At 37.8% G+C, this 59290-nt stretch overlaps 5 protein-coding genes and 1 long non-coding RNA gene across 6 annotated transcripts; all 6 read left to right on the forward strand.

Annotated features, from left to right (window-relative positions):
* The first annotated feature begins 334 nt into the window (after positions 1–334).
* On the forward strand, positions 335–6144 carry LOC113076460 (uncharacterized). The gene is made up of 3 exons (XR_003281184.1): positions 335–2614; positions 2847–2907; positions 6104–6144. It is a non-coding gene; the product is annotated as an uncharacterized LOC113076460 (long non-coding RNA).
* Positions 6145–7783: 1639 nt separating this feature from the next.
* Positions 7784–14731, forward strand: LOC113076455 (calpain small subunit 1-like). The gene is made up of 11 exons (XM_026249133.1): positions 7784–7922; positions 9811–9884; positions 10293–10329; positions 11290–11382; positions 11466–11523; positions 11619–11683; positions 12042–12110; positions 12376–12454; positions 13068–13184; positions 14054–14112; positions 14220–14731. The coding sequence occupies exons 2-11, from the start codon at positions 9838–9840 to the stop codon at positions 14244–14246; spliced, it is 651 nt and encodes a 216-aa protein (XP_026104918.1). The 5' UTR covers positions 7784–7922; positions 9811–9837; the 3' UTR covers positions 14247–14731.
* Positions 14732–15009: 278 nt separating this feature from the next.
* Positions 15010–21979, forward strand: LOC113076465 (uncharacterized). The gene is made up of 4 exons (XM_026249153.1): positions 15010–15123; positions 18675–18841; positions 19011–19484; positions 20523–21979. Exons 2-4 carry the CDS (start codon positions 18712–18714, stop codon positions 20957–20959), a joined length of 1041 nt encoding a protein of 346 aa, XP_026104938.1. The 5' UTR covers positions 15010–15123; positions 18675–18711; the 3' UTR covers positions 20960–21979.
* Positions 21980–29195: 7216 nt separating this feature from the next.
* On the forward strand, positions 29196–34370 carry LOC113076471 (delta-like protein B). Its single transcript, XM_026249167.1, has 7 exons — positions 29196–29453; positions 29596–29835; positions 30142–30208; positions 30293–30550; positions 30993–31354; positions 32164–32380; positions 32829–34370. Exons 1-7 carry the CDS (start codon positions 29403–29405, stop codon positions 33479–33481), a joined length of 1848 nt encoding a protein of 615 aa, XP_026104952.1. The 5' UTR covers positions 29196–29402; the 3' UTR covers positions 33482–34370.
* A 216-nt stretch (positions 34371–34586) lies between these two features.
* Positions 34587–39034, forward strand: LOC113076478 (protein phosphatase 1 regulatory subunit 14A-like). The gene is made up of 4 exons (XM_026249178.1): positions 34587–34945; positions 36305–36379; positions 37048–37080; positions 38184–39034. The coding sequence occupies exons 1-4, from the start codon at positions 34766–34768 to the stop codon at positions 38346–38348; spliced, it is 453 nt and encodes a 150-aa protein (XP_026104963.1). The 5' UTR covers positions 34587–34765; the 3' UTR covers positions 38349–39034.
* Positions 39035–40234: 1200 nt separating this feature from the next.
* Positions 40235–58514, forward strand: LOC113076490 (tumor necrosis factor alpha-induced protein 2-like). The gene is made up of 13 exons (XM_026249184.1): positions 40235–40349; positions 44040–44569; positions 47284–47504; positions 47802–48564; positions 50093–50207; positions 50313–50423; positions 50592–50692; positions 50986–51096; positions 51789–51924; positions 52006–52128; positions 52209–52364; positions 52721–52842; positions 55438–58514. Exons 2-13 carry the CDS (start codon positions 44055–44057, stop codon positions 55757–55759), a joined length of 2796 nt encoding a protein of 931 aa, XP_026104969.1. The 5' UTR covers positions 40235–40349; positions 44040–44054; the 3' UTR covers positions 55760–58514.
* The last annotated feature ends 776 nt before the right edge of the window (positions 58515–59290 follow it).

The raw sequence follows: 59290 nt of genomic DNA on the forward strand, positions 1-59290 counted from the left end.
TGTATTGGCACACGGTTAATTTTTATGTGTCAAGCTGTTGGTGTGGGTGTCTAAGACAAAAATTATTTTCATTATGCTTGTTTTTTTTATTATATATATATATATATATATATATATAATGAAAAAACAAGCATAATTTTAAATTTAAATTTTTGTCTTACACACACACACACACCAACAGCTTGACACATAAAATTTAACCGTGTTCCATGTTTTTTTTATTATGCTTATATTTTAAGATACTGTTTTTTCCCTCCTTCTTAATTGTTTTTTTTTTGTTTTTTGTTTTTTGTAAAGATTATTTGGAAACTGCAATCAGCAGCAAATAATCTTAAGACATGTTGATTCCTTATTCATTTCTTATCCAGTCTTATTATGTCTCTCTTTATCACTCATAATCACAAAATCAGAGAGTTCCAATTTCAAATCGAGATGATTTTAAAATGTAAGTTCAACCCTCTGAAGCACTGAACGGTGATGCCTTTGAAGGGAACATGGCATAGGGATGATCACTTTTCCACGCCCCCATGTTCTCGTCTTCATTCAGTGTCTGCATTGTAGCAGCTTTAAAGTGCAATACTGTCCTACATTTTATATGCTTACAAAATATAAAATATTTTTTTCAGCCTTCCCCTTTAAAACAGACACAGTTACAGAGTGTCCAGTATATTGGTAGCACTGCACATAGATAAGACGTGATTTTTAGCAGTAGAAAACATTAATAAGTCATTTCCCAGGCAATACTGAACATGCCACACTATTTCACGACACACACATACTTCATTAGACACGTTAGGATATCAGGTGACTTGTATGTTGTAGCAGCAAACCCAGTGCAGCATTACAGCATCTTCAAATCTCTTTTTTAGCACTAGATATTTGTGAATCATAATATTTATGCAACACCTGTGAAGCACATGTGAAGCACAGCTCATGAGACCACCGTTATAAAAGACAGGCTAATTAATGATTAGAACATTACACTAATTTGCAACTGTAGTGCCATGAGTTTCATCTGGACTGTTTAGCTATGTGAATTTTGGTGAATTTTGGCAGATGATGCTGTCACCTTCATCTTCATCCAAGGTCGTCAAAATTGCATGAACCCTGACTGTTTGTGTGAACAATACGATCCATCCTTCCCCTTTTAAAATAGCAGAAGAGTGTCTCGTCTAATCATAAGAGAAGCATGTACTGAAGTAATCTGTGAGATTACTGTTTGCTGCTTTCTCCTATAGATGTGTCTGTTTTTCAAAGATAGTTGTAGGGGAGGATCTCATCATTAAATCATGTTGTCAAGGCGACAAGTTTGTGTGGAGCATGGCTTTGAGCAGAGTGTGTCAGAGCACAGGCGTATTCCTGTCACCATTTCATCACTATTTCTGCATAACCTTGGCAATCCAAACTCCCCAAAAACCGCAACTCCACAACCAGGTAAATACATATGACAGCACTCGCTCATGCTGCTTTGTCAGACTGATTCATAGTATCAGATGTACACTGTAAGCATTTCTAATGATGCATGAAGTGCTGAGCCACATATCTGGCAACACAAGCAGTTAAAACATCAAATCACTGTTTGTTTTTTTGCAGGGTTATACATTAAATATGCATTAAAAAGTACACGTTCAGATTCGTGTGGTGTGTGTAAGAGTTGTTGGTCTTGCTCAGTTTCTGCAACACACACACTGCAGTGGTCAGTATCAACATTTACATGATGCTCTGTTTCTTTCTCTGCGTCCAGGGATCAAGAGCCATGAAGGCATATTCAGTCCCACACTGTGCTCCTGAGTTGATGTTGTTAGCATTATCACTCTTGATCAATAACTGTTAATGAAGGAGACCACGGCTGATTCGAGATGTGGCTCGTGCTCTGCGTTGCCATGGAAACCAGAGCTGCAGCGCTGCAGGCTCAAACTGGGAGTTAGAAGAAAAAGACAGGAAAGAGAAAAAAAAGGATAAAAAAGGAGTGGGTATTTCAGATGGAAAATAGGAGAAAAGTACTCCCTTTTTAACCATTAACGCAGGCGTTTTATGATCTTTTTATCCCTTTACTTATCAAAACACCTTTGGATATCTAATTTTATAAACAAATGTTTTTGGTAAATAAATTCAATTTTGGAGGTTAGTCTTTCGGAGGCGTTCGTGTACTCGCTGCACATCATGATCTGCTGTTGTTACATTTATTTTACTGTCTATAGTTGTTACAGATTATGCTAGCGTTCACTCCTCACGATTCATTCCAGTGGTCACAGCGCCCTCTGTGAGGTGCAGTACCGCTCCAGGCCTGTAGACGGCGGCGCTGAGTCACCCGCTTCATAAGTCCGCGATGAAACCACTTCGCACCGATCGAATCATCAGTCCTGCAAGTTCATCAACACTTCACTTGATTTAAAACTTTGACGCTACTGTAAACATTAATGAAGGACTTTTTATGGTTGTCCTATTAATTTTTAGACATAGAAAACTTGCTTAGATACTCGTGGGGGTCATGATAGTCAGTCTCTTTCATTCATTGTCAGTTAATCCGTGATGGTTAATAGTTATTTACATGACAGCGATGGCAAATCCATGTAACATTACTGCTGACATGAAACAGTACATTCTGAGGGAGGTAGGCTTAGAGATTTGTAATGTTCATTGTTTAATGAACGCATGTTATTGTTTTAATTAAATGTTTTGTACTTAGGCTCCTCCAACTATTTGCGTTAGTATGTTCCAAATTTTATAACGGATGACGAGGAGGAATATTTGTTGCAGTAGGACTTTTATCTGTGATGCTACTATGTACCTACATAACATGTCAGCAGTGCTTTATACACACTGCCCTGTGTCTCTTTTGTAAGGTATACAGAGCTCCCAAGCCCAAGTGGACACAGTTGTCAGGGAGGAGGCTACAGAACTGGGGTCAGTAACAGGCTATGTCTGATATAAATCAACGCAAATTTCCCAGTTAACCAAGTAAAGCCTGGCATAAAGGTTTTTTTATTTTTCCAATGGAACAGTTATTTACTGAACTTTCACTTCAGTAATAACAAAAAAAAGTTTAAATTGTTGTTTAAAGTTAATAATAAAATAACAATAATTAAAAATGTTATCATTTTGTATCATATGTGATGTGACAGGCTTTAATGGTCTGTACAGTAACACCTCAAAAAGAAAAACCCTCTGGTTTAATTAGAGGCTCAAGATGAGCAGAAATATGCAATTTGGTATATATAGTTAATTATATTGCCAAAAAGTAAGATGTAATTTTCTGTAAAATCAATGAGGAGGTCCTCATAATAGTATAGCAGACTGCTAAAAATTTATATAAATATAAGCTTTTACTAATATATATATATATATATATATATATATATATATATACCAGATTTTTCGGACTATAAGTCGCACCAAAGTATAAGTCACATCGGTTCAAAAATATGTCATGACGAGGAAAAAAACATATATAGGTGCTGGTATATAATATAACATATCATTAGAATATCATCAAAAAGTAGTTTTTTTTTCATTAATTCCATTCAAAAAGTGAAACTTGTATATTATATTCATTCAATACACACAGACTGATATATTTAAAATGTTTATTCCTTTTAATTTTGATGATTATAACTGACAACTAAGGGAAATCCCAAATTCAATATCTCAGAAAATTAGAATATAAATGAAGAACAATACAAAGAACGGATTTTTAGAAATCTTGGCACACTGAAAAGTATGAACATGAACAGTATGAGCATGTACACCACTCAATACTTAGTTGGGGCCCCTTTTGCCTGAATTACTGCAGCAATGCGGAGTGTCATGGAGTTGATCAGTCTGTGGCACTGCTCAGGTTTTATGATGAGAGCCCAGGTTTCTCTTATAGTGGCCTTCAGCTCTTCTGCATTCTTGGGTCTGGCATATCGCATCTTCCTCTTCACAATACCCCATAGATTTTCAATGGGGTTAAGGTCAGGCGAGTTTGCTGGCCAATTAAGAACAGGGATACCATGGTCCTTAAACCAGGTACTGGAAGCTTTGGCACTGTGTGCAGGTGCCAAGTCCGGTTGGAAAATGAAATCTGCATCTCCATAAAGTTGGTAAGCAGCAGGAAGCATGAAGTGCTCTAAAACTTCCTGGTATACGGCTGCATTGACCTTGGACCTCAGAGAACACAGTGGACCAACACCAGCAGATGACATGGCACCCAAACCATCACTGACTGTGGAAACTTTACACTGGACCTCAAGTAACGTTGCGTTGCGTCTCCTCTCTTCCTCCAGACTCTGGGACCCTGATATCCAAAGGAAATGCAACATTTACTTTCATCATAGCACATAACTTGTGGCTTGACACAAGAAATGCGACAGCTGAAACTCATGTCTTTGCATATGTCTTTGGTGGTTCTTGAAGCACTGACTCCAGCTGCAGTCCACTCTTTGTGAATCTCCCCCACATTTTTGAATGGGTTTTGTTTCACAATCCTCTCCAAGGTGTTGTTATCCCTATTGCTTGTACATTTTTTCCTAACACATCTTTTCCTTCCCTTTGTCTCTCTATTAATGTGCTTGGACACAGAGCTCTGTGAACAGCCAGCCTCTTTTGCAATGAACTTTTGTGTCTTGCCCTCCTTGTGCAAGGTGTTAATGGTCGTCTTTTGGACAACTGTCAAGTCAGCAGTCTTCCCCATGATTGTGGAGCCTCCCGAACTAGACTGAGAGACCATTTAAAGGCTTTGCAGGTGTTTTGATTTAATTAGCTGATTAGAGTGTCGCACCAGGTGTCTTCAGTATCTAACCTTTTCACAGTATTGGAATTTTCCGAGATACTGAATTTGGAATTTTCCTTAGTTGTCAGTTATAAACATCAACATTAAAAGAAATAAACATTTTAAATATATCAGTCTGTGTGTAATGAATAAATATAATATATAAGTTTCGTTTTTTGAATGGAATTAGTGAAATAAATCAACTTTTTGATGATATTCAAATTATATGACTAGCACCTGTTTAAGTCGCACTGGACTATAAAGCACTATTCGGACGGGACTAGTTTTCTAAACTACATTTGAGTTTTGATTTGTACCACCTGACGTCTGTGATTTTCATGTACCAATTCGGACGGGATTAGTATCCGTGTTTATTACAGAGGTGGGAGGGTCTGATTTGTGCATCTGGGCGTCACAGAGATCACGCGCTCTGTATGCGTGCATTGCATTCATTCAGAATGATTGCCTTAGTATTATTACACAATAAATACTAAATGGCTAGTATAGCAAAACCATGTTAATGTGTGGTTCCTTTAGGAGAGGGCGCTATATGTTGCTCAGTGCTACAGGTAGGCTACAGGAGCAATGAGCAGCATAGAGCGCCCTCTCGCGGCTGTAGACATTTACATTTACATTTACATTTACATTTATTCATTTAGCTGACGCTTTTATCCAAAGCGACTTATAAATGAGGACAGTGGAAGCAATCAAAAACAACAAAAAGTGCAATGATATATTAGTGCTATAACAAGTGTAAGTTAGGTTAACACAGTACATGTAGCATGGGCTTTTAAATAATATAAAAAAGAAAAAGAAAACAGAATTAAAAAAGAAAAGAGCAAGCTAGTGTTAGAGGTCTTTACACACACACACACACACACACACACACAATTGCATAATTAATGAAAAGAAAATAGAATACAAAAGGTAGAAAGCTAGTTAGATTTTTTTTTAAAGAATATAAATAGAATAGTGAGTGTTAAAGTTAGAGGGTCAAATAAAGATGGAAGAGATGTGTTTTAAGCCGATTTTTGAAGATGGCTAAGGACTCAGCTGCTCGGATTGAGTTGGGCAGGTCATTCCACCAGGAGGGGACATTTATTTAATTTAAAAGTCTGTAAAGGTGACTGTGCTTCTTTGGACTGGCACAATCAAGCAACGTTTACTTGCAGAATGCAAGCTTCTAGAGGGCACATAAGTCTGAAGTAACAAATTTAGGTAAATGGGTGCAGAGCCAGTGGTGGTTTTGTGAGCGGCTATTGGAAGCCAGTGCAAATTGATAAAAAGAGGTGTGACGTGTATTCTTTTTGGCTCATTAAAAATTTATCTTGCTGCTGTGTTCTGGATTAGGGTTTGATAGAACTGGCTGGAAGACCCGCTAAGAGGACATTGCAATAGTCCAGCCTGGACAGAACAAGAGCTTGAACAAGGAGTTGTGCAGCATGATGGTAATGTTTTCTCTTGGTTCAATTATATACAACTATATACTATAAGTAATATGTCTAAGTAAGATGACTTGGTAAATGTTCATCTTGAAATATTATAAAACAATATAAAGTTTATGCTTGTGTTTACTTTATAAAATTATTCATTCAAGATTTCACTGCATAAACATGTGTACCACAACCTGAAGAATTATACTAAAAGGCCTTTTACTTCAGTCAGAGGGCAGAAAGCATGTAGTAGTTTGTGAGCAAAAGGTTTTTCAGCAAAGATTGATGTTGATAATCTATCAAATGTGATACTGTATCAAAATGATACTGACATCAAAAACAATTTCATATTCATGTGTACAGGAAATATTTATTTACAAATGATGACTTATGAATTGTGCTCTGTGTAGTTGTAGCTCTTTTGTTCTTAACAAATATTGTTATTATAACTTCAGTATAAGCTGGAGAGGGTTTTTAAAAAGTTTATTTTTGTTTTCCTTTTCCAGGTGGATTGCCAAATCCCAAAGGAATGCTTGCTGAGAAACTCCCTGATTGGCTGCTAAAGTACACAGAGAAAATATCGGCTCTTGTAGTTTTTGCTGGAAAGACAGCTAATCATGTGCTTGTGAATACAAGCCTGGGGAGGGAATTATGGTAAAGAGAGTGCACTACCTATTAATTCCTTGTAGTTATCATTTTTAACCCACTTTCCCTCTTCCTCAGCCTCACAAGCCTGTTTGTCAGACTCCGGTAGCAGCCAAAACCAAACTATCAAACACAAGCGCACCAGTCTTTTAACATTTTCCTCCTCTTCCTGCAGTCTGAAACTCCTCAAACAGAAGAAAGCTGTTACAAGCTATCATTGTTGGTACAATGAAGAAGTCTGCTGATTCTCCAGGATGACATGTACAAATTCTATCTGCATGGTATTCACGGAGTTTGTGAGGATATTTTGTCGGAAGGTGTGGTGAATCTCTCATCAACGAAGGCTCAGGAGGGCAACACGCTGCCCCGCAGCACCAGAGTCTCCCTTACCATTCGCCATGTTCCCAAAGTTATCCGGACCAATCTCTTGCTTTGCAAGAAGTGACACATTCACAGACTTGCTTGAACTCTGAACCAGACAAACAGGTTATACATGTTTACACCCGCAATGCAAAGTGTGGGAAAGCAATATACAAGTGTCTACAATATATTATTGTACACGCAGAGCATTAGTGTCTGTAAGGGTATTTCATTATAGATACCTTACTTGGCGGCATGCAGCAGCCTTTAAAATATTTGTCTTCTCAAAGATGAAAGGTATACAGGGTTGTCTAAGCTTGTGCAAACAGATCTGCATTGATAAACAAATGGCTTTTTTGCGACATAAATAAATTGCTGTATTTATGCATTTAGCAGATGCTTTTATCCAAAGCGACTTACAGTGCATTCAGGCTGTCAATTTTTACCTATCATTTACAGTCTGTTGTATTGTGTGTGTGTTTACACGTTTGTATAATCCTGTGCCAGTCTGTCACGCAAACTACAACTCGTCGTTCAGGTGTTAAGTCTTCCCCTCCTAAAATTCTTGGAAATATGGGCTGGTCTTTCTCTACGATGTTTGCGTATCGTTCTTATGTGGGCTGGTAGTACGCCGTTTGCGTAACTTCTGGACTCTGCATATAAGTTAGTGTCAGTAAGCGCTGTACTGCCGTGTTAAGACGACAGTTCACTTTACCTTCCGCTGCTAACTGGTGAGTTTAAGCTTTCTACGCCCTTAACAGCGAGATAAAAAATATATTTACACGTGTAGTAGCAAGAATAGTGTCCAGAAAATGTATGTTGTATGGGAATTTTACTCGTTTAATGCAGAGTCATGTCGAGTTACTTAACTTGTTTAGCGTGCTAGCATGTTTTACTCGCATCCAAATTTAGTTGAGCATCTAATATACGTTCATGCTTGATTGTCCAGATTATTATTTAAATGCATTAAATTATTTAAAGAGAACTAAAAAATGCTGTTATCAGGAGAAGATCACTGTTGACAAAACCGATAGTCAGCAAGATCATTTACGCCGTATCGTTCGTATTTAAAGTGATTTAAAGAGTTAAAAACTCAGAATTTCCCATAAACTTCCATTTTTCTGCAACCTTTTGTTTATTTGTATTTTTCGCTTAAAAAAATCAAGTGGAGTTTAATTAGTGTGTGTGGTGGATGGATGGATGACATGCTTGTAGTAGGTGTGTCCACATTGTGTTAACAGTCACTGAGATGATTGATTCACAAACCCCCGTGTGCTGTATTTTTCTATTAAACCTTTCAGCAAACGTGAAATGTAAAAATTGTGTTGCTATTAATAATATGCTATTATATAATAATACCGCGTTTTTAACCAGTGCACTTCTAGTTGTATACATTGTTACTTCTGATAAGAAACAAAGTCTCATCTTTCAATTTCACTTCAGGAAATTCAAACAGTAAATGACGTTTTGACGCGCTTTGACGTGGCGCGACAGATGACGGTAGCGCAAGCGCGATCATGATCATATTTACTGCTAGGTTTATCCATAGATTGGGTTTAACGCGAAATAACCATGAACGATCCCTCGTGTAATCACTCAATCATTGTTTCAACCTTGGAAAGACGGCAACAAAACCGCTTGTAAACTAAATGTCGCGTATCATTTTATTTACATAATAAAATAAAGTCATCAGTGACCACAGCTCGGCAGTGCGCTATAAATGAATTCTAGAGAAGAGCATTTCGCAAAATATTAGAAGATTTAACGTTACTCATTATATTTAATTTACTTGTTAGTGATGTCTTAATGTTTAAATTAATGTAGTTATGAGATGCACTTAAAGTTTTTGCATAACTTTTTTTTTTTTTTAAGTTGAGCAGTGATTATTATATTTAAAACTAAATGTATGTTTGGGCTCTGTTGTTAACCTTTATAGTAACGTGAAAGGGCTCCCTATAGTTTAGAGCATAAGCTGAGGTAGATTTTTATCCCTAAGTAAATATTTGGTTCATTTTAAGCCAGCAATATAAATTTACAATCAATATTTGAGTTAATTAAAACAACCCAACATGTTGGGTCATACATTTAATCCAACCAGATGGGTTAAAATAACCCAATGCTGGGTTTGTCCATGTTTGACCCAGTGTTGGGTTGCTAAGATAACCCAAATAGAGTCATCATATTTTGAATTTTTTTTTGAAGTGACATTCAGCCAAGTATGGTGACCCATACTCAGAATTTTTGCTCTGCATTTAACCCATCCGAAATGCACACACACAGAGCAGTGAACACACACACACACACACACACTGTGAGCACACACCCGGAGCAGTGGGCAGCCATTTATGCTGCGGCGCCCGGGGAGCAGTTGGGGGTTCGATGCCTTGCTCAAGGGCACCTAAGTCGTGGTATTGAAGGTGGAGAGAGAACTGTACATGCACTCCCCCCACCCACAATTCCGTCCGGCCCGAGACTAGAACCCACAACCCTTCGATTGGGAGTCCAACCCTCTAACCATTAGGCCACGACTTCCCCAGTCGTTTTTTTGTACCATTGCAAGCTTAGTGTACTTATACATGTGTGTTCTTTAACAACTCTAGTTCTCTTCTTCCTTTTAAGGAGTGACCAAACCGTTAGTGCCAAAAGATGTTTCTAGCAAAGAAACTTATTGGAGGCATTATTGATGTGGTCAGGTAAGGCAATATTTCACTGTAGACTCAGTCTCTTTCTTCTTTACCTAAGCAAGTTTATATTATATTACCATTTTAATTTATATGGGTGTTTTGTGGGATTGTAGTTCACTGGTTCATATAAAACCTTGTTGGTTTGGTTCATGGTTTGTATTGAAGAATTGTTTAAAATCCCTGTAATCCCTACAAAATGCATGGGAACCACGGCCCTTTGAAAAGTGAACCCTCACTGTTGCATGGAACCCCATTTTGGATATTTTGGCGTAATTTCAGATGCAGTTCATGGAGTTACTTTTCCATGTGAATGTGTGTGATTATGTGTTTGTCTTTTTGGAAATCATTTGAGAATGATTATGTTCACCACTTCAACGACAAAAAGCCTAATTATGACACCTTTTCTTTTTTCCACAGCAATATCGACCCCGGCCAGTTTGTGCCTTCAGATCCTGTGAGTAGCAGGAGCTCTCATTGTGATGTTATACATCAGCTTGTCTAATGCTTGTTGTCAGTCAGTTTCAAAGAAGAGCAAATGGAAAGAAACCTGCTGTGCTCCTTTAGTGCCTATATCTCTGATGTGTAATATATGGGGCCACAATTGTGGTATTCAATAATTAAGTGGGGAAATTAATTTAAACAGTTACAATTTGTATAAATTAAAAAAAAAAAAAATGTGATAAATGAATTTAAAAATCAATAATCAGGCAATGAATAATCATGTAAATAGATTAATAATCAATTAAAAATAATGTAATAAAAATTAAAATACATATTACTATTAGAAATACAATAATACCAATTACTGAGAGATAATGATTTAACAGTGAAATAGTTTGGTGATAAACCGATAATAGTGCTATAGAAAAATTGAGAAAATGCATTTATAGCTGAACATGCATTTTTTATTACTTTGTCAAAATATGTAATAATATATTAGTCTCATATTAAATATATATATATATATATATATATATATATATAATTTATTTTTATATCAGTATATACTACATTTAATATTGTGTCTGTAATTGTAAATGTCTGTAATAATGATATTTTAATTTTTTATACATTGTTTAAATATTTAATTCGATAAAAATCGGTGGTAAAGGAAAAACTATTTACGCACACGTTAATTGGTCAATGTCCATTGATTTATTTTATTAATTGATGTGTCAACTTCACAGAAGAAATGTCTGTATCATAAAGACTGTAGAGAAAAGCGCTTTCTGTCAATCACGTCAGCTTGAGAGTCACTGGATTGCTTGGTCAAAATATGAGTGATCGAGAGTTCTTGCGACTTGAATAATATTTGCATTAGGATGTGCTTCTAAAGTCAGTGGATTTTTTATGTGTGGAGAGAAAATGAAATGAGTGCATTTGAAATACTGATACTATTGCCATCCCTCCCCAGCCCCCACCCCGCAGACCCCTAGCTTATGCTGAGGCCAATGAGTCTGAGGAAGAGAAGCAATTCCGCAGAGTGTTCCAGCAGCTCGCTGGCGATGTTGGTATTTGACGCACAAATATTCATATATACAAATGAATACAATAAACACTGGCTATCATACACATTTTCTTTGGTTTCAGGACATGGAAGTAAGCCCCAATGAACTGATGAATATCCTTAACAAAATTGTTTCCAAACGTGAGTGATAAGTGTGTGTGTGTGTGTGTGTGTGTGTGTAGTCTTAAGTCTGTTGCTATATAATGATGCTGATTCTCTCTGCACTGTTATTGCAGATAGTGATCTGAAGACCGATGGCTTTTCCATCGAGTCCTGTAGAAGTATGGTGGCTGTCATGGATGTATCCTGCCTCAATTCATCTGAACACTTGCTCTAATACAAACCAACAAGATGGAGTTCGCATTTTTCACAGTAATTTTAGTAGAAAATATAATACAACTATTCTGGTGTATACAAAAGGTGAAAATATCTGTCCAGGAACGGTTTTGGACGCTACAAGTGAATTTAGGCATCACAATATTGTAATGCAATATCATTTTGATTGATTGTCAGGTGACATCGAATGTAATATAAATGTGAAAATAAGAGAAATTAACAAATGAATACACTATCTATATTCAGTAGCATAAATAAAAAAAAGTCTTTGAGGCTGATGTTGAGAATGATTGATAGTGTTTGGTCTTGACTCAGTGCTTCAGAGTGACAGCACAGGTAAACTGGGCTTTCATGAGTTTAAACATCTCTGGAACAACATCAAGAAATGGCAGGTGAGTGGATGTAACAACCGGAAGATTTGCCTTTGTGTGAAATTATTTTTATTTTTATTTTTTCCCCAAGTAGAGTTTTACAAAGTTGTGTATTTGTTAATAGTGTTGATCTGTTCATATTGCTAATCGAAGATTTACATGTTTTAGTATAACTTTACAACAGAAACTCTGTATGAAGACTAAACAGATTAATTACTGAAACAGAAAGACCATTAAAAAGGCATCGAGATAACCCAGTTAATATAATAGGCTGTCTGTTTTATAGGGAGTTTATAAGAGTTATGACAGAGATCACTCGGGAACTATTGGAGCAGATGAGCTTCCAGCTGCCTTCAGAGCTGCAGGTAAACATTGTCACCATCTCTAATGGCGACATGAATAAATCTCAATTCATGCATTCCTTAATTTATTTTAGTTAATGACCTTTATATCTTAAATACACATGCTGATGAGGACTGGGATTGGGAACCCCTACTTTATTTAAGATAAAAGGTCGTATTAATGAAAATTGCTTGGACAATAACAACAATCTTGGACAATATTAGTCCTATGCTGAGTCCAGTGGGAATTGGTCTCTGAACAACACTGTTAATTCGCCACTGACAAAAGGGACTTTCAATATAACTTGGCTGTCTATGCTGTAGAAAGGCAGTTTCTTTATTATTATTATTATTGTTGCCACATGCCTATAGAAAACACTACAACACCCTCAACGCACAATCCATCTGTCCATGGGTGGTGATACAAAAAATTTAGTTTTGACAATAGTCCCAGAACTGTTGAAAGTCTGCACACTTTAGCTGACAACCATTATTTGTTTACATAAACTATGACATTATAATAATACAAAGCAGGCTGTCACTTGGCAAACTTGCCCTTTAATATAGGTGTATTGTGGTGATCACTTTTGAACTCTGTTCATCCACTAAATCGTATTGTCTTTTGTGTCTCCGACAGGTTTCCCTTTGAATGATCAGCTCTTTCAGATGATTATTCGCCGGTATAGCGATGAGACTGGAAACATGGACTTTGATAATTACATTGGCTGCCTTGTGAGACTTGACGCTATGTGCCGTAAGTTGATTCTAGAAAGTTTTAATATAGGAAAGTGTGTGTGTATGTGTTTTTTATATATATATATATATATATATATATCTATCCATATATCCTTCCTATAGTTTTAGCAGAGTGAATTGGTTTCTTTCTGGAGTACATAAAGTAGAGTGAGGAAAGGAAATGAGGGAGTAACAGGATCTGGAAATGTATACAGTGATTTAATCTAGTTTTCCTTCATCTAAAAGATGGCTTGTTTATTAGACATTTAATAAAATGACTGCTGCAAGGCCAACTTAATGTTCACTCTTGTGGTATGCAGGCACTTTATATAAGTTTTGGGGCCTTTAGTCAATGTCTTTGAAGCCATGTGCTAGTGTACTACTGGGGTTGGATGGTGACTCGACTTGCACAAACAGGCACTACAAGTGTTTGTCTAATAAAATGGGAATTCCCCTCCCCAATGACACGTCTCTGACTAGAAATATCAAGTATCAAAACTGTCTGGTGTAACCTAAAGGTTATTGGAACATGTCAAAACAAGAAAGAAAACGTTGTTTGTCAGTTGGTTTTCATGCATCTTTAAGGGAGCAGTTAAGGAATTGAGGGTGTTTAAAAAAAATAAAAATAAAATTACTCAATTCAATTACTTATTGACCCCTTTTTTTTATATATATAATAAATGGTCCTTTAGGGCTCTGGGATATCTCTTTGGATCTGAAAGTTAAATTGTGTATGCATAGTGCATCTGTAGAATTTTTTTTTTTTTTTTTTTTTTTGCATTTAAGACTCATTTTTAAGTGATGTGTCGTTAAATTTATACAGAATAAATGAAATTATTAGTTAATGAAGTGATAAAAATATTAATTCATGTCTTATGTTGACTATAGGTGCCTTCAAGACCCTAGACAAAGACAATGATGGCACAGTCAAGGTCAATGTTCAGGAGGTAAGAAAATATTTTACTAGTTACCTTATCTTAAAATAATTATCATATTTACTGAGGATAAAATGTTCTGTAATATACATTTATAAAATAAAACTCTCTCTTCACAGTGGCTGCAGCTGACAATGTACTCTTGAGTGATGTGAAGCCCTGCAATCAGTTCAGATCGAAACAATCCGTTTAATGCTTCTATGCAATATTAACTTTCTGCTTTACACCGCTCCCTCTCTTGTTTCTCTCGCAGTTTTATCACTAATTCCAGAGAAATAGCCACTGGGGTAATCTGGGTCACTCTACTGTGCCATTGTCTTTCTCTAAGGTTTACTTCTACCTTATTTCCTTTTTTCTTTTTTTGTGCGTGTAGCCCATTAATAGCATTGTTTAACACAAAGCTAACCAAAGAAAGAACTTTACGAGAAATGTGTCAGAAAATGAACAAATATGCTCTAATGAAGAGTCTAGGTGCAGTCACAAATATGCAAAACTGTATCTCATATTTTTGTTGTCAGTTGGTGCCATTTTGCATGAGGCCAATGGGGGGGGGGGGGATATTGCCACGTATTAATCATGAAAATCTGATGTCAAATGCTATTTTATATCAAATAAACAAATTATAAAGTGATGAACTTTTCTGTCTTTCATCATCGGTTTATTGATTGATTAATTTGATGATCATTGATCTGTGTTTTGATGCAGTTATATCTTGTCTCTATCTGTTTCTATATATTATATAAATAAATTTAGTTCCAGTAGCTCATTCATAAGAACGCGAATTTGTTAGCTAATGTGCAATTTCCATCTGCTTTAGCTAAAGCATGCGTGCCGAACCTGTTGGGGTTAGTGAGCACCAGCGCCACTGATACAGCAGCGGTCAGACACGGTAACTGCACGCACCCTTTACGCCACGGAGAACGGACGAGCAAGTGCGCACGCGCAGCGCATACGCTGCTTTATACGAAGTTTCTGGATATCTGGGCGCAACACAAAATATTGATTACGTTTGACAACTCTGAGGTATTTATGCGACGCTTTTGCAGTCTCAAAGTACTTTTATATGCTCACGGTGATTTAAGAGTTTACAAACTGACCGGAAAGTGACTAATATCCCACAAATCGTGTAAAATAGCTAGCTAGCTTAAATGGCTAACGTTAGACCGTGATGATGTAGGTAATGGGAAAATGAGGGCGACATGTCCTTCCGAGTCCAATCGTTTTTTTTTAGTTATGATAAAAAAAATGATGTTCTGTGTAGAAGACCGCAGTTGTGTGCTGATGTTTGTGCTCTGTTTAATTCGGCTGCTTTACATCGACAGCGTTAAGACAGAATGTCGTTTACAGATCGTGTAAACGGTCGTGATGTTGCTGTATTTATGCAACTAAAGCTCTAACTACACCTCGATGGAAACATGCGCTCGGGTGTTTACAGTGAGTGAATGAATGAGCCGGTGTTGTAGTTGCTCTTTCTTCCGGCACATTCATGTGTTTTTGAAATCAAGTGGATGTGAACCCATATTTTATCTTCTGTAAGTTCGGAGTTTAATAGTTTATTTAGATTATATTTAGATCATTGCCTCTATATTCAGTGACATGACCATGTTATGTCAATTTTGCAATACAAATTGTAATTAAATCGTCATAAAAGAGTTCACCCCCTCTAAAACGTAACAAATTCAGCTCTTTTTCTTTACTTTCATAGACATATTAGAGTTATTTGAAGATTTAATGTTCCAACAAGCCTGCTTGATCAGTTACCAAAAAAGAGTGCCAAACTTATTGAGCAAAATAAGATTTGATTTTCTTATCAAAGTGATAATAGGTTGCATTGCAAAAATGAGTACACCCTCTGGAAAGTTACACAATAGTAATAGTAATAATATTAATAAAATTATAGGTTTAAGGCTATTTTTGATCAACAGGTAAGTATATTGAACCAAAGCTTTTAAAGGCAAGTAACTTCCTGACAAATAAAAGTGTTATGTATTCCACTGAATCATACTCTGTCTTAATGCTGGCAGCAGTGGAAGCACTTGGGAGAGGACTGCCAGGTGACTTATTTTTTAGCGTAAAAGAAGACAGTGGTTCAAGAGGAATACCACATTTTTTAAGTGTGAAAATATAGCGGAAGTAGCACCAACATTCAAAAACAATGGACTTGTGATAAGTCTCCTGAAATATATAAGTTCATTTAATGATGAGTGAACTTTTGCTAGAAAAAGAGCAGGAGAAATAACATGCAAGTGTCTCAAAGCTGGTAAAAGCTATGAAAAGAATGACACTTTGTCTCACGAAGTATGATGCAGCCCGCAGAAGTGACATGCATGCTTGTTGTCACCACTAGAATTATCTACTGTAGCGAAAAGCAAAATAAACTCATTTAACCTCTTCCTAGGCCCATATTTACGAAACAGAGACTTCTGGGAATCCGTGCTCTGGTCTCAAGAGACCAAGTCAATAATTTCAGATCCAAAATGTTTTGGTGTTGCTAGAGGAGTACAGTGAGAAGTGCTTGGCACCCACAGTGTCGTTCAGCTTTTATATAGGGATGAATGAGTGCTGAAGATATGAGGGAGTTGTGCTTTATCAAAGCTGGCATGAATTCACTCACTAATGACTGATGTAATACAAAAACTTGGAACAGAAGATGCTACCCTCCCCTCATTCCCTGCATTATTGGCCATTTTTTCAGCATGACAATGGAGATATTCATTTTCCTGAGGTCAAAATCATTCAGTGGACATGTATTTCACTCAGTCTTAACGCTCTCGAGCAGGTGTGATGGATTCCAGGGGTGTAGATTACTTTGGGGACGTGCCCCCCCCACTTTTAATATCATGGAAATTCATCCCCTGCACTTTTTCAGTCAAATGTGTTCACATATATGTTTTCAAAAGCTCGTGTGAATAAATATAGATTTAAACTCAAGAGACAGGATAGTCTGCACATGACCTGATATTTTATTCGGACCCAGAAGTGCTAAACACTCCTGCAGTGTGTGTTTCATTCATCCTCGAAGCCGGAGCGCGCTCTCACGCAGAAAGTCATATCAGGAAACTCCTAATATGGGCAACAGCGTCCAGCTATGGCTATATGAAAACAGTTGTTTTGACAGAAGAACTGAAACTTTTGGAAACACGAAGACATTAATATATGATTGCTACAATATGGTTTTTCAAGTCATCTCCAGCAGGTGATAAATACAGTATATCAACAAAACAGTGCTAATTGACATAGATTTTTTACAATATAGAAACTATTCTGCCTTATTATGTGATAAATAAGTGTTTGTAGTGTATTAAAAATATATTATTTGTTATTGTCAAGCAGTTATAGATTTCTAAGCAAATTAAAGCTAGAAATTAGAGAATAATCCACCACCAGTCAAGTCTCTTCTGTTCACCAAGCCTGCATTTATTTGATCCAAAGTACAGCAAAACAGTAAACTGAAATATTTTTACTAGACTATTTAAAATAACTGTTTTCTATTTGAATATATTTCAAAATGTTATTTATTGAGATTTTAAAGCTAAAAGTATTCATATCTATAATTTATTTTCCAAAAAAATATATATTTTTATATACTGTATAATGTATGATATACTGTATAATGCTGCAAAGGCTTTTTATTTCACACAAATGCTGATCTCTGGATCCTTCTATTCATCAAAGAATGCTGACATTTTTTTTTACTCATGTTTTAAATATTGATAATCAGCAAATAAGCCTATTAGAATGATTTGATTTCTTAAGGATGTGACACTAGACTGGAGTAATGATGCTGAACATTCACCTTTGATCACAGGAATAAATTACATTTTAAAATATTTTCAAATAAATAATTTCTGTCCCCCTCACTTCTGAAAAGATGGCTACGCCCCTGAGGGATTCTGTAGAGATGAGCTGAGCAACACTCCCCATTAAAGACCACTCGTCATCCAGAAATTAAACAGCGCAGATCTGTAAATTTGTCATGAACTTGTACACTCAGTGGCAAGAAGGGTCAATATACTTTAAGTTCTGGAGGACATACGAAGTACTATAATATTATACATTTTCTGAATTAAATCTAGGGTGCAGTCATTTCTGCACTCCTTCATTTAAACAAAAATGGCCAATTTACATATCTTACAGAAAATATTGGCATATATTTTGTTGTTTCTATTAAGTATATGTTTAATATGTTTCAATTTTGCCATCTTTCCATGTATGATATCGGTGATCATTAAGAAAATACATCTTTTATATTTATTCAAAGGGGGTGTACTCATTTATGCTGTGCACTGTATGAAATAATAGTCTGAAAAATATTTGATTAAACCTGTAGGCAAAACAAAAAAGGAGGAAGCACCTCAGTTTTATTCAATGGCCCAAACCGAGCAACAATATGAAATTTCTACCAATTGAATGACAAGGATCTGTATAAACAAATAAGGTTTAAACTTGTAGCCTTTTTTTGTAAACTCTGCTGAAATGTTGAACTGTTTTTGAGTGTGAGCTGATTCAAATCAACATGATTACTAATGTTTTATATATATATATATATATTTAATTTCTACACTGACTTCCAGACTCCCCCTAGCTGGAGAGAGATATTGTGCTGTGAAGATGTCTGTGTCTTCGCTCTACCTCAACCAAGACACCATGGTGCGCTTCAAGAGGAGAAAGGCACGTTTCTCCTTCAGTGAAGTGCACATCCTGCTGGACGAAGTGCGGAAGAACCGCCACATTGTTGTGGGTGAGCTTTTCCTCTGTTTGATAAAGCAGAACTTGTCTGAGCAAGTTACCAGTCTGTAATAAACTGATTTCTCTCAGTTCATCAAAACCACCAGTAATTCTATATGTCCCTATAAAACCAGTAAACAATAAAATAAAATGTTCCAATACTTTTCTGTGTTTTTGCATAGGTAAGTTTAACGCCGGCGTTCCCTCTGACGTGAGGCGCAGGAAATGGGCTGAGATCACGGCACGTATTAATGAGATTGGAGAGTGTGATAGAGAGATCATGGAGGTGATTAAGAAATGGTCTGATCTTAAGTGCGACACGAAACGTAAAGTGGCTGCCCTGCGGACCGGTGTTTCGGTGTCCCTGAGATTGGCACGGTCCAATATTGAATTGTCCCCGATGGAAGTCATTGTGGAATCCATTCTTGAACTGGACAAGAGACCGTGGGAAGCTACACAGCGGTCCAGATCTCGCAGTCATGGTGACGATCAAGAGGCTGTGTGTGAGGATGAGGAAGAGGAGGATGGAGGGTTTGTGGGGATGGGGTCGGTCAACAGTTCCCCGAGCAGAGGACTGGATGTGGGAGGAATGCCTGCTACTACAAGTGGATCTGGGGTTGCAAGTGAGGTGTGGTATGACAACTCCAAAACTGGAGGTAAACACTCAAAATACTCAAGTTGGACCATATAAAGAATGTTCAATAGATTTAGAGCCGTAGTGTGTATTTGTCCACATCAGCGATCTGTTACCAGTAGAAGTTCACTGTACGAATTTTCAGTGTACTTTATGTATTCACATATTTTGCTCTGATATCAATAATGAACCATCAATCATGTTTTCAAAATTTGCACTACTATTCTAAAATGTGTTGTTTTCTTGTGCTAATCAATACTGTATTTATCCACTCAAAAATGCATTAAAAATGGTAGTATTATAAAAGTTATTAAAATATTTTAAAAAAATGAACTTTTCTATTGTAATATTCAAAAATGTAATTTATTCCTGTGATAACAAGCCAGAATTTTTACCGTCATTACTTCAGTCTTCAGTTTCACATGATCCTTCAGAAATCATTATAATATGCTGAATTGGAGCTAAAGAAACATTTCTAATTATCAGTGTTGAAAAAAAGTTATACTTAATGACTTTTGGAAACTGGAGACTTTTTATTGGGATTTTTTGATGCATAGAAAGTTGAAAGAACAGCGATTTATTTAAAATAAAAATCTTTCATAATGTCTTCACTATCACTTTTGGTCCATATAATGCATCTTTGCTTAAAAGGATTCATGTCTTCCAAAAAAAATTAAGTGTTTAAATAAAATAAAAAATAATTTCTGCAAAAAGTCTGTTGTCTAATGCAAAACAATTTGCATATAAAGCAACAATTTAAGCCCATCTGGTCACAACAAAAAAATCTGATGTAAAAAGAAGTTGAAGCCCCGGGGGACATTTTATTGTATTAAATGTAGCCAATCATTTTGATGACATGCTTTGTCTCTAGCATTTCTGACTTTTTTTTTATTTTTATGGATTTAATCACACGCTTGAGGCAAAGTCACATGACTTTTTTTTAATGTATATTTTTCTCTATCAGTACTGTGAAAGCTTTATAAAAAGCTATACGTATATTTTGTGTGTGTGTATGTGTATTAAAAAAAGTGTTTTTTTTTTTTTACTTGCTTGATCACAGATCTTGAATCCCACTCAGATGAGGACAACCGTGACCTCTTCCCAACATCCTCTATGGCATCTGTCACTAACTCGTACTCTGAGGAGGATGGAATTGCAACTAGAGGCAGTAGTGGACATGTTTCCTCCACAGCCACCGCTTCTAATAAAAGACCCTCGTCTTTCTCAGGGCTGGAGGCAGACAGTTCACGTGAGCAGTTAGTGCACAATGCAAGCGTCAGCGTACAGGAGCAGCACACCACCAACACTATTCTTGCCACAGTCTCCCGTTCACTTGAGCTCCTTGCGGAGTCAGTTCAGCAGCTAGCAGAGACTCAACAGGAGTTTGCACGAGAATCACTGCAGCTACAGAGGGACACTGTGGAAGTGTTGCGAGATTTTGCCTCCGGTGTGCTAACGATACTGCATGAAAAGGTCAACGGCAAACCTGCATTGTGAAATATGTGTTTTGCCATCAAATGATGACCAACAAGCAACACAGTGTGTGATGCATCGTTGATACGATACTGTAACCAGGCTGCAAATATTGTGTGATCTAAACTAACACAACTTCTCACTGGAACCTTGCTGACCATCACAAGGTTCAGTGTCAGGATGTCAGAATACTGCAATTAAGTGCAAATGCAAAGACGACTATTTGAGAAGATGCTTTTGTAGTTTTCAAAAATGCAAAGATGATAACAATTGTACCTACTCTCCGTTTATCAATAGGACACACTTAGGGTTTTCGATTTTAGTCAATGGCAAACAATAGTGAGACCACAAAGGGATTTTATTTGTGCCTGTAGTAATATCATCTTTCACATCAAAATATAGCTTTTTTTTTTGCATTCACCACATCATCACATAGGAACTGTTGAGATGAACCTGCTGTGGGGTGATTTATGTATTTATTCATTTTATTTAACATTTGTCAACAAGTTAAAAGGGATAGTTTTAATTTTTTTATATTTATTAACTCTGTAAGAGATGATGTTATTAACTTTGACAGACAGGAAATATTTTATATGCACTTTATGCAGTCACATAATTAATGGTGTTGTTTAAGGACAACTGAAACTTTTCTAAATTATGGTTTGAGGCATCTGGATCTGATTAAAATAGGTCTCAGAATTTGTCTAGTAGGACATTCTTTTCCAGTGGAACTTTATAAATTTATTATTTTCTTATGCTTGTGTACATTGATTTAGGATAGCAGGACAAACATCTTCAGGAACTAAATTTCATGTGACAAGCTGTTAATGCTGTTGTTTTGTCACTAGAGGGCAGTGTGTCTTTAATTTACACACAAAATAGTCATGAACATTCTTCTGCACTTGTTTCTTCAAAGTCTCTGAGTTTTCCAGCAGTGAGTTTTGTGTGCTTGTGTGTGTGTATGTTTGGTTTCTGAATGAAAACAGCTCCTTATGTGAGCTAGATATTTCAATAAATTTTAACTTAAAGGTTGATCTAAAAGTTTACTGTGTATTTAATATCTACTTCCTTCATGTTCCTTTTAGCACACAGAAGTTTTTGTCTATATACTTGTATTGAAATGGTGATGTGAACATGCAGCTTCTCACTGGGAGTTTCAGGCAGGAGTGAAGTAGAAGTGATTAGGGCTCAAGCATTGTTCTCTGGACTCCAGGGCTGAAGAGCTCTGCTTAAACAGCTGCTCTTATGTGTGTGTTTCTGATGCTGAGTGGTGTTGGGTGTGTGTGTTTGTGCGTGCTTGTGTGTGTGTGTGAGACAGCAGCTGGTAGCCCCATTGTGTGGTTAGGGACCTCTGCTGAAAAAAGTACTGTATTGTGTTTGACTGCAGATTGAAAACATGTCTGTATAATGTATCAGTGATTTATCATACAGTCTATCTACACTAGACGGCACACCAAATACACAATAATAGGTTTATTTTTCTTGCTATTGTTGTACACTATTAGACAGGTAACCCATTTAAGTTTGTAACTTTTTAACTTCCAGGTCCATGTTAAAGCTGGTCTTTTTTCTCTTCTTTTTTTTTTTTTTTTTTTAAGTAAACATTTTGTTTCATAACGTTATGGTTGAAACACTGATGGTAGATGGACTATTCTGACAATGCTTTTCATACTTTTCTGGATCTTGATAGTGTAATTTACTTGGCAGTCTATGGGACAGTCTCAAGCCTACCAGTTTTCATCCAAAATATCTTAAACTGTGTTCTGAAGACGAACAAAGCTTTTACGGGTTTGAAACGACATGGGGGTGAGTGATTGATGACAACATTTTCATTTTGAGGTGGAGTATCCCTTTAAGCAGCAAATCTGCATATTAGAATGATTTCTAAAGTTATTGTACATTTTTATATTTCACAATATAACTGTTTTTACTGTGTGTTTTTTTTGCCAAATAACTGCAGCCTTGGAAAGCATAAGAGACTTTTTGCAGTTTCATAAAAAAAAAAAAAACATTAGTGTATGTGTGTTTCAACGTAATTTCTCCTTCAAACCTGCCACACATCAGCTGCCATCTGGAACAAAAGAGGCGGACTGTGAATCAACAGCGGATAGATTTATCGATCCTTTTTTTTTTCAGTACAACTCTGTCCTGCCTCCCCTTCTTCTGTTGGTCTGCTGACCTCTTCACCTTTTCTTCTTTCTTTCACCCCTGCTGATGTTCCTTCCCTCTCTTTTATCCTACATCTGTCACTCTGGGTTCTCTAATAACCTCTGCTGTGAGGCCCTCTTTTCCTCCTCAGAGGTTCGGAGCTTCACGGTGGGGCCCATGTCATTCCAGCTTAATCAGCTGCATGAGCCAGTCGTGTGGCTGTGTAGTTAAGACCTTTTCAGTGCACCTGTTCTGACATGTGATGTCTCACATATTAATGGCTTTCACTTTCACCCACTAGGTTCATGTTTTTGTTACTGTATTGAGACTTTTTTTTTTTTTTAATCTGAACGAGATGTCCACTAGTAAATAATACATATTTATATTTATTTAATGCTTCGTTTGTAATATAGTAAATTATGTATTTTTTCTGTCTTTTTAGTCTGTTTGTTTGATTGTTTTTTTTTTTGTTGTAAGAATTAGTTTTTATAGACACAATGTGAAAAGAGAGCAGGGAATAGGTTGAGATTCAAATACAAAACCTCCATGACCACTCGCACTGACCTCAAGCACACTGCTCTGTCTTAATGTGTTTCCAGCAGTGTGCTTGTCTGAATATACAAGATCGGTTTCTGTGAGATCATTCTTGTCATTTTTACTTGAACATAGCAGCTGCACATACAGTATTGTTCAAAATAATAGCAGTACAATGTGACTAACCAGAATAATCAAGGTTTTTAGTATATTTTTTATTGCTACGTGGCAAACAAGTTACCAGTAGGTTCAGTAGATTGTCAGAAAACAAACAAGACCCAGCATTCATGATATGCACGCTCTTAAGGCTGTGCAATTGGGCAATTCGTTGAAAGGGGTGTGTTCAAAAAAATAGCAGTGTCTACCTTTGACTGTACAAACTCAAAACTATTTTGTACAAACATTTTTTTTTTCTGGGATTTAGCAATCCTGTGAATCACTAAACTAATATTTAGTTGTATGACCACAGTTTTTTAAAACTGCTTGACATCTGTGTGGCATGGAGTCAACCAACTTGTGGCACCTCTCAGCTGTTATTCCACTCCATGATTCTTTAACAACATTCCACAATTCATTCACATTTCTTGGTTTTGCTTCAGAAACAGCATTTTTGATATCACCCCACAAGTTCTCAATTGGATTAAGGTCTGGAGATTGGGCTGGCCACTCCATAACATTAATTTTGTTGGTTTGGAACCAAGACTTTGCCTGTTTACTAGTGTGTTTTGGGTCATTGTCTTGTTGAAACAACCATTTCAAGGGCATGTCCTCTTCAGCATAGGGCAACATGACCTCTTCAAGTATTTTAACATATGCAAACTGATCCATGATCCCTGGTATGCGATAAATAGGCCCAACACCATAGTAGGAGAAACATGCCCATATCATGATGCTTGCACCTCCATGCTTCACTGTCTTCACTGTGTACTGTGGCTTGAATTCAGAGTTTGGGGGTCGTCTCACAAACTGCCTGTGGCCCTTGGACCCAAAAAGAACAATTTTACTCTCATCAGTCCACAAAATGTTCCTCCATTTCTCTTTAGGCCAGTTGATGTGTTCTTTGGCAAATTGTAACCTCTTCTGCACATGCCTTTTTTTAACAGAGGGACTTTGCGGGGGATTCTTGAAAATAGATTAGCTTCACACAGACGTCTTCTAACTGTCACAGTACTTACAGGTAACTCCAGACTGTCTTTGATCATCCTGGAGGTGATCATTGGCTGAGCCTTTGCCATTCTGGTTATTCTTCTATCCATTTTGATGGTTGTCTTCCGTTTTCTTCCACGTCTCTCTGGTTTTGCTCTCCATTTTAAGGCATTGGAGATCATTTTAGCTGAACAGCCTATCATTTTTTGCACCTCTTTATAGGTTTTCCCCTCTCTAATCAACTTTTTAATCAAAGTACGCTGTTCTTCTGAACAATGTCTTGAACGACCCATTTTCCTCAGCTTTCAAATGCATGTTCAACAAGTGTTGGCTTCATCCTTAAATAGGGGCCACCTGATTCACACCTGTTTCTTCACAAAATTGATGACCTCAGTGATTGAATGCCACACTGCTATTTTTTTGAACACACCCCTTTCAACTAATTCAACTAATTGCCCAATTGCACAGCCTTAAGAGCGTGCATATCATGAATGCTGGGTCTCATTTGTTTTCTGAGAATCTACTGAACCTACTGGTAACTTGTTTGCCACGTAGCAATAAAAAAATATACGAAAAACCTTGATTATTCTGGTTAGTCACATTGTACTGCTATTATTTTGAACAATACTGTACATAAAGATCCACAGCAAATAATACATACATTTCATCAGGCAAAGGTCAATACTTCGCTCAAGGCCAGCAGATTTTGTACACGTGTGTACATGTGAGTGTGTGTGTGACAGGGCTGGTCTGTCGTCCCAAAGGCCTCAAGGCACAACAGATGCTGTTAAGAGAGTGTGTGTCCTCAGGATGCTGGTCTGGTGTGGGTCTACTAATGTAGGCAGATAAACTGTGTGTGTGTGTGTGTGTGTGTGTGTGTGTGTGTGTGTGTGTGTGTGTGTGTGTGTGTGTCCTATGGGAGCTGGACTCCGGGTCGAGCAGATGTCATGACGTGTGTGGAAATCCTGGGTCGGGTGTCATCTAAAGGCTCGAAAGAGGATATGGCATTGTGAGTGAATGTGTGAAGATGTATGTGTGTATAGTTGGATATTTCAAGTCTGAGGATTGTGAATGAACTCACTCTCTTTACGTGAATGAATTTGCAAGTTATTTTCGTTTATGAAAAGGTTTTCAGTTACGTTTTTAAATCTTTAATGAAACCATCTTAATTAAGAAGGAAAGGTTTGTGTTTGAGGTTCTGGACAGAGTGTCTAAAAATGACTGCGAGGAAGTCTGTTTATATTGCCTGCATGTGCCATTTTTCAGGCCTGCACATGTGAGAGATTTGATGTGTCTGGATATAGGTTCATAAATCTGGATAAATGCATGAGGAGTGAAGGGTGTTCTGGGGTTTCCATGCTCCTGCCATGCTTGTGTTCCACCTCAAGGGACCACCATCCCCCAGCCAGCACCCACATTACAAGACACAAATTAGCCATCGCCCATCTGCACTCTTCTCTTTATGAAACAACAATTGTCTCTAAGAAGATTTAATAGTATCTGTAAACTTATGCAGTAAACAAATGTAGTATAAAAAATAGTGTAGACTTGTTTACTGTCTTCAGCTAAACACCTCTGAATTGAGATTCTCTCTTTGGAAAAGTGCTTCGCTTTCTCTCATCTGTGCAGATGTCAGTGGTCTCAAAAGTCTCCTTCTACCAGCCTTTAGCCCAGACCATCCATTCTATAGTCACAACTGTTTCTGTTTTTGTTTCTTCTATAGCTGCACATTACGTGGATAGGATAGGTGAACCTGAGATTTTCTTGTTGAGTACAGGACATTTATTATAAAGAGTTTTTGCTCATGGACAAAACCCTGAGGTTTTAGTCTATTAATTCAGGCCATCATTAAACTAAAAACCTTCTTTATAATGAAACATTTTGTTTTATCAGGTCCAAAACACCATTGGCAATCACTGTATTGATACTCATCTCAAACATGCATCCTTGTTGTTTTCCTCACCGTCAAGGTTTATCTCTACCAGTAGATCTGATACAACACAGTGTGTGTATATAAAATGACATTTTGTTCCCAGCATCAACTTTATCAAGCATATAATCAGATAAATAGAATAAATAAAGTGATTTTGTTTGCTTACAGACAGGGTATGTTTCTAGACTGATTGTCTCCATACATTCTCTTCATTAACATAAATCTGTGGCCTTGGAGACATTATATATGGTGCCTTTTAAAAGACATTATAAGTGATGCATTGTGATTATGGCTTAATGAAAGGGTTCTGAGGCACGCGTCACTCATTACCATAACAACAGCACACACACACGTCACAATGCTCCTGAATAAATGTGTGTATAATGTGAGAGAGAGATAACTATTTGTTATTTATTTCAATAATATTTTAATATGTTTTATTAATCCCGAAGGCCTAATACTGTGGTCAAATAATAAACAGGCCTATATGTGAGCAAATACTATAGGTAAATTATTAAAAAACATAAATAAAATGTAGCCTGAGTGGAATGGCTGCAGCCGGCTGCAACAGATGCCGGTAGGGAGAGTTCGGGCGGTTTGTGGCGGACAATAAGTGACCATGTGCCGCCTGTTAACATACAGCTGTTGAAGTTGACCCATGCAAAAGCGTCATCATGGTATTTCTCCACCCAACCTCCGGAGCAGCCTGAGCGTCTCTGCATTGGCTACTGCACAACAAAAGACACACACACACACGCACACACACACACACACACACACACACACACGTGCCTGCAGACACAAAGAACATTGCAAATAAAAACGTATGGCCTCCCCCTGCCCGCACGCGCCAGAGCGACCACACAGTCCAACGTTGAGTGTAAGTGTGTGTTTAGGGGACAGAGGAAATAATTAAAAACAGAAACGTGAGCTCTATAAAAGTCTATAGCCTACTATACCACCCAGGAACCTTAAAAAGTGCAAAAATAAACATGAAAATGTATTTTTATTGATATAAAAAACATCATAATTTAATAAAATAAAAATGTTATAATGTTTTTTTTCTTGTTCATATAAAATGAATTATAAAAATAAAATCTAAATGTTAAACATTCGTCTAAATCTAGACACATACTAACTGTATATAATAACAGAATTGTGCAAGGATGTATGAGCATAATAAGGTAAAATAGCTTAGGTATGGGGATGTAAAGGAACAATGTAAGTAGCATTTTTATTTTATTTCTTTTTTTATTTCTAGCAACCTGTACCTGCTGGGAATATTTTCAATAGAGGCGATGAAGATGACTTAAGTTAACAAAAACAAATCTAAATCTAAAACACATCGTCTACGTAGTATTAATCCATGCATATATTTTAGTGCATATATTCAAGGCGTACGAATGACGAACTAATTCTGAAATTCGACATTAGTGTAAAACTTGCTATTTTTAATGTCCACAGAATCAGTGTTGTGCCTGAACGCGTTCATTGAAGGATAGTTCATGAACTCGTTCATATTTTGGGCGAACGTGAACTGAACGTGCTGTATTAATGCCTGATGAACGTTACTGTCAACTCGTTCATTCTGGTGTCTGTGAAAGACACGCTCTCTCAGAATAACTTCGTTCAATAGGGTGCCAGATTTCTATAGAGCCTTCCAGGCGAAAAACTGGCTAAAACACACCGTAAACGGGTCTTAATATGTAGCGGAAAAACACCCAATCTGGCAACACCAGCCACCAGTGTCGCACCACCGTCCGCCGCATGCGTGACGGGTCATCAAAAAAAAAGGCATCGAGGCGACAGCAGCATGTAGCAAAAGGCGTGTGATCATTCATTTAAAATAATTTTATGATATTTATGACAAGGTCGGTGAGAATGGGAGACAAAGCATTAAAGCAACAAGGGGGAAGTGCTGTCCCCTCAATGCTAATGTAAACCCTGGTTGGATAAGGATTCAAAATTGGATATGAAGATGAAATCTGACGCTTAGCTTCACTGTTAAAACTGATACAATAATTGCTGTCTGTGATTCTATATGGGCTGTTGCAATAATTTTGAAAAATAATAGCTCGCAGCAACATATGGAAAAAAAAGAACTATGAACTAGTTCATTTTTGGAACTGTGTGAACTTAGTTCAAAAGTTTGTAGTTTGAACTATGAACTGAACTAGTTCATTTTAAAATTTGTGAATTTAACTTTGAACTATTTCATGTAGAAAGTGAACTTTCCCAACACTGCACAGAATAAAGGAAGCTTCGTCAGGTTGTCATACTTGAGAACTCCTGAGCCCATCCGCTCTGTATCACTGTGATTAAAGTTCCCTTGTTTGATACAGACAGCAGTGTGGCTAACATCAGCATTAACTCCATCATCAACACCACTGCCACATGCAGCAGATCAATTTAATCAGGCCAATATTATACCATATGCCCCCCTCTGACGTCACGTGCAGGGGGGTAAGACGTATATAACCGCGTCCTTTCCTCGAGACAATCAATGAAGACAAACGCACTTCACTGCAGAAGAGCGATGAGGACGAGTGAACGTTTCCTCTGAAAACACGGTGGACTTTAATGGACCTGCCGAAAATTTCGTAGCAGGACATCTAGCTGACATCTCCAAACAACTTGAAGCTGAGGAAGAAACGGATGAAGATACCTGTGTGTTAGTGTGATAAAGTTTAGGATTAACTGAGCGAGATGGCGCATCTGTCTCTGTACTGCCTGCTGTCTGTGTCGCTTCTGCAGTTGGTAAGGAGCAAGTTCATGGCTTATACTTTACTCATGGTTTCATTTTCTCTTTAATGTGAGTTTACAGTATATATATATTTGTCTCTTGTGTAGCGTATCGTTTATTATTTCCAAAAGATACGGTTTCTCTGTTCTTGAACAGGTGGCTTCGTCGGGTGTATTTGAATTGAAAGTTCTCTCGTTCAGCACGACACGCCGCTTCTGCAGGAGGACGCGAGACTGCAACATCTTTTTCAGGATTTGTCTCAAACATTCGGAAGACGTCATCTCCGCTGAACCTCCGTGCACCTTCGGAACCGGTCAGACAAATGTCCTGCGAGCGGACCAGAGCTCTGTAGCCAACAGCGCAGCCATCCGGGTGCCTTTCCACTTCAAGTGGCCGGTAAAGTTCATTACACACTAGATGAAGTTCAGCTAACAACACCATTTAGTAAGTTGATCTGAGTAAATGACTAATAAGACAACCATGTTGGCATTAGGCTACTGTTTATTTATTCAGATTCTGATCAATTTTAACTAAACACTTAACCATAAAGAACATAAACAAGATCATGCAGCCGTCTGGAATGGTCAGTTCTTAAGAAACATAAGTGAAAGTCAGTGGAAGACAATGGAGAACGTTTTCTTTTGTTTGAGCAAAAACAATTTGTAGTTTTTAACATCTGGAATAATATCATTTTCTTTCCAGGGGACATTTTCTCTTATTATTGAGGCATGGAATGCAGAGTCTCCCAAAGAGCATCATGACTACACAGGTGAGACACAGACATTCAGACATTTTTCCAGTAATTTATTCAATTACTACTTCAAGCTTAAAATTCTTTCATTTTCCACGACAGAGAATCAGAACAACCTGATCAGTCGTTTAGCAACACGAAGGCGACTGGCGATTGGAGAAGACTGGTCTCAGGATGTTCATTTTGGCGATCAGAGCGAGCTCCGTTACTCTTTTCATGTTTTCTGTGATGAATTTTACTTCGGTGAGGCATGTTCGGATTACTGCCGTCCCCGTGACGACACACTGGGACACTACACCTGCGATGAGAACGGGAACAGAGAATGCCAGGAGGGATGGCAGGGAGACTATTGCTCTGACCGTGAGTACCTCCTGTGTGTCCTTCTGGGGTAGTATGTCTGGGACTCTGAAAAGAAGCACTTCCAGTCCCTCTCCTGATCACTCTGTGTTTATGTGTGATTGTGGTTTGTGTGTGTTGGAACCTGAGCAGCAGTGATACATCCCCTTATCTCTCAAATCTTTGTGTGCATGTGTGTCTGATGGAAGCTGAGCTGCTCCACTAGAGGCTCTACACTTCTTTTGTTCAGCCAAACAAAGAAACCCAACAGATACATACTAGAGTCGTTCTGTGTGTGTGTGTGTGCGCATGCTTGCCACAGCTCAAAATACAAAAGAGTGCATTACCTCTTGTCAGCTCACCAGCTGCTGGCTCCAACACTTAACACTCCCATTCATCTGCCCTTTCAGGGGGGCGTGGTGTGTGTGTGCGGTGTGTGTAACCCCCTCTCTGTCTCCTCCCACAGCCATCTGCTCTTCAGACTGCAGTGAGCGGCATGGTTACTGCGAGTCACCTGGTGAGTGTAAGTGTCGTCTGGGATGGCAGGGGCCATCCTGCAGCGAGTGTGTGCATTACCCGGGATGCCTGCATGGGACCTGCTCGCAGCCATGGCAGTGTGTATGTAAGGAGGGCTGGGGAGGCCTCTTCTGTAACCAGGACCTCAACTACTGCACCAATCACAAACCCTGTGCTAATGGCGCCACCTGCACCAACACCGGGCAGGGCAGCTACACTTGCACCTGCCGACCAGGATATGGGGGCACAAACTGTGAGCTGGAGATTAACGAGTGTGACTGCAACCCCTGCAAGAATGGCGGCAGTTGCAACGTAAGTCTATGCTCACATGATAATAATGAAACTGTTACTTACACATAAACAGTCATGAGTTAAAAGCATATACATGATAGTAATAACAACACTATTTATATAAAAATCTATTTCGATTATTTGAAATGCAAAATTAAAGATTTATATATATGGACACTTGTACATACAAATGTATATTTTTCAATTTAACGGTTCGAATCCCACTTCCGTGAGGCTACACCTCATGGGGTAACATATTTGCATGATGCCTGCCTATGTTTCCTTGCTGGCCGACTGCAAATAACTTGACCCTCCCTCAAACACTGTAGCTTATTCATGTCAAGAAGGCGCTGTATGCGGTAGACCAATCACAACAGACTGGGCCATCTGACCAATCAGAGCAGACTAGGCTCACAGAAAGGAGGGTTTAGAGAGAGTGAATATCAGAACTGCTTCGAACCAACTGTTTGAGAATCATTTGAAAATCATGGTGATATTAAATGCATATTCTGAGAAAACGAAAGCATTTTTTTACCTTGCATGTAAACCTAATGTAGGAGACTCCCAAAATAATATTAGGAATGTTACAAATTGCATAATAGGGGGATTGTTGTGCATTTTATTTAAAAAAGATTATTTTTATAATTAAATAAATAATTTTGTATTTAATATATTTGGTAAAAAAAAATTCCATTTATGTGTAATGATTTAGGTTAGGTAAATCTGCTTAGATATGCTTTATGTGCACAGTGGATTTTGAAGATCAAAAATGATTTGAGATCTGAATTATGTTTACACCTTGCTAATATGTAGATTATCTTCCCCTTCAGGATTTGGAGAACGATTACTCCTGTACATGTCCTCAGGGATTCTATGGGAAGAACTGTGAGATCATTGCAATGACTTGTGCGGATGACCCCTGCTTTAATGGAGGGACATGTGAGGAAAAAATCACTGGTGGTTATGTCTGCCGCTGCCCCCCAGCCTTTACTGGATCCAACTGTGAGAAGAGACTGGACCGTTGCAGCCACAAACCTTGTGCCAATGGTGAGTACCTGTGCTGATTGAGCACAATGCACCAACAAAATAAATTGTACTTAAAGGGGTAGTTCACCCTAAGGTAAAAATTCTGTTATTTACTAACCCTGGAACACAAAAGGAGAAGTTCTAAGGAATGCTCATGGTGTTCGTACAGTGAAAGAGGTAGACAACCACAGCCTCTTAAGCTCCAAAAGAAAAAAAAGGAAATAATTAAAGCTGCGCTTATGACCCATGCACTAAGACTTCTAAAGACATACAAGGTAATTTTATGTGAGGGGGGAAAAAAAAGTCTTGCTTGACAGCTGTGGTCACCATTCACATCGATTCTATGAAAAGAGCAGCTTAAACTTTACTTTAAACTGTGTTTTCAGTTCTAAACATTTTTACGCAAACATACACTCATTCCTCTTTACTATACCTACTCATATGTAACCTCTTCTTTCTTCGGTTGTAGGCGGTGAGTGTGTGGATCTGGGCGCTAGCGCTCTGTGCCGCTGTCGCCCTGGTTTCACTGGCTCTCGCTGTGAGATGAACATCGACGACTGTGCCCGCTATCCATGTCAAAATGCCGGAACCTGCCAAGACGGCATTAATGACTACACCTGCACCTGTACACTTGGTTTCACCGGTAAAAACTGCAGCCTACGAGCAGACGCTTGTCTCACAAACGCATGCCTCCACGGAGGAACGTGCTACACACACTTCTCTGGGCCAGTGTGTCAGTGTGTGCCTGGGTTCATGGGTCCAAACTGTGAGTTTCCTGTTCAGGGAAGTATGGAGCTGATGGCCCCACGGGTTGGTCAGACCTCATCTTCAGCAGTGGCGGTGTCATGTGTGTTAGGTGTGCTGGCCTTGTTTTTGGGAGTGTGTGTGGGACTGGTGGTGATCAGGAGGAGAAGGCATAGACTGCGCAGACAGCAGCTGTGTGAGTCTGTGTTTAATGATTTGGAGACGGTGAATAATTTAGACAGGCAACACTATCCCTATGACAGAGACTTCAGTCAGATGAAGCCCTGCAACACTGAAGGCAGAATCTCTTTGGCGGCTTCTCACACGCTGCCTGCTGGACAGGACTTCCTGTGGAGTGCTGGAGGACGACTTAGATAAGGCAACACACACTTGAACACTCATACTCTCGGTACAGACACAAATGTAGACAAGTGAGCATATACACAGACACACAAACTCACATACAGGGATATGAATTTGGATGTAGCACTTGCTTTTATTTTAATTAGTATGAATGAATGCTTGAATGAATGAAATGTAATGGGTGTAATGACTGAATAAGGCAATGGACCTTTGCCATCTGTATAGGTGGAAGACTCTGTGAACCAAAAACCAAAAGAAAGAAATAAGCACATTGTTGTGTCCTGGGCTTTGTGAATCTGTGTTTCCATATGAAGACAGACACAAGCCCTGAAAGCTGAAACAGACTTAGGTTGCATAACTCTATATGCAGAGAACTGATATCTTTATACAAAGATAAAGAAGTGAAAATAACTCTATACAAAGAGAACTAAGTAAGAAAATACCTCTATTGAAAGAGAATTAGGCAAATTACACTTAAGAGCATAATGATTAGGTCTTCTCTAGTCAAACTCTGGGCTCTGTGACGTTTCTCTCATAAGGATAAGAATATCACCGTTGCTTTTTTGCCAGGATATTGCCCGCAACAGGTGTTTTAATAAGAAAAATGAATAAATATAAATAAATAAAACTGTGTAGAGAAAGGAAGCAAGCAACAGTCAGGTATATGATTAAACGTTGTTCTTCAGACCAAATGGTAAGATTAGTTTTGTATTGCGTATTAAGCAGTGTGTTTTCTTCCACGACCGGTATGGGGAAATGTATCATTGGTTCTTCTGTTAAATGACATAGAATCTGATTTTCTTCAATGGAGTTTATGTCTAATGAATGTTTATTTCTTTTGCCAGATGTTTCCTATTAATTTAATCCTAGTTTTATGCCTAAGTTTCTATTTTGTATTTTTGTACTTTTGCTTTCAATCATTGTCTTTTCTTTGTAAAAAAAAATATGATTTATGTTAATTTATTTTGTATGTGTTTCTTACTTTAAAGAGAGAAATAAATTATTTGAGAAACACTTCATTCTTTCAACTCTGTTCTTTTACAGTGTTTGATTTAATAGCACACCATTTAGTTTTGCATAAACATTTTGTCTCTTAAGTCATTTTAATGTGTCTTATAACAATTAAAATAGCAGAATGGATTAATACAAAACTTTTTTTTCTATCCACGAACATCTTACGTCGTTCCTCCAATCAAGTTGAGCGTGCGCCACTCAGCGTTCAGCTTAATCTGTCCGCGCGCGGCGCGCCCCTCCAAGTGCTCATTTTCAGACAAGCACGGCGCAACGGGCGCATGTAACATGGCTGAAGAGATACATACCGGTCATTCCCCTGATTTAGACAACGCTTCAGAGCACGGGATCAACTTAAATAAGCGGCAATCACGCGTTACGGTAAAATACAACCGCAAACAGCTTCAGAAAAGGTTGGACGTGGAGCGATGGATCGACGAAGGGTTAGACAAACTGTACGAGGGCAAGGTGAGTTGTCCTCGCGCATCCGCACAGGTGCAGAGTTTACACTGGAATCTTCAGGTTGATTATGGATTATTATAATTTTGTTTTTGGTGAAATGAGCGATAGTGTCCTGTCGATGCATTTCCAAATGTTGTGTTGACGAATGCTGTCATTCGTTATTTGGAAATGTTTGACTGCTGAAATGTGCAACATTTCCTTCTCTAAGTTGACCACACACGTTTATACATATAACTCTCAAAATCAGGCTCAAATATGTATATTCACGTAATTTTCTCTTTAATAAACTCATGTTAACTACTGTGTTCATTTCTAAAAGTTGAATACAGTTAACTTTACAAACTGAAGCTATCTTGTTTTGTTTTAAAGTCCATGAGCATGGATCAGTCTTTGTTTTAAAAATGTCTGTAGAGAGAATAAGTATCTAAAGAATAAGAGTGGTACTTGAATGCATGAAAAAGTACATACTGTAAGTACATAATACAGACATTTTACACCAATCAACGAAAATAAAGGTTGATAACTCTTTATTTGCACCTTTAAGTGCAATGAGGGGAGACATTGTTCTGCAAGTCTCACATTTATAAACAACAACCATTGTTAATGTAAGTGTGTGTTGGATGCTGTGACATTAATATGTGTGACAGAACAATATTAGTTGATGGATAATGTTAAGTAATTTGGCTGCCCATAAAAGGTGAGGAGGACCAGGCCTCTGGAGTTACAGGGGGAAGTTCTGCTTTCTCTCCCTCACTGACTGAGGGAATAACTTGGTTCTATTGCTACCTTACATGGGCACCCCTGAGAAACCGTCAACAGCAGCGACAAGCAGGATGTTTAAATATCTAAACAAAAGCTGTGTGTGTAGTCTGTGTGAGACGCTGTCCCACAGTAAGAGACAGCAGCGATGCCTCACGGGAATTGTGTTATGTGATCTGTTATCTTAATTTCCTCCTCAGTTTTTGGGAGAAATTTTCCCATTGAGATTATGGTATATTGAGAAGATATTTTTTTGAGATACTGAAACTGTAGGCTGCTGAAAGGTTGAGGAACAACGAGATATAACAGGCAGTGTTACGAACTAGAATACATACATGAATACACCTGTGCGGTGGTGCCATATTGTCCTGTATGCTGTCATTTGGAAGCTGCGTGTCTTACACTGGACTGTGTGGTTATTTATAATGACACATTTACAGTTAATAAATGGCAATAAACATATATTATTGGCTTATCATGGTGTATTTTCTGCAAAATTGTTTAATTTCTCATAGCTGCTGTGTTTTTAACATTTCTTTTCTAGAATGGTTCATTCTTTCGGCACTTGAGATAATTTGTGTTGTTTTGTTTCTGTTTATTTTGCAGGACATGCCAGAGGAAGTAAATATTGATGATTTGTTGGATCTTCCAAGTGATGAAGAGCGAACACACAAACTACAGGTCCCGTAATCCTCCTCTTTTCAAATCCTGTACTTAAGTCTTGCCATATTTACGCTTACATTTATGCATTAAACCAATGTTTTTAATCAAAGTGACTTAGAAAAGAGTAACAAAAGCTATTGTCAAAGAGCCAGCAATATGTGTAATATACAATGTCAGGTTTATTAGACAACAAGATGCAGAAAAGAAACGGAAGCTTTTTTTTTTCCTCACTGCACTGGGAAAATCTAATTTAATTTTTTTCCCAGATTGTTTGATCTTTTTTTCATTTATAACTTTGTATCTCTCATTAAAATAACATGTAGAAGATAGAACCGTCTTTGAGGTCAGCAACCTGACATTTTACTTTTAGATTTGGTGAGGGTGAGTGGATGTCAAAGCTTTTATACCACGTCCCTCGACCTGAGTATTTGCTGGGACCCCCTTTTTCTCAGAAATGAGGCCCACTTGCTTATGGACTCTCCCCCAGCCTCTCATTTATCTGAATATCAATACAGAACCATTCAAGGGCTTTATGTTCTCTACTGTGTGCACATTAGTTTACAGAGTTGTAAATCATATTAGTAATATGGACTTTTTAGGTTAATTTAATTGAATTTGGATTGACATTTGGATAAAGCTATTTAAAATGACTATCAAGAATGAATTTGTTTTCGTTTGTTTTCCAGGTTCTTCTGCAAACCTGCACTAGCAGCACTGAGGTACTTTTTTCAATTCCTCCCTCGTAAATCCTTTGCTTTTTCGTCACCTCTATTTCATAAAAAAAATTTTCTAGTTCTTTTTTCAAACTTTGTCTACTCATCCTTCGTTTCTCTCTGTAGACCTCTCGTTTTCTCATTCTTTTGTTACTTTATCCCTCTTTCCCACTCAATCCCTCTCTCTCTCTCTCTCTCTCGGAGGAGCGCTGCAGTGGCTGACACTCGTTTCCACGTGTTTCTCACAATGATCACAATAAATGAATGATTTGTTCTCTTCCTTTCCCCATGCCCCCATTTCTCTCAGTTAGTACAAAGCCATTCTTTCATTGGGGCGCTTTAACAATGTTCACTCTCATCCTTTTGATTAGTGTGTGTACATGACAGAAGATTGTGTGTCTCTGTGTAAGCTTGTGTTGAAGTGCTGACACATCATGGAGAATCAGTAGAGAGGAACGTGCCACTTACCTCACATAAAGTAGCACACATAAATAAACAGAAAAGAACACTGACATCTGAAAAACGTAATCTGTTCTCACATTTGAGACATACCAGGGCACAGTTTTCACCATTTTCAGTTTGATTGAGAACGTGTTTTTGCTTAAACTAATGCTGTGTCATTCCATGCTGCAAAAGGCACGAGACACGTGCACAATAAGCAAACATGTCTATCTAGCTTGTTTGCGTCGAAAAACAATGGAAAAGTTGCGCAGTGCAATGGAAAAATGCATTCTTTGTATAAACAAAAACTGCTGACTGGTACACATACACAAACAGTCTGCAGAAGATATTTAAGAACTTTAGGTAGTTAATTCTGAACAACCAGTACATACGAGTCAAGATCATTTCTGCAAGTTGTAGATTTTTCAGCATATATTTATTATTATTTTTTTTTAGACATTAAAAATACTATATAACTATATTATTTTTCACCAACCAGTTTGTGTAGTGATTAAGATAACTGGAACACTTGAGTTTTTACAAAGTTTTACAGTATGTTGTCCTAAATTGTATTGTGTAAAAATTCACAAACATGCTTAATAAGCACAATTTCTATAAGTGTGTGTATTTAGATTAAAGTGAATCTGTGTGTGTGTGTGTGTGTTCAGGCTTTTATTGCCGAGCTGTTGCAGATGCTGCGTGGTCTCCATAAACAGGAGGAGTTGCAGAATGAGGGAATTGAGCATCCGTGTCTCCACACTTACCCACATCACCATGGCAACATCCATCATCACCGAGGAAACCATCAACATCCGACACATCAGACACTGTGATTGCAGTATGGAGAATAACACATACTCAGGACACGCATACAATGGATCCAACTAGTTTAGCAACTCAGTAACTGTTTGTTTACAAACTCATAAGAGTGGTGTATTAACAGTGTTCAGTTGTAAAATTCCTCATCACTGTGGGTAAGTACAGTCGTGGCCAAAAGATTTGGCAGGGATATACATTTTGGGTTTTGCTAAATTCGTAGCTTAAGCTGTTGTGGTCTTCATTGACATGGTTTCTAGATTATGTTCCGGCCAATACTCGTAGAAACAATGTGAATGAACGCCTCAACAGCTTAATTAGTACAACATTTAACAAAAAAACTAAATTTGTGTCACTGCCAGTACGTTTGGCCACGACTGTAATTCTGTGCAGTAGCATTAATTTCTTTGCAGGGTTTGTGGTTGCCTGTTGACTGGGTTATGATTGATTAGTGAAACTAGCAGTATTTAAGTTTACATTTAAAGCTTAATCTGGTGATATTGGTTTTCTTCAGGAATCTTTGTCTAGACAAATTCACAATAACATAGTAAAATATACTAAAAGGAAAACAGGGAAAGCAAGTTAACCAGGACAACAGGAAAGTACTAAATCTTAGCAGTCATTATATCTGTGGACATATTATCAAGGTTAATAATGTTTATGAATTTGTATATTACATGCAATAAATGTTTAATAAAAGTAACAGTTATTTAGAATTTGTGTGTGGTGTTGATGGAAGGAGAAAGTGAGTGTGATGTTGAGCTGGGGTGTGCTATAACACATCGTCCACCAGAGAGAGCAGTAATACAGAGGCAGACTCATCTAATTCTCTATATATTTTACCTTAGTGCATCTTCTTACCTGTAGATAAACATTAAACTACTGGGTCTACATGACACTAAGGCAGGTATTGATGGTGATGGCTTTTATTTACTGCTGTGTTTTTACTTCTACACCTATGATAAAGTATTTGTTTTTGTATTTTAGGTTATGCTAAATTGTAAAGGTGTTCAATTTTCCAGGCCATAAAACGTTCAACTTTGTTGACTCCAGGCTTGTCTTTGTCAAAGTCAATTTTCAAAGGCCCTTATTCTAAGCTGATACATACCTCGGGTACTTCTGTAATAATAATAAAAAACCTGTACTAAAAATGGCATTGGTTAACAGTTTTCTTTAGGGTTTTATTTGAGCAATTAAATAAAGACTGTTAATATAAAAGTAAATAATTCTGAGACTTATAAGGTTTTGATTTTTAAGATTTTAAGGCTCCCCCTGAAGTTTTCTAAAACCCTTAATGGGCACCAGCCTCCTGGTTGAGAAATTCTGTTTCAGTAGATTCATTCTAGTCAAATGGTTGTGCTTGACCACTTATCCAAGAGGCCTTTGGGGTTTGCGCTAAATTACTTTATTACATATCATTCCTGTAACATCCAAAATGTTGATTTCTTGGGATTTTTTAAAGAACAATTAGAAAACCCCCTGTGCTAAATTAATCCACTAGGGCAGTGATTCCAAATCCTTTCCTCCTGCGTTTGCCTTAAAAAGTATATTTTTTATGGTGTCATCTTACATCACAGGTGTACTGAGTGTGAACTGAGAGGAACATCATGTGACAGTATTTTTTGTACTCTGTGTACAAAAAAAAAAAAAAAAAAGAGGCAGCTGAGGTGACTATTATCAAAATCAAGAATAAATCAATGGGTGCATATGTGAATATATTTGTACCTGCCTGTGTATTTAAAGTTGTACATGTGTTGTTGTATGTGTGTGTGTGTGTGAGTGTGTCTGTCTGTATGTTTGTTTAGGGAGGGTGTCTCTTTTTCCTCAGGAAAATGCATCATCATCTGGTAGCAAATGAACGGCTGCCTCCGACATTCCAATACAGGGCCCCAAAATCTTGGAGAAAGACACACACACTTTGCCCCTCTCTCTCTTACTGATAGGCTTGCTCTCACACACACTCTCACACACACACTGGAATGGATTTGCCCTGAGCTGACTGCCCACTGCTGCATAAGGTTAGAGATACTTATGTCCTTGTGCTTGTATGATTGTGTTTTTATCAATGCATATATTTAGATTTTTATTATTATTTGTGTGTATACATATATGTCAAATTTCTTTTTACAGATTTCTTTCTAAATACAGATGATAAATTAGAAACATGATTTTTTTTAAAGATTTGCCTATGTACTTTCAACATGTTATCAAACTTAAAACTAAAATCCTTTTTAAAAAGGAGGGAAAGTAAACGTCACCATTCAGAGTAAGAGCATATTTTGACAACAGTAAACAGAGAAAATATATATCAAATTTTATATATATAAATATGTGTGTGTGTGTGTGCATATGTATGTATGTAACACTCACAATCTACTTTTACTCTTGACATGCTGACATGCACTTGCTAAGTAACTTATAGGTAGGGTTAGACTATAAGTCAAAATATTTCTGAAGAGTCATCAGAAGTCCTTATGCTAATTAAGTTAACCTGTAACTAAAATGGATAATCACTCTTTTATTCAATTTGCCCGTGTTATTTTATTTTATTTTTACTTGTTAACTGTACTAATCAATTGTTCATCTGATATTTATCAGATGCTGATAGAGTGAAATCCTTTGCTAAGCACTTTTTTTTCTTGCTAAAACTCAGCAATTAATTATGCTTACATTTCCTTAGATGTAGGTAATCAAGTTCTGCTCCAGAGTATTAGATTCTGTGGCAGCCCTGTTTCTACATAAAAAACACATCTCATTCCTTTCTAAACATCAACATTTACAAGTGATGTTTTCCTGTCTTTTACCGGGAATTATGTAAGAACAAATATACTTGCAGAAGGTTCACCTGCAATCCAGACAATAAACAACCAAATGGGTTAGTTTAATCGAAGTACACATTCAGCTGACGCAAATGACTTGCTGCAAGGTACAATTGTGATGGGTTATGATTAATAAAACTAAAGAGTTTGAACCTAGAACCTTTTGGTTCCCAGCCCAGATCTTTAACCACCACAACAGGGGAACTCCGAAATAATGCAAAGCAGGGATGCTGAAACACAATCACAAGGGTCACTGTGTGCTACACAACCGCACCTTCCTCCTTCCCCCTTCCTCCGTCATTCTCTCTTTCCCTTCTACTCTATCATTACCTCTTTATTTTAATATATTTCAGGAGGTAAATTTCACAAGGAATTCTCTTAATGTTTACCTGTTGATAGATTTACTACTAAAGTACTGATACTTTTTAACATGTAGATTGCGGATTTTGTAGAATTTGATGGAGATACTTTATTAATCCCCTGAGAGACATTGTAGAAAGTGAGTGTGTGTGGTGTTTGTGTTTGAGAAAATAGTGTGTATGTTCTGAGAAACTCTGAGGACAGGAAACTATTCTGACACATCTGGATGGAAGCTTCCATTATAGGAGCATAAAAACGGCTAATGTCCTCAAAGAACACACACATACATATGCTGTTAATGCACTCAGCTCACCGGAATATTGAACAATGAGAATGCAACAAGGCAAAGTCATTTAAGACAGACCCGATAAAGGCAGTTTGAACAGGTTTCAGCTCTTGTTACCTTGAAGCTGGACACAGGACTTCAGACTTGCTTTTTGACATGATACAATATACAAGAAAGTCTTGTTTTGATGCATTTAACAAATAAATGTAATGAATAAATAAATAAACCTTTAATAGCATGTGTGTGTAGCCTATATATACACTACCATTCAAAAGTTTGGGATTAGTAAGAATTTTTTTTGTGCTCATCGAGGCTGCATTTTTTAAATGAAAAATACAGAAAGAAAACTTTAATCTTGCTAAATGTTATTAAAATATAAAATAATTGTTTCTATTTTAATATCCTTTAAAATATAATTTATTTTTGTGATGCAAAGCTGAATTTCCATCAGACATTCCAGTATAAAGTGTAACATGACCCTCAAGAAATCATTCTAATATGCTCATTTATTATTAGAATTATCAATATTGGCAACAGTTGGCAATATTTTTGTGACCTGTGATAAATTTTTTCAGGATTCTCTTTTGAATAAAAAGTTAAAAAGAACAACACTTATTCAAAATATAAATCTTTTGTAACAATAGAAATCTTTGCTATCCCTTCTTAACAATGTACACATCCTTTGATGTGAAAGTTTTAATTTCTTTCAAAAAAAGAAAGAATAAAAATTTACTGACCTCAAGCTTTTGATCGCAGAATTTTTTTTTCTCTAATACACATTTGCCACAATTAATGGCACCCTTTTATAAAATACTTTTTGAAACCTTCATTTGCCAGTTTAACAGCTCTATATTTTCTCCTATAATGCCTGATGAGGTTAGAGAACACCTGACAAGAGATCAGAGACAATTCCTTCATCCAGAATCACTCCAGACCCTTTAGATTCCCAGCTCCATGTTGGTGATTCTGCTCTTCAGTTCGCCACACTCGTTTTCTGTAGGGTCCAGGTCAGAGGACTGGAATGGCCATAGCAGAAGCTTGGTTTTGTGCTCAGTGACCCATTTTGGTGTTGTTTTTGCGGTTTGTGTTTGGATTATTGTACGGTTGGGAGATCTAAACATGGCCCATTATAAGATTTCTGACAGAGTCAGTCACTTTTAAATGTTTCTATCTGTCGGTATAGAATCAAAGATGCCATGTGTCTAAACAAGATGTCCAGGACCTCCAGCAGAAATATATGCCCACAACATAAAAAATACAGCAGTAAATTTAATTGTACACATAGGATACTTTTTATCCCTGTGTTCACCAAACCCATCTTGAGTGTTTGCTGCTAAAAAGCTCCTTTTTAGTTTCATCTGATCATAGAAGCCAGTCCCATTTGAAGTTCCAGTCCTGTCTGATAAATGAATATGCTGGAGTTTGTTTTTGGATGAGCTTCTTGAAACTCTCCCAAACAACATGTGGTGATGTGTGTACTGTTTGACCCTTTTTTAAGGTTTTCTGACCCCAAGACTCAACTATTTTCTGCATTTCTCTAGCTGTGGTCTTTTGAGAGTCTTTAGCTACTACTCTCCTCCTCACCGTGCATTAGGACGATACAGACATGTCCTCCTCCAGACAGTTTTGTAACATTTTCTGTTGTTTGGAAATTCTTAATTATTGTCCTGATGGTGGAAATGGGAATTGTCACTGCTCTAGCTCTTTTCTTAAAGCCACTTCACTAATTTGTGAAGCTCAGTTATCTTTTGCTGCACATCAGAAATATATTCTTTGGTTTTTCTCATTGTGATCGATGATTAAGGGCATTCGGGCTTTGTTTTCCACACTGTTTATATTTCTGTGAAACAGGAAGCCATGGCTGGATAATTGTTCATAATCATTCTGGAGTGCTCAACATTTTTAATATGAATAGGAATATACTTCAGAAATATTTTACTCAAAAGAGTTTCTAGGGGTGCCAATAATTGTGTCCAATGTGTATTTGAGAAAAACATTAATTTCACATATGAAATGGGATATTTCCCCCCATTTTAAATTCATAATATCCAAAAGAAGTTTAGATTTTTGTGATAAAAAAAAAAAATGCAGATTCTGCAGATGCGTGACACAAACTGTTTGGAAAAACCTGTACTATGAGATCTTCAGGATACATAATACAAAATTGTTTCAATTAAATGAGGTGTGGTTTTAATGAAACAATTGCTTCTGATCTATGTTATAAAGTCTGTTTTGTCTTCTAGTTAACCAGTGCCAGGATGCCCATCCTCAAGAGGCTGCCCAGGAGGTTTAAGAGTAACCACAGCAATGGTAATCTCCAAAAGAGTAATCTCACTAATGGTGAACTCATCATAAAGAGTAACCATAGCAATGGGGAACTCATTCTACCACCATCTGATCTGAATCCGTTTGAGGGGGCATGGGCAGGGATGGGGTATAATAATGAAGAAGGTGGGGTCTGGGAGAATGGACAAGATTACCAGAGGTCATCCCAGGTGAGCGAAGCACTGGAAAATGAGGCAAATGCTGAGCAGCGTGGAGGGTCAAAAGTCACTGAAGGATCAAAAGAAAAGAGAGGAACTCTAGACCGAATCTGTGGGTCATCACCACTAAAGACCCTTGGCAAATTAGGCAAGGGGCTGCGTATGACAGGAAAAAACGTGTGGGGTGCCACTCCATCACTTAGGAGTGCCACTCTCCCTGCAACACCTGCCTCAGGAAAGAAAAAAAGGAACTATAGACGAGCCTCAGAGGAGATCATGACTTTACTGAGGTAAGAATGGTAATATGCCTATTATATAGCAGTGGGTCTCAACTGGTTATGCTTATGCTACGGTTTTCCATACTAAAAACACAAATATCATTAAAGACTGGAATGCTTTATTATAATCATGAACTGTTGAGGCCAAAGTATATACAAAATATAATGTTTTCTAAATTAAAATCAACATAAATTACCAGAAAGAAGACTGTTGCTGAATGTTGTCACTGGAAGACCCAGTTGTGACATTTGATTAAAAAGTATGAGCTACATAGATGAATCATTCACAATAAGATCAATAACATGCATTAAAAAAATAGATATGGTGGATTTCCACTTCATGCCGACCTTTAATTTGATAGTATTATTCTCTCTGCACTTATGCAAAACATATTGTGATTGGCACAAAGCATAACCACAGCCCTTGACAACACCGTGGCACTAACTTGTTCATAAAACATATATTTTTGGTCTTTACAAATTATAATGTTATGAGATGGTGATATTTATCAGGATAAACTTTTAAGGACTTATTTATGGACCCAGAAGAATGTCTCTGGTTACTCATGTAACCATGGTTCCTCAAGAGGGAACAAGACGCTGCATCCTTTTGTGAACACATTGGGCAATGCCACAGGCAGGATGGTGTCTGAAGCACATATGAAAAAACTCTAACCACATAGCCTGTGATGTCATTGGTGGGCACCCGACAGTATAAAATGACACCTGCTGAATATGCCATCAACTTAGTTGTCTGAAGGAGACATGAAACAGGCAGGCCAAAGGCATCATGAGGGAACTATGGTTACATGCATAACCTGAGACGTTCTCCTTCTAGGGAACTCGCATTGCGTCCTCTTGTGGACACACTGGGGAATGAAATTCCAACTTTGCCCTGCCAAGGCATGTGCCTGACCACCTGGTGAGGAGCACCAAGGAAGTGACAGACATACACTGAAACTTTCCTCAGAAAGGGGCCAAGCCACTGACACCATGGGCCGCTCACATCACCTGGCAGAAATGGAGAACCAAATTCAGATGAAAGAGGGACATCCAAACCATCTTAAGAACACAACTACCCTCAGATAGCTATGCTATGTGAGCAATACTAGCCTGGATACAAAAGACCACTGAAGTGGCAAAAACCAGAAAACCTCTAGACAGGACCTCGAGGAGGTCATTACTTTACAAAGAAGGGGAAGTAGCTGCTGAGCTAGAAAACAGCTGTCTTCAGATAGGTATATTCTAAGGGTCTTATGAAAAGGCTCCTAGACCAAGTGTAATTGATACACAGCTAGCCTCAGATAGATATCAGGTAAACCCTCTTACAAAACTTCCCAGACCACAGAGAGTGGGCTATCTGCTTACAACCAGAACCAGATATCTAGGTTCTAGTAAAGGGGACCACTGCAATAGCCAAGAACGCCAGTGGTGGGCTGTCTACTTAAAACCTTATAAGGGAAAACAGCACTGTCTAAGGAAGGCCTCAAGGGGAAAAACCCTAAGTAGGGGAGCAAGATAGCTGAATTTAAGTAAGCCCGTCTTGCCATAACCATGACTGGAATATAACTTCAGATAGCTATCCTACACAGGTCCCTAACCATTGTCAGTCCCAAGAGGCTAGCGAACCACCATTTTATTGACCAGAATAAGAGAAAAGAAACAAACATGATTGGACCGTCCGCATAGTTTTGTCACAATACACGCATACGAAGTCTTCAAGCACCAAATGAACCTGCTCATCACCAAGTCGCAAAACAGGTTTCAGGTGTCAAGAACCTAGGACACAGAGGTACAAACTTCTTGAAATGCTCACCCAGTTTTACAGCCATAATACACAATGCTTTCAAACAAAAGGCTCCTGAAGACAACAAAAGTTGGTGATGTATTCAGCAGGTACCCTGCTATACTGTCGAGCATCCACCCATAATGTCAAGGGCTATATGTGGACCAATAGGGTTGGAATTATTTCACATGCTCTTCAGAAACTGGTACTGCCCGTGGCATTTCCCAATGTGTCCACAAGAGGAGATAGCACAGGGTCCCTAGAAGGGGAACCTTTACAATTTTTATCACAAGTACATTTAAAGAATCTATTATAGAATTGTGAAGTTGAATTTTATAAAATGTTTGTTTTTATTATATTGTATTTATGATACTATGTTGTTGAATGTTTTATGTGTATCTGCCATATAATAGCCTATGAAACTGATATGGCAGTAAATTAAAATACAAGCAACCACTGCCCATGACATCAACAACAAAAGAAATATGATGCATTTATTCCCACTGTTAAATGTTGACATTTATTGCATTTATTTTGTCATCCTAATTATCAATGATTGTAAATATTGAACATTATTAGTTGTGCAGCATTGTTTGCATTTAGCCTTTTTTTTTTACCACACCTGAAACCAACCAGCTGAGAATCAGTGTTGCACAAATCATTATTTCTGAGACAAGTTTTTTGGTTGCACTTTATTTTACAGTACGTGTACTAACATGTACTTATAGTGTACTTACAGTGTATTTATCTAAGAAAGTTCTGGTAACACAAGGTAACTACATGGGGTAGGGTTAGGTTTAGAGCTAGGTTCAGGGTAGTCCCTAGTTATTACATAGTTATTGTAATTACTATACTAAGTACATAGTATGTACATGAGGAACAGGACTGTAAGTTGTTGTAAAGGTATTTGAAAGGACATTTTTTATGCATCTTCTCTCAGGTTGGCAGGCCGTCGTAAGGAGAGTGAGCGGAGAGATAGTCTACCTACAGGTGATCTGACTACTGAAAATGATGAAGACAATCGTAGGCGTCCCTCATTCCTACAAATGGTCAGTTTGAGCAAACTCCGAGGAGACTCGCTAACAAACCGCAGCTCAGAGGAAGATGAGCAAGAGTCAGTAGAAGAGGAACCACTAGTCAAACGCAGGGAGCCACTATCAGGTACAGCTGTGTTTTTACTTTTGTTACATCTGTACCCTGTGTACTTATTTGTACTTTTTATGGCACGTACAAAGTGTAACAGTCAGTGGTCTCCATGTTTGACCCATTACACCTTACACTTAATGAGCAGTATCAAGGTCCAAAAGTCCCTGTGAGTCACTGGCCAATCAACACTTTCACAGAGACAGGAAAGGACTCACTTTCTTTGTGTAGCTGTTCAAAGACAACAACACATCAAGTGATTAAACACATGGCCCTAAATGATAAATGACCATTAACTCTCACTTTCTCTCATAGTGTTGGAGATCCTACAGTTAGTTAATCAGAGAGACCTGCTGCTAGCCGACACGCACATCCAGGAGCTTGAGAGGGAGTGTGAACTTGATCCACAAACCACACCCACTCCAACTTCGCCCAGTAACAAAACTCCTTCCACACACACATATTCTCCTTGGCTCCCCCTGTTGACTGGTTCAGGCAGTGAGGATTCTGGCCCAAGCATGTGGGATTCTGGGCTGCGCAAAGTAAAAGACGTTGAGTTGCTTTACGAGGCTCTTCAGAGAGAGATGTGGGATGTGGTGAGGGAGTCGCTACGTCAACCCTGCAGCGGACCTCAGCTTGGCCTAGTGGTGCTGGTCATTCAACAGGAGGAGCAGGCTGACAAGATATGGGCCCTGCGGCAAGAGGCCCAGTCCACCGTCCAAGATGGTGACCAATCTGATGACCATCCGCGACCTTCCAAACGTCCCAGGAGACTGCGTCAAAGATGGGTGGAGGCTGTGGGAGAGGCAGCTGACTGGTGTCTTCCACAACCAGGGGGCATAGCTGCAGGCCAGATGGGCATGTATTTGGAGCGTTTGAGGGGCAGAGTGGTGGAAGACATGGATGCGGCACGTCGGAATGTGGTGGCGGTTTATCCCGAGGAGTTTGGTGTGTTTCAGGTCTACATGCAGAGTTATCACAGGGCTGTTGCCAAACGACTGAAGACTCTCACTAGTGGACCCATTCAGATCACAGACACATACTCACTGCTGGACTGGATCTACAACATTTACAGCAGGTATTTTCATCTGTATATATAGACACTGAGGTGTGTTTTCTATTTTTACACACACCTTTCCTGCAGTTACATTCCACTTGGTTTAATGACCCGGTGGAAAAATGCGCTCAGGTCTATTAATATCAGATGCATTGTTTATTATAATGAACAACAACGGTGCTAAATACCTGGGAGAATTACTGTACACATCCACAACACCGCTCTTGTATACTAAAAGTAGTCACACTATTAATTTGACTGTATTTTTCAGTAGCATGACAATATTTCAGCACTTTAATGAGATAGAAAATAGAAAAAAACTAAACTATAGATCATATTGTGAACAATGTATGTAGAACTTCTCCAGTTATTTACTTTAAAAAGTTTTTAGTAAAATAAGTGTCACAGTGAAAATAAGCCCCTTATAACCCACAAATGACTATTAGACTAGTTAATCAGTTAATCATATTAGCCCTCAGTGCTGGAAATTGTGATACATTCTAGTGAATTGGTTTGTACTAATCATTCATGTAAAATGATTCCTGTACTAGATTTTTGACTCAGTTATGTAAAATAGGAAGTTGTTGTGAGTCATGAAGAACCTTTAATATCTCAGGAACTTTCCATGGCACAAAAGGTTCTTTACAGAAGAAAAAGTTATTTAGATTAGTTAAAATCTTCTTTAGTCTAAGAAAATCTATTATTTTAAGAACTGTTTACTAAAAGGTACTTCAGGGAGCCCAGATTGGTTGACATCACTGCCCATTTTTGGGATCTTAATTTGTGTACTGTCACTCTAATTGAGATTATTTATTCATTCAAACCCCCTATTGTTTTGGTGCCAGCAAACACACATATTTGATTCAGTGAAACATTTTAGCATTAGATTGTTACATTTTATTTATCAATTCAATTCAATGTAAATATCAATTTGTGCAGTTGTGTCCTAATTGTTTGAGAGTCCCAGTTAAATTCCCAGTTTCAGCAGTAAATGTTCCTCTGGCTCAGTGGTAGAGCATTGCATTAACAGTGCAAAAAAGGTTGTGGTTTGAATTTCCAGGGAACACACAGTAAAAAAAAAATAATAATAGTAATTTATAGCCTCTAAATGCATAAATGTAAATGTAGGTTAGGGGAGTGAATGAACAGCGCTCTCTTCCACCCTCATAACCCCTTGAGCAAGGCACATAACTCCCAATTGCTCCCTGCGTGCTGCAGCAAAATGGCAGCCCACTGCACTGGGTGTGTGTTTTCTACTCAGTGCTGTGTGTGTGCACTTGGATGGGTGAATTGCAGAGAACAAATTGCAAGTATGAGTTACAATGGTTGGTCGTCACACCAAATGTCTTCTTTGCTTAGACCTGCTTAACTTTTTAGTTGCAGACAAACTACTTAAAAAAATTAAACAGTAGCTTCTCTGTAGTCTGTCTTCTTCTAATTATAATTAGGTTGTTATTTTCCCAACACTGCACAACACAAATGAACTTGAACCCACTGACCCTTATGGACACACAAACATGCACTAGTTCTGACTGTGGGTGTTCCATAGGGACGTCCTGGCTTCAGTTGGAGCAATGGGCACTATAGTGTGTGAAGCTCTAGAACCTCTACTTCCTGAAGATGTCATAGACCGTCTGGAACAGGACTGCGTTGAAACTGTTTGGGTAAAATGTTTTAGTCAAATTATGCATTACTTATTAATCTCTGGACACAAAATAATTGTGTTCAAATAATTTCCATTGTGTGTGTGTGTGTGTTTGTTTGTACAGGACAAGATGACTACAGAGCTGTCGCAAGTTTTAGATGATGAAGAAAAGCGATGGGTTCAGACGCTGCACATTGAAGAGTATCAGTCTGGCCTCGCCCGTTCCGTTATACAGGTAATACCATCAATCGTACGCATCTACAGCCATTACTGCATTCTTTGCAATCTGACTCTATGCATGCCATCCACTTTATAGTTAGCAGTGTATGTTGGTGTATGTAAATGATAACCAGGTCATTGTGAATATTTTTTTTGTATCCATGTGTGTCTTAATCTATTTCAGAGGCTGAAGGTAGATTTGGACAGATCGACAGCTGTCAGTCAGCCACTAGGAGCTCGTGTTGCTCGCTGCACTTTGAATGGACTTGCAGATTTCCTGCACAGGTGAGATGGGGACAAGACGCTATGATCATAATAATGCTGACAATGACAAAAGCCACTCAAAAATGATGTTCATGTTTACTAAAAGATATTTACAAACTCATATAACTAATCTAATGATATTTAGACATTTACTGACATCACAATAATTGTCTGACATCTATGGCTGGACACTTTTTAAATTTGTGTTGTCCCTACATTTTATTCAAAGAGTAATTATTTTTTTTTGTCTACACATTTGAATAGGGAAGTGTAACATTATGAGATTTGTCTGTGTGTGTGTCTGTGGTATTTAGTTTCCAGAGAAAGGTTGAGATGTTCCATGACACGCAGTCAGAGTTCGAGGATCGTGGGGATGGTTATGTCTCCAGGACCATTGCTCTTGTCAACTGTGTTCCACCTTTCAGGTTTTTCATCTTATTCACCATATCTATCTATTCAAACCTCTTCCAATCTGGATGTTTTTTGAGGACTGAAAAAAATAACTATCAATAGTCATTAGAGCTGTATATTCTCTATATTTATGTTTTTAAGAATGGTAAGGCTAGAAATCACTATGCTAATATAAAAAATATTCAAAATACTGAAAAAAGAAAAGCTACTGGTATTTTTCTGTTAAGTTATGTTAAGGACATTTCGTTAACCCTAAAACAAAAATATGGCTAAAACATCTGTGAAAAGTCCTTCATATTAACATTGGGCCCTGTTTTAAGATATTTTTCTTGGTGTATAGTTTTTCAAATTTCTGAATATACTATGCTATAATATACAATACTATACACACAAATCGCATTTGGCATCTAAAATGTGCAGCGTATATTGAGAATACTAAGTCATTTTAGAATAATGTGCATTTTGCAACATATAAGAAGAACAATACAAAACTGAAAATAAGAGAATGTGATTCTGTTCATAGTCAGGAGAATCATGACTCAACTGATACCAGTAACCCAAATGCCCAAGCTTAAAACAATGTTTATGAAAGATATCCAAGAATAATATAAATAATATGAAAAGAATAATGCAATGAAATAGCACTAAAATAAAAAATAAGATGACTCAACTGTGCAGGATTTAAATCCTGTGTTGAACTCTGTAGGAATTTTGTGGAGCGCTGTCATCTGTGTGACGCTTTTGGCAGCGAGGACGTCTCCCAGCAAGCTCAATCTTCTCTGGAGCGAATTGTTAACCAGTCAGTGCAAGTTCTCTCGGACATACTGTTTGAAAACATCAGGGTGAGACACTCGCACACATTCACATCTGACCCATGTATGTTTCTTAAAGTATTCACTGATGATATTCCGGCATGATTCCAGCCATTCTTTGATAAGCTGGTGAAGAGGAAGTGGCTGGAAAACACTGAGGCCTATGAGAGCATTGAGATGACTATTAAACAGCACTTTAAAAAGTTCCGCAGAATGGACTGCCCTCCATATCAGGTAGGTGTTCGAGCACTCATGCTTTCTCACAGACGGTTTGGTTGGTTGGTTGGTTGATTGATCATCTGATTGACTATCAGGCATTGGTGAATGAGGTGCACAGGCGGGTCCTGGTTGAATATGTTCGTGCCATCATGAGGGGGCGGGTCATTTGTACATCACTCAAAATGAGGAAGAGAGTGGCATTCCGTCTGCAGGATGAGGCCAAACAGCTTAAGGCTCTTTTTAAAGATCTGGTCAGTGCCACTAAATTTATCATGCCTTAAATTATCTTATTTGATTTCCAATATTATGATAATCTCCTTACGAGGGACCTTCTCACTGTATAAGGGCAGCTACATATTTTCATGCATAAAGACCTGATTTGTAGAATGAAAAAAGAAAACGTATTGTTTCATTCCAACATTTATTGTATTGTACTGTTAGGTGCGTAAACCTGAAGATAAGCAAAAAACTATGGCTGTCAATGGGGAAAAATTTTGTGAAAAGCCATTACAAATCAGATTGAAATTTAATTGAATTTTATTATTTTTATTTTATTTTACAAAAATGCCAAGACCAAAATTTGTCAATGATTTTTTTTTTCTCACAGGAGTCAACTTCCTTCTGGTTGGACAGTGTTATTGTTCACCTGGCTGAGATCATAGTTTTGGAGGACACTCCCTCTATTCAGATGGAAGTCGGCGTTTTGGTGAAGGAATTTCCAGATATACGGTAAAACCACTAGGAAACATGAATCAAACCCTTTTCACAGGCCTGTCATGAAACTATGATGCAGGGATACCCAGAAATGGCAAGTGTATGGTTTAGGTTCTAACTAGAAATCTACATGGGTAGAAAAATTCATGGACAGGATTGTCAATTATTTGAAAGCTGTACCTGAATCTGACTGGGAAGACACAGACCCTTCTGGACCTGATTGGCACATGTTCCACAGCATATTGCTATTAACAAGTCGATAAACAAGTTGTGAAAATTAAACTTTGTTTCTTACCTAATGTAAGAAGCCTTTTCCCTTGTACCTGACTGTGATGCACACGATCCTCCTCGCCAAGAAAGTTAATCCATGTTATTCCTCTCTTGCCAGTTGAAATGCTTAATCCACTCATTATTCTAGCTTCAAAAATCCACTTGCTGTCAAGGTGATGGATGACAAATGCGACTTTGCAGTTTTGCATTTTTTGTATCTGAAGTCATCTTGCATGATAATTTAGACTGTCCGCCAATGGATTATAATAATGATTGCTTGTCCAATGCCATTTGCTATCATATCTGTACTCTCTGAGCCAAGTCTGAGCAAAAATGTTTGATATAACAAGAAGACGGTTCTTTCACAATATTATTATAAAAATTGAAAAACTGCAAAAAAACTGCAAAACGCAGTATGGCGGAAAAAGTCCCGCCTTCTAAATCAAAAAGCCAATCATCAAAGGTAAAGTCATTGCATCATGTGTTTTTTTCCCACCTTATTTCAAATTTCAGACTCATGTTCTCATCATAATTTTGCAAGTTGAAAGTTACAAAACAACACACGCACATCACTGACTGACTCTGATAACAGCCGGGTGCTCTCCGAGTGTGATCGAATAGGTATTACACACAATGTTAAACAGACCAAAGTAATAGATTGGGACCTGACCTAGACCCAGCTGACCATTTCAAATATAGCCCCGAACCCATAAGGATCCCGGGTCATGTCTCGGGTCCTGGGGTCTCTGGTCCTCCGGTCCTCCTTGTAGAGCTTTAGTTCTAACATACCTTCTAATCAGCTCCAGTAATTTTTTTCCTGTGTCCTCACTAGTTAGAAAAATTATCTCAAAACAATAATTGAATGAGAGAAAACAAAGAATTTCTGATCCACACTTCGCTCCAGACAAATCCACTGGCTGCTTCATTTCCGCTACACAGCATGCTCTGGAATACAGTACATCTGCTAATGTACTCTATTTCAGCACTCTTAGGGGTGATTCACACGCAACACGTTTGGGCTTCTAAATAACCAAGATCTAAGCAGTGAAATGTAAAAAATAAATTTATACTAGCATTTTTAGAACACTATGTACCATGAGATGCTGATACAAACGATACAAATAGAAACGCAATGCTTTCATAGAAAAGTGAGGGTGGAATGGAAAAATGCATTCTGTGTGAATGGCCCTTTTGAAAGGAATTAGGCCAATAAAATTTATGGACTGGAACCAAGTGTTGTTTAAAAACTGCAATAAAACAGCAGCCAAATGTAGACCAGGATGTAGATTTTTTTTATAGCATAAAACTGGAAGGAACACGTTTGATTGGCTCTTGAAGCACTCAGAATACTAATATGTAACTTTGTCCATTTACATAACTATTATATTAATACAATTTTGCTGAACACTAAGACATGCGGAAGGGTAGAACCTGAACTCTGTCATCGAAAAGTGCTTTCACTCATGAAAAATCTGACATGTTCCTCTCTCGTTTCCTTAAGGACTATTTTTCACAACACCTCTCCGTTTCCTGAGGTCATTCTAAGAATGTCTGTCTGAAAATAGTTAGCGTGGTGCTCCATCTCAGTGCCAACTTTCCTTCTTGTGGACAGGAGGGAACAGCAGACAGTAAACAGGGGATGATGTGACCCCACTTTAGTCCAGTGCTTTTGTTTGAATGAAGAGGAGTGTGTGTGTGTGTGTGTGTGTGTGCACTCAGTCCCTGGCTGGCAGTGCTCCTGCTTGCTGACGCACAGCCCTCCTCAGCAGACAGGAAGTGGCTGTGGAGTACTTCTTGTTCCTGCCAGGTCACAGGAGACTGACTGGTGCCACACTCCAATCAAAAACACACACACACACACACACAAACTAAAGATCAAAAGCCAAAAAGTGGAGGCTACTTAACTTTTCTTTGTGTAGCAGTGGTGCTTCCTGTTTTTGACTGTCTGTTTATGTGAAAGTCTGTCACAGACTCACATTGTCACATTTTTATCTATAGACAGGACATGCCATCTTCTCAGTATGGAGCGCTGACTCAGAGATTGCTTTTGAGCCATGAGCACTGTCAAGGGATCATTACAAAGAAACACATTCAGTTTAAATGTTTGTTTAGTGTGTTGGGGTCCCCCTTGGTAGAAATCAACCCCCCTGGACAATTTTCCATGAATTTCTATGTTGTCTCTATTATTATTATTATTAACATATAGCCTATATATTTATATTTGGGTTTATATACTTTTTTCAACTGTGATTAATTTATTTCTTGTTTTGTGCAAAGGCAAGCAGAGTTATGTATGCTTTGATAAAATGTGATATATGAACCATTTACATCTCCTGACAGGAGGAGACACATATCTGCTGTGTTGAATGTCCGTGGGATGGTGCATCAGACAGACCGTCAGGAGATTCTAGCTGTTGTCCGGGACTTAGAGAACAGCGACAGCTCCATCAATCTACCCCGAGATCGTGCCCTCTTCTCTGAAATCGCGGTGGCCAAAGACATGTCCTGTCTGGGGCTGGTTCTGATCCGCTTTGGTCTCACTGTGTCATCGTGGGTCTCCAGTGCCCGGCCACACCGTAATCGCAGCAGGAAGAGTCGGAATGAGAAACATCCCGACGACAGATCAAAATCAAGCCACGCAAAGCGCTTTACTGAACCTTAAAAACAATGAAATACAACATAACTACAATACATAGCATCCTGATATTTAGAAAAGACACAATAAATGATAAATACACAGCATTACATAATCAAATCAGTATAATATTAAGAAAAAGATGGCTTAGTCCATTTCCACAGATAAATGTGGTCAGAACCCAGTCAAAAAGGAGGATAAGATGAGGTTATGACAGCAAAAGTAGAATCCCAACAATACTTGTCCTTCAGAGCACAGCTGGAGCGGAATAAGTCTGTGGACACTTCAAAGGACGGGAAATGATCTATAATTCTCTCTCGCTTTAAACAGGCTGTTAGTGGACTGCTGTATACTGACTAGCTGGACCTCTGTCGTGTGAACAGCCACATGATTTGAGAGGAGCGGCAGGAAAGTCATCACTGTTGAGTGGAGACACGCTGGCATTTTTATTAGTGCAGGCTGTGTGCAGAACACTGCTTTAGCTTTTAGACATTAAATCCCACACAGAGCAGATGCATGTACATGCTGTGTCAAACACCAGGTACAGGTCTACAACGCATAAACAGCTACATTTGAGATTGTGACATTTCAAGAATGTGAATTCCTCTGATTTTGTACTAATGTTTAGGATTCTGTTTATCTCATTTCTTTTCAGGTCCCATCAATAGTCAAATCTGAGCTACTGAGATCTGAAATCTAACACTAATTAAATGAGTGTGTGATATTGTTTCAGGTAAATAAGAAATAATGCCCTATTGACTGGAAAATGAATTATATCATAATTAAAGTGCTGTTTTTTTCTTTAACATTTTATTTTGTTTTTATACAGTGCTGTTTAAAAATTTGGGGTCAGTAGGACTTTAAAAAAATATAATAATAATTTAAGGTGATATTTTTTATTAACTGTGTTAAGCCTACTGGGATGGCTCTCATCAAAGTATTATATTCCTTTGGTGGGAGTGGAAAGTTATGGAGATTCATAAATTGTTTGTATGTTAAAATATTACCAAAATCATCAAACACAGATAGAATACAGTTCAAGTTGTTATTAAACCATCTAGGGGATAAAATATACTCATTTCTAACAGTTATATTAGTATTATTTCAAAAGTGAACTTTGTGGGGGGCGGGGGGCAGGCCACCAAGTTAGTCAAATATCTTATTTGGAATAAAAAGCCACAGTGAGATTGGATTTGTAAGGCATCTTTTCAGCCATTTTACTTTAAAGGTGTTTACAGTATATGAGAAGTCCAAACAATCAAGACCACCTTCGCTTCTGGACTCAGCAGCACATCTCTTTTTTGCTTGTATTTTTACAAATAAAGTCCAAAAACATTTTATTAATTTTCTTTATAGCTTTATCGTTGACAAACAAAGATAGAGCAGAATATACAAAGTGAGAGAGCCCTTCAACTGTAGATAAAAGATCTCTCTGAAGCCAGATGTTAAAGATCTGTTTCATTTTTTTTTTGTCATTTTATCAGAAACATTTAAATTATGTCTACTGTCTGAATTTTTAGTGATATGACTTCCTTAATATTTTACAAAACTAGAATACCTCCTAAGAATGTATCATCCATATCATGAATTGACAATTTTACATTTCGAAGTATTAAGTTTTAGACCCGAAGCACATGATAATTGTTCAACCAATTCCAGAGCTTTTGTAACTGATTTTTTTTTATATCCCTGTCAAATATAGAAATTCCTTTTGAATTTTCATCTTGGTTAATTCTTAGACAGAGTAACTCTGTGGCTAAAAGAAATAAAAATGTGGAGACGGGACAGTCCTGTCTGACTCCATGATATATGTTAAACCTCTTAGAAGTGTCAAAGTCCATGATCACTGAGCTGTTATAAAACATGGTTACAGTCTCTATAAATGCTTTACCAAATCCAAATAATTCTAGAGTACGAAAAAGAAATGTGTGTCCTTTGGAGTCAAAAGCTTTATGGAAGTCAAGAAAGTGTATAAAACCATCTGAATGAATTAGATCTGAATAATCCAGCATAGTCCAGTACACCTACTACTAATGTTGTTAGAAATGTGACGGCCTTTCATGAAACCAGATTGAGATTCTGAAATAATATTGTCTAAACCATAACTCAATTTCTAATGTTAAACTCTAATGTTAATAAAAGTAATAGGATACCAATGATCGATTATTAAAGGATCCTTGACTTACGTAGGTAAGAGAGATGACTCCCTGTTTAGTAGCAGTCATATCACCCTGACTGATGCATTCATTATACAATGGAAAATTGGTAATTTAATAAACTCCCAAAAGAGATTTGGCTGTTTTCTTAATCTCGCTCCCGCTGAATGTCTGATCATTGCTGTCTTCTGCCGCAACATGTGTTTCGCTTCTGTGATTTTCATGTGCACTCCTTTAAACATTCTAATAGGGAGCTGCAGAGTATCTAAATCTCTTGAATGAGCGTTTGCGCTGTTCACTTTCAATTTTATGATCACACGCACTTTGTGTAAAGGGAGCATGTCTTACAAGATCAGATATTTGTGAGCTCAGGATCTGGTGAGCAGCAAATACTTCAGCATGGTCTTGTCAGTCATTTCTCCTTATTCTTGACCTGAGATTTGTCAGATTTGACTCCACCAGCTCTTATTGGATGCAGGGTTGCCAAGTCTAGGCTACTTTAATATTGTTGCCATGGGTTGATTTTCCCACTTAGGTTAAAGGTTTGAAATATTGCATAAATTACATTTGACTGAAATGCCTTACTCATTTTCAAGAAACAGCTGAAAACATCTATTTCATCTTCACTTGACCCTCTAACTCTAGCACTCTCTATTATAATGCTAATTCACATGCCTTTGGTGTGAGAGACATGGGTTCGAATCCACTGTGAGACACCGATGTGTCCCTGAGCAAGACACTTAATGCCCAGTTGCTCCAGAGGTGTGTGACCTCTGACATATATAGCAATTGTAAGTCGCTTTGGATAAAAGTGTCAGCTAAATGTAAATAAATAAAAAACATCTGGAAATCAGAGAAAAGAATGTGAAATTTTGTGCTGATCTACATCAGTGACATTAGAGGAAAATCCAGCTGACTTCACTCACCTTAATCACATGTATCTACTTTAACAAGTGTGGGCGTCATTCTCCGACTACAGTTTATTTGGGTTAAAATAGGGTTGTTGTGTTGAAAAGGAAGTAGCCGCCTGTGCTGGTGTGTATACTTGGCTCTGATAAGAGGACTCGTTTGGCACCTCTCTGAACAACAGGAATAGACCGGTTACCCAAAACATCCTTAAGCTGACAGACAACAGCTCAACCTCAACTCAACCCCAACCCACAGAATTCCACACAGCTGAATAAAGCCTGCGACTATAATCTATTCATCTATAATTAACAGCACTTATTCATGGCACATTTAACATGTAAACAGCGTGGAGTAAAATATATACTAGTGTTCAAGTTTGGGTTCAGTAGGATTTCAAAAAAAAATAAGCAGAAGAAGAAAAAAGGAAGAAAAAAAAAAAAAAAAAAAACTATATATATATATATATACACATACATACACACACACACACACA

This window comes from Carassius auratus, chromosome 5 (genome assembly GCF_003368295.1).
Source record: "Carassius auratus strain Wakin chromosome 5, ASM336829v1, whole genome shotgun sequence".
NCBI lineage: Eukaryota > Metazoa > Chordata > Actinopteri > Cypriniformes > Cyprinidae > Carassius > Carassius auratus.

What these genes read in the sequence shown, in the direction of transcription:
- LOC113076455 (XM_026249133.1), top strand. Translation starts at nt 9,838, where the DNA reads ATGTTTCTAGCAAAGAAACTTATTGGAGGCATTATTGATGTGGTCAG. An exon ending in AGCTGCCTTCAGAGCTGCAG is followed by an intron (nt 12,455 to 13,067) that starts GTAAACATTGTC and finishes TGTCTCCGACAG; the next exon opens with GTTTCCCTTTGAATGATCAG. An exon ending in GAGACTTGACGCTATGTGCC is followed by an intron (nt 13,185 to 14,053) that starts GTAAGTTGATTC and finishes TGTTGACTATAG; the next exon opens with GTGCCTTCAAGACCCTAGAC.
- LOC113076465 (XM_026249153.1), top strand. Translation starts at nt 18,712, where the DNA reads ATGTCTGTGTCTTCGCTCTACCTCAACCAAGACACCATGGTGCGCTTC. An exon ending in GAACCGCCACATTGTTGTGG is followed by an intron (nt 18,842 to 19,010) that starts GTGAGCTTTTCC and finishes GTTTTTGCATAG; the next exon opens with GTAAGTTTAACGCCGGCGTT. An exon ending in TGACAACTCCAAAACTGGAG is followed by an intron (nt 19,485 to 20,522) that starts GTAAACACTCAA and finishes GCTTGATCACAG; the next exon opens with ATCTTGAATCCCACTCAGAT.
- LOC113076471 (XM_026249167.1), top strand. Translation starts at nt 29,403, where the DNA reads ATGGCGCATCTGTCTCTGTACTGCCTGCTGTCTGTGTCGCTTCTGCAG. An exon ending in CTGTGTCGCTTCTGCAGTTG is followed by an intron (nt 29,454 to 29,595) that starts GTAAGGAGCAAG and finishes GTTCTTGAACAG; the next exon opens with GTGGCTTCGTCGGGTGTATT. An exon ending in GGGAGACTATTGCTCTGACC is followed by an intron (nt 30,551 to 30,992) that starts GTGAGTACCTCC and finishes CTCCTCCCACAG; the next exon opens with CCATCTGCTCTTCAGACTGC.
- LOC113076478 (XM_026249178.1), top strand. Translation starts at nt 34,766, where the DNA reads ATGGCTGAAGAGATACATACCGGTCATTCCCCTGATTTAGACAACGCT. An exon ending in ACAAACTGTACGAGGGCAAG is followed by an intron (nt 34,946 to 36,304) that starts GTGAGTTGTCCT and finishes TTTATTTTGCAG; the next exon opens with GACATGCCAGAGGAAGTAAA. An exon ending in CCTGCACTAGCAGCACTGAG is followed by an intron (nt 37,081 to 38,183) that starts GTACTTTTTTCA and finishes GTGTGTGTTCAG; the next exon opens with GCTTTTATTGCCGAGCTGTT.
- LOC113076490 (XM_026249184.1), top strand. Translation starts at nt 44,055, where the DNA reads ATGCCCATCCTCAAGAGGCTGCCCAGGAGGTTTAAGAGTAACCACAGC. An exon ending in ACTGCGTTGAAACTGTTTGG is followed by an intron (nt 50,208 to 50,312) that starts GTAAAATGTTTT and finishes TTGTTTGTACAG; the next exon opens with GACAAGATGACTACAGAGCT. An exon ending in AACTGTGTTCCACCTTTCAG is followed by an intron (nt 51,097 to 51,788) that starts GTTTTTCATCTT and finishes TGAACTCTGTAG; the next exon opens with GAATTTTGTGGAGCGCTGTC.